This window comes from Zootoca vivipara, chromosome 6 (assembly GCF_963506605.1).
Source record: "Zootoca vivipara chromosome 6, rZooViv1.1, whole genome shotgun sequence".
Taxonomy (NCBI): Eukaryota; Metazoa; Chordata; class Lepidosauria; order Squamata; family Lacertidae; genus Zootoca; species Zootoca vivipara.
In genome coordinates, this window is record NC_083281.1 from 35,475,735 (window position 1) to 35,536,682 (window position 60,948).

At 45.5% G+C, this 60,948-nt stretch overlaps 1 protein-coding gene across 1 annotated transcript; it reads left to right on the forward strand.

The window, feature by feature from the left end:
* The first annotated feature begins 12,787 nt into the window (after window positions 1-12,787).
* On the forward strand, window positions 12,788-59,648 carry LIN28A (lin-28 homolog A). The gene is made up of 4 exons (XM_035120502.1): window positions 12,788-12,818; window positions 14,072-14,262; window positions 55,714-55,898; window positions 59,432-59,648. The coding sequence occupies exons 1-4, from the start codon at window positions 12,788-12,790 to the stop codon at window positions 59,646-59,648; spliced, it is 624 nt and encodes a 207-aa protein (XP_034976393.1).
* The last annotated feature ends 1,300 nt before the right edge of the window (window positions 59,649-60,948 follow it).

The following is a 60,948-nucleotide window of genomic DNA, read 5'->3' on the forward strand; positions in this document are numbered from 1 at the left end:
AAGATTCACTAAAGCAGAGGAGGGAAGCCTTTTTAAGTCTCAGGGCCATATTCCCTTCTTGGAAACTTTATGAGAAGATGCATGCCAGTGGTAGGCAGGGTCAGGGCAGAGGAACAAACACAAATTTTACCTTCATACAATGGGTTAGTTTCTGCACACACTTAACACTCCCTCTCTGTTCTCCGCCCAAACAAGCAATTGACATTTTCAGAGTCCAAGGACACATTACAGCCAGGCAAAAAGACCCAGGTGTGAAGCAGGGCCAGTAAGGGGTGTAGTCTGGGGAGAATTCTAAGGGCCAGGCAGAAAGGCCTAGGGGCCACATTCAGACCTTCAGTTCCCCAGCCCTTCAATAAAAGCTAGTGACTTACTTGGTAACCCTTTACACCAGGCATCCCCAAACTTTGGCCCTCCAGATGTTTTGGACTACAATTCCCATCTTCCCCGACCACTGGTCCTGTTAGCTAGGGATCATGGGAGTTGTAGGCCAAAACATCTGGAGGGCCACAGTTTGGGGATGCCTGCTTTACACCTTGCGAAGTTCTCATACAAGCTTTATTCATTAATTCATTAGTGTATTTACTGTTTTCAATAATTTTTTTAAAGCAGTATTAAACACCATAGCAAATATTAAAGGAAGATGACCTGCACATTCATTTTTTCTTTTTCTTTTTAAATTATATTTATTATCATTTTCAACTTAAAATTTCCATTCATATCATTATCTCCATCTAACCATATAACCAATCATCAAAAAAAAGAAAAAAGTCCAAAAAAGACAGAAAAAGAAAAAAACAAAAATAACAAAGAAAAAAACAGACAAAAAGCAAAAACAAAAGGCAAAAAGAAAATAATACCAATCTAATATTCATCACATTATCATAACATTGACTTCCCCGCTCCTCCCTTCCCGAGCCTAAATATAATCCCTATTTAGCAATTTTCTAATTAAATTAAAATATCTCCAATTATTCACCAAAAAATATTCTAACATATACAATTTAGCATTCTAACATAAACAATTCTTTAAACCACATTACCAATTTAATTAAGCCTCTAATTACACCCTTTAGCCTCTTAAATTTTCACTAAAATTATTCTAACTTTTCAAAACAAATATTCTTTCCCTCCAATTACGATTCTAAAAACCTGATATCCCCCCTCCTCCACCAGATGACTTTCCCCTGGATATCCCAATCAGCTCATGTGTTCAGTCCAGATCTAAACCATTTAATCCGTCCCTTTGTTTACAATTCCTCTCAACCCACTCCATCTCTCACCCACTTCAGCCCAGCTTCTTCGCTCCACCAACCCCTCTTCCATCCCCAGTCCAGTTGTTCCTTTTTCTTAGCCTCCCGATTAACATGTTCTTCACCTGGTTCTTGCCTCCCCTCTCTCACTAAGGAGGTTCGAACCCAGGCCTCCACTTCGGTCTTTGGCACAGCTTGATTATCTTTTCCAGGGACCTGCTCTCCCTCTCTCACTGGGAGACACAGGTCCTGGGAGTCTCTATCTGATACAGTTCTATTGTTGTAACTCATGTCCCGTGCAGCCTCTCCCACCGGCTGCACTTCGTTCGAAGTCTGTAACTCCTCTCGGTATTCTTGTCTTGAAAAATTGAAGTTTTTATTTTCTAAAGTTTCAATCTGTGTGTCAGTGCTGTCAGCGGAGAGGGGTTGGCGTAGGTTTTCAATGCATAAATTTGTCAATCTCGTATATTCTTTAACTCCCTGCATCACCTCTTGCACTTTTTCCCACACACTTTGCATCTCTTTCTCACCCAACATGTCTGGTTATTTTGGCTATCTCCGTCCTTTGTCTTCTCAAATTACAATATGGCGCATAGGCTGTTGTGCCCGAGAGTAAGTCTTTCTTTGGCTGGCCGGTACATCCAGGCTTCTGTCATCCCGCTACCGGAGAGTTTGTTCTTATTTATATCCAAAATTTGCGGAGATCCAAATTAAGAATCACTCACCTCCCCTTGGCTCCGCTACCACTGGGGAGGGGTTCAAATTGCTTTTTAGCAAAGTCCAGAGTCCCGTTCCAGTGTTATGGCTGCAGGCTCTGCAATTGCTTGATGGTACCTCGGTAGGGGGGGGAACGACCTCCGTTTTCTTTTAAATTCCCCTCCTGTGTCCCAATTCCTTCCAAATTATAAAATTTCTTTACTTACAAGTCCAAATTTCTTTCTTTGGAGGTATCTAGCGCACGTTGTCGCCGGCACGGAGCTTACCGCCTCAGAGGTAGCGAAAAGACCCAAGGCTCTGTCCCGCTCTGCCTGCGCACGTCCTCCCCCCAAAAGGGGGTTGTCGGGCGGCAAACGGGGCTCAAAGGAGCTCAGCTGGGTACCCACGTCCCCGAAAAGCCAAATTCGGGGGTTCTCCGGGTGGCCGCTTCGCCCGAGCGGCTCTACCCCCCTCTGAGGCGCCGGGAACCTCGGAGCCCGAAAATTCCCCTCCGGCTTCCAATGGCGCCAGACCTGCACATTCAAGCCTGGTGGCCACTTTGACAATGTGGGGGGGGGGCCTTTAAAATAGACAGTAGTTCTAAACCTTTAATTAATCAGATCAGATTTATTTATCACTCTATTCTGCATGGGCCTGCAACAGGGCTGTAACCATCTACAGTATAAGCCTGTGGGGTCTGCTCCCCTTGGGACTTGGGAGTATTTTCAGGCCCCCTCTTAGAGCAATGAGCTCTGATTGTTAAAAAGGACATCGCTAGTCCTTTTACTTATATGAAAAGAAGCATGTGGACAGCATTCCCACCCCCCAATAGTTCACTAAGTCTGAGAATGCAACACTAACATCCACTGAGTTCAATAGGACACACATCTGAGTAGAGATATATTGTTTTTCAATCTTTACCCATAGTTGGCTACCTGTGGCTTTGCTGCAAGGATTATGTGCTCCTGTTGCCCATCACTGCCATAGACAATTTCTGACTTGCAGCCTCACAATTTCAGCAATTAAATGACATGGGGCACAAAAGAGACCAAGTGATTTTTTTATAGACATAAAAAGTAAACAGTGGAAATGTTCTGCTGAGTGAAATTGGCTGGACAGGGAGCACAGCCCAGTCCTAGGCAGAGTGGCAGTGGTGTACTTGCAGCTCTGCCCAGAATGTAGGCAGATCTTCACCTGCATGTCCTAAGTCCTCCTTCTCTTTTAATGACTGCAATGACAGAAAGAAACCAACAGGCGAAGATGGGCAATGCTGGGCTGTGCAGTGGCAAGAACAGCTTAGCCTGTTGATTTTGGCATGCCGTGGATCTACTTAAAGTTCCAGAACCTTTCTCCATCCAACAGGTGACAGCACTGTCAAGAATAAAGGGTATTACCAGTTACAACCCACCTCAGTTGGACCTGCAACAAAATGTTGCAGTATGGAATGTTGCTGTTCAGGTCTCCGGCATTCCCCCAACAGTCAGCCTTGTGTGACTGAACATGCTTAGTCCCCATTGGCTGTTCTGGGGTTCCCTCGTATTACATTTTTCTCCACCTGCAGATTTGTTGTACTTCTGCAGGTTCCTCTCTATCTGGCTGATACCTCTCTCTTGAGCATGGGTGGTGCAGTTTTGGCTACTTCAGCACTCATTGGCTGAACACTGGAAACAGAGTAAATGATACTCTGAAAAGTCTGAACCATATTAGTTTCCCACTGGAGCAGGGGGTTGGGATGAGTCAACAGAGAGAGAGAGAAATGCCCTTTAGACTCTGATCTGTGTGGAGCAATCCTGGCAGGTTTCCCCTCCAATGTAGTAAGGCGAAGGACAGGATGGAGTCTGCCCAGTGAGCTCTTCAAGCTTCATCCTACTCTGGTTTAGATGTTAGGTAGCTAGCTCCCTTCTCCCTCTTCCTTCTTGCACAGAGTGACTAACCCTACCACAAAATACCACATCCTTACGATGTTTCCAAAATAGGATCTAAACAGGGTCAATTTTGCCAAATCATTGACTGCATTTTTCAGACATTGAGAGGTGTTAATAGCAGCCTACCTTACAGGGCTCTTGTGACCATTACTGGGACAACGAATATGAAGTCGGTTGGACATTCATAAAGTGGGATATGTCAATGATGAATATGATGAGCATGCTCAGTGCCCACCAGTCTTTGCAGGTCACATGACAGGAGTGTTCAGCCCCTTATGATCCACTCCCTGACCTGATCAGCAGATGGTAATAGGCAGGGCTCCGCCCCCCCCAGCTAGAACTCACCGGAACTCAGTTCTGGCACCTCTCAAGTGGGGGCCATTGCTGTTCTAAGAGAACAAGGAAGGTGATCATGGTGAGTTTCGGCACTTCTTTTTCTAGAAAAATTGCACTGGTAATAGGGTTCCTGTGAGGCTACCTTTAAGTTCGATCTGGCAGTTACAGCTAAGTTGCTCTGTGGGGCAACTAACTGTCAACATCTGACACCTTGGTTGACAAAAATTGCACAGGTTGTTTCTATGCCAATGGGCCAAGTTTAAGGTATTTTAGTTTATAAAGCCCTAAACAACTCACAACCTTTAAACCAGGGTTGGAGAACCCTGAGGGCTTCATTCCATTCTGGACAACCTTCCAAGGGTCACATGCCAACTATTTGCAAAACTGGGTGGAGCAGCAAATGTAAACTTGACCTTTAGTACAGTAGGTTATTTTCTATACACTCTACCCTACATCTAGGCAAGCAAGAGGCATTATCAGAGTTCAAGGATACATTCCAGCCAGGGTGCAAAGCTGGGGCAGCTAGGGATGTGGCCTGGAAAGAGTTCTGAGGGCCATATTTGAAGTTCAGGAGGGCCACTTGGCTCCTGGGCCTGAGGCCCTCCACCCCTGGTTTACTGAGACACTGTGAAGTTTGGAAGACTGCCCAAAGGCCTGTATACGTGCTACGTTCCACCAAATGAGCTAGTAAAGGTAATATTGGTGTGCTGTCTTTCCATTCTGTCTTCCCTCCACCCCCGCTTGATATTACTTTTGCCAAAGGACTCCCTGCCTCACCCTCCAGGCACTGATTTATTCCTCGATGGGGGTGTAGAATTCATTAGGAAAAGTGAGTGTCAGCCGACTGCTAATGAGAGATGGAGTGTTTCACCTCTAGGTCGCTGGTTCACACTGAGCCTAGGTCAGAAGTCGCAAGCAACCTGCTGGCCTTGGCATAACGAGTCCCGGAGCTCGCCAAGGTTCTTGATGAGCAGGGCTTTGTGTCACACGCAGAAAGCCATCATTGCAATTGTCATTAATTGGCATCCTTGCTGGTGGCTGCAACAGTAAGACCAATGAGTGAAATCGTTTGGAGGCAAACCTTCTCTTCCCTTCACCCACACTGTTGCATAAGGTGCCATTGATCTTGGTCAGGATTCATCTTTCCAAATGGCACGAAAGGGGTGGATCCTTGTAGACTGTCATGGACTAGTTGGGTGCAGAGGACTGGTGGGAGGCACCAGCTTGGGGAACCTCCAAGGGATGAAGGCGCAGAGCCAGGGGACTGGTGGTGGGATGACAATGAGTGGTCAGAGGGGGAAGACTGAAGAGGTAACATGGCTAAGTGAGTGGAGGGAGTAAGTGGCAGCAGTCCAGAAATAGAGGCTGGAGAGGAGGGGCACCAAGAGGCAGAGAGAGGCAGGCTCCTGAAGAAGCCAGGGGGTCTCCTCTTGCTGCTGTGACTAGCTCCCCTCCCCACTGGTCTCTCAGAACCTACAGAGGTATGAAGAGGGCAGAGCAGAGACAAACAAGGTGACAGAGTCTCAGATTGCTTTGAAGGACCCAGGAGAGAAGATTTAGGGAGCTGTGGGAAAGTGGGCACCTTCAGACCTTGCAGCTAATTGGGGCAAAATCTACTGGGAAGAGTTGCTGTGCTCAGTAGGCTTGAGCTGTTTTGTTTCTTTGAATAAAGAGTTAATTTTACTGACACCGTGTGAGTTATTGCTGACCTGCTCCTGACATCCATCCTGACTTTCTTTCTTTTTTAAAATCCCCAAGTCTTTTAATCTAAGCTGCTTCATCTGCATTAGCCTCTTACACAGCTCTTTCTAGATTTCAGATCCTGCGGCATTTAGTCTGTAGTGTTTGTGTGCTCTTAAAATACTTATTATTATTCCTTTGATTTTCTATTCTAAGCTGCCCTGGGAATTTATTGGAAGGGCAGGGCATATATGCTGATCAATTGATCAATCAATCAATCAATCGCTCCTGCTTTCAAAAGGCAGCTATTGTTTTGATGGAGGATGGTGTGTTTTTAGGGAAGCAGCGGTTGTGATAGATCCTTCTCCTTTCTCCTCTCCCCAAACAGAAATGAGGCAACAGTCCTAATTCTGTGCATACATTAACTATTTGCATAGAGTAGTGGGATTTGGATTGCCCTGGATGGTCCCACTCCATTTCAGCACCATATATAGTGTCTGCATAGCAGCTGGGTGGCCTCCAGTGATAATCATTATCATAGCAATGACAATCTCAGTTCTCTAAGGCCACAGCCATACCATACATTTAAAACACTATTATGCCACTGTTAGTCATGACTCCCCATAAATAGTCATGGGGACTGCTGTTTGTTAACAGTACTGAGAATTGTTAGGCAACCCCCATTCCCTTCACAAAGCTATAATTTCCAGAGTGGTTTAGCAATCAATCACTCTTCCCAGGGACCTCTGAGAATTGTAGCTCTGTGACACGAACAGGGGTCTCAGCACCCTTAACAAACAACAGTTCCCCAATATATATATTTTTGGTGGAGGGGGGGGCTCATGACTAATAAAAAAGAAAAAGATGGTGCTTTAAAATAAGGCTAACAATAGTACATACAAAGCAGAAGACGTAGAAGACATGATTCAGGAGTTCAGGAACAAGGCAAGAAGTTCAGAATAAAGATATCTCAACTCAACAAGTTTCCACACCCTGCCTGCCAAGCTTTTAAAGATGAGATATACCACATTCACTCACAAGACTTGCTTGCCTTATGGGAATGTTGGGATTGCAAATGTGTGATCATATGGAGTGTGTGGCTCTGTTCTGATCTGCAAAAGCAGTGCCTGGTTCTATATGACAACACTACACTCTCCTGTTCAGGTTCCTGTTCAGTCACTGCTGCCTCCTGCCTTGATTGACCCGAGCCCCTCCCCCAGCTTCCATTGGGATTCTCAGCTCTGCAGGAAGGTGGGGGGGGGGGAGAACTGGCATCTGCTCTCCCCTTCCAAAGTGGCTGAAGCTGGGACAGAAGGGGGAGACCCCCGTTCAACCCAGATTCACACCATTCAGTTCCTCATCTGTTTCTTCCTCTTCTAGTGTGATGGGGCTTGCCAATCAAAACCCAATCACTACAGCACTTTGGGGCACATGACACATTCCATTTTGAGCCCCAACTCTGTTTCTCCTGCCCTAAGATCCAATGTTCAAGGACAGGCATAACATTCAACATTTGATATTCTCCTTTATGGAGCATATGAGTCAGGGACTTAGAAGTGTTGTTTTTTTACTGGAAGTTCATTGCATCAAAGTGTACCAGAACACTTTCAGATAATTGCTGGGAAGGCAAGGAGAACTTCCTGAGATTGTTAATATCAGACGATTCTGGAAACGTATTTAGTTAAAGGGAGGAACAAGTCCTGCCAAATATGTTTTTACTTTAATTTATGTTTATTCTCCGCTCAGAATCCTGGACGGTGTGTAACCATGGTGTATTTCAGCACCCTGGAGAGTTACAGAGCGTCATTGAGCGGCTCAGATCAGTACCTTGGACAGAGCGTGCAGCTCCGCGCTGTTCTTTAATATAACCTTTCTCTTCCTTCAGTGTTACTCAGAATGTGACACTGTTTACTGATACACACGCAGAAGGAAACAAACTCGCCCGATCTAGGGAAAAGGAGTATAGAGCCAGGGATGTGTCATACAAAGAGGCTGGACATTCTGGAGACAAGTGCTATTTAAATCACTTTCCAATATTAATTGACTTACTTGATTACACTCCAGTTATGTTAAAGACGGCTCAGGGAGAAAACTTATTCTGTCTTTACTTTTTAAACAAATTAATAAATTCCCCCACACGTTGTCAGACTGTCCACTCCCTGGGAAATGTTGGGAGATGTATAAAAATAATCCCGCGAAGATAACGTGGCTGCAGCCCTGAGCAACGGGCCTCTTTCAGTTTTCTCTCGCATTGCAGCCCCATTCATGTCTACTCATAAGTAAGCTCCCTTGAGTTCCATGGGACTCATGGGCATATAGCCAAGATTTTGTTGGGGGGACGACAGGCTTTTGTGGGGGGGGGCAGAACCTCAGATATGTATTGATGATGGGACTTACCCCAAAGGATGCAGGAAGACAGACTATTCCTGCTGGATACTGAACTGACAAAAGACTCCACTTTGTAAGGACGGATAGGTTTCGTCTGGAGAAAACGATGAGATGGTGCTAATTTGAGTGAATACGTTATGCTGAAAACGAACCTTCCTAATCAGGGGACCTAATATCCTTCTCTTTAATCTGCTTCTGGCCGCCCCTATCCCGTGCGGGTCCTCCTGGGCTTAATCCCAAGGAAACGAGCAGAGAATTGCACCGTCGGTCTGCCTTTTTCCCAGGGCTGAAAGGCAGCCTGCACATTTCACCAAGATGTCCACTAACACAGACAACTACTGTATAGGAAAAGCCCAAGAGTCCTGCGTTTATATTTGATGGAGAGGCGATGAGAATGTTGTTGCCGTTCAGCTGTACATTCCCCTAAACTCCCTAGGATAGGAGGAAAACTTTTGCTCCCGCATATCCACTCCTTCCCCCCATATTAATTGCACGAAGGAGTTTTTGTTCAGTTTTTTAAAGCACCCTTTAAAAGCTCTTCAATTCACCTCTTTTAACTATGCCAATACTAAACAATTTGATTTCCAGGTATAGCCATTCGGGATTTTTTTAAAAATGTTTATTTTTTTAAAGCCCCCGTCCCGCCACACAGAATTCTGAAAGAGTATTTGTGGGGGATTTTTAAAAAACAGATTACAAAAAGACGATCCGTATATTCAGGATTCCCCTGCTCCGAAGGGAAAATAGATGGTTCTTGCGTGATTGTCTCTGGCCTAATCCTACTCTCTTTATATACCTGCAAATGAAATCAAGGGTAAAATTTAGGAACTGACAATCAGGCATGTCCAAAAATCCGTTTTGGGGGCCTAATCCGGCCCGCTGTTTGGTTTAATCCGGCCTCTGTGGCAGTTTATTATAATCCCCCCCAAAAACCTCAACAACTTCAATCCTAAAAAAAAGCTCTCAACAACTTTGGTCGGCCCTCCACTTCATCAAATCTGGCCCTCTTTGAAAAAAGTTTGGACACCACTGAGCAGAACTGATAGCTGTCTCCTGTTAGACGTTCTTGTCCGCCCCCCCCAGATGCTCATACAGAAAAAGTTAAAATCTGTTTGCCGTTGCCAGCCCTACATTTTTCAGAGGCCTGCATCTCTTTATTGTAGCGTTTGTACGCTTGCATGGTGTCTCTCTCCAATTGGGGATTGGATGACGGACACTGACCTCCACACTGGCCACTCCTTGTGGCATCCGTCCTTGTGACACCCGTGTCAACCCCTTAATCCTTCCCCCACCTTCGGCGCCATTTCAGCCTCGCAGCATCCAGTCCCAACTCCCTTTGCCACGCACGCCACGGAGGCGCCCTTAAACAAACACCCGAGAGGCCGGTGCTCTGAAACGTAATGTGTGAAGGGACCCATCCACGTTGGCAAACACGGATCTTACTTCTTCGTCCTGGAGGGGCCCTTGTGGCCTCGGGATTAAATCTATTCCGGAGCCCAGAGATGCGGCAAAGAGAAGGGTTGCACGTGTGGAGAGGAGAGGAGGCAAAAGGGTTACTGGAAGTTGCTGGTGGTCGTGTGCACGCTTGTGCACGCGTGTGCTCCTTCTGGAGCTTCCACAGCCGCTGCCCCTTTAACAGGGCTCCGCTTTGCTCCAGGGGAATAGCTGGCTGGTATTGTCCAGTTTGAACTGAGCACCGGAAATGGAGGGGCTATTTGCCTCCCGAGATAGCACTGGTCATTCGGCCATTGTCCTCGGCCAGCCGTGAAATCTCTCCCCCCCAAAAAGGGAGGGGGAGGGGTGGCGTTGGAGAAACGGAGCGCTCGCCCTTCCCGCTCCTGCTGCCCCCACCCCACCCCACCCCACTCCCGATGATCAGATGCAGCATCCTGGGAGCAGGCGTGACCTCCCCGCCCCATCGCCAAGCTCGCTTGCCCCGCGGAGCCGTCAAGATGGGGATGGGGAATCCTCAGCCACCGGCATCCCCGGCCCTCCAGAGGAGCCAAATAGGCCATTTCCGCTGAAAATATGGAATTGACAAATATCAGCGAGCCGCAGGGTGGGGAAAAGGAGAGCACGAAGGCCGCGGGGTGGGGGGAGCAGACCGACTCCAAATCGCAGAGAGCCGAGGCGGGCCAAGATGAGGGTCCCCTTCCTCAATTAGGGATGGGAGGGAGAGAGGCAGTGCACGGGAGAGACTCACCAGCTCAATATAGATAAGAGGAGAGGTGGGTTTCCGCCCCCATCCGGTTTTTTTTCCCTGTGAACCGCCCCCCCCCCACATTTCCAGCCCCCCCATCACTATCTATCAGCACTTTGTGCGCATCGATCACCTCTCATTTTCTCTGATTGTCTTTTAAGCAGCCTTCGGGCCCCGCCCCCGCCCCAATCAATCAGCCCTTCTGTTCCCGGGGGGTAATATAGACATCATCGGGATACATACAGAAACGGGTGTTTGTAGAGGTGTGTGTGTGAGGTGCATTTTGTATGAAGGATGAGAAAATTTCCAGGTCGTCATAACTCTCCCTACCAGCACAACTATTGTATTAAAACTGGTTTGTGCCTTTTAAACAAAACGTATTATTTTGAGGTGAACCTATTTTGTTAGCTGCGTAGTATCTCATTTTTATTATTTTTATTTTTGGGCGCGTGTAAAAGCGACCCTGAATATTTCATTTCATTTCGTTGCTGCTTTTATGAAAGTGTTCTAATTAACTGTAATGTGGAGGTAGGGGTATTCCCACTCCGTATTATTCTCTGCCTGATTTTCTTTCTTTAAAAAAGCCATCACCTTGGAATGTTGGTGATATTTCTACTTAATATCTATATATTTTATTTTGTTTCCCTTATGGGGGAAAATTTCAGGAAAAAGACGAAGTTGTCTTTCACATCCCCATATCTTGCGGGATTTATTTGAGCCCCTCTACCTCAAAATAGCCGACCTTCCCATTCCCCATTTTAGAGGCTTTATTAACGCCATGTAAACAAGAATTTCTAGCTTTTTAAAAAAATATATAATTGCACCTTTTGTGATGCAATTCGATTTTGCAACCGGGAAGGGGGGGGAATCAACTTAGGGGGCAATTATTTTTCTTTCATTAAAGATAAGCTGGCTCCGCACACTAAAAATAACAAACACGTTTTGCTTGGGATTCACCCTTTCCGGCATGTTTCTTTAAAGAAACAAATTGGGAAAAAATGCATTAAGTTCAATTAATTGAAAATGTATTTGTACCCCAAATAATCTGCTTTTTCTTCTGCCCCTGCCCGCTCCAAAGGCAAACTTTTATATTTTTAGAATTGCACCGGGATAAATTGGTAACCTTCTGAGCTCACCAAACTGGGGAAGATAAAGGACTCATAAATTCCAATTTGAGATCCGATCTCTTTCTCTCTCCCTCCCACCCCCGAGTCAATGACTAGAGATGGTGGGGAAGGTAAGGAACCAACCAAACCGCCCTCTTCACCCCCCTCCTCGCATTCCCAAAGCTAGCCAAGGGAGATCCCAGGAGTAGCTGCGGATGGGAGCGGAAAGGGATAGTTTAGGGAAGAGGCTTAACATGCCAAAATGGAATGAGCGGGGAGAGGGAGGGAGGGGGCAGCTCTCCTTTTAAACAGGTCACTTCGAGTCAAGCGGGTCTTGTCGCAGGCCAATTTGTTAGGCAGGCGAACATGGGGTGGGGAGGGTCAATAATATAACCTAATAATGTGTGTGTGTGTGTGTTGGCAGAGAGAAGTCAAGATAGAAGATCTTGTTTCTTTCCTCTTGACAGGTAACCTTCCCATCACTGAAGTTTTATATACGCACAATCATAAAATCTCGCTTGGAATGTATAATTACTAGTGTGGTGTGTGAGAGAGTGATTGTGTGTCACGTGGGAAAGCTCTGTGTATGTGAGTGAGAATATGAATGAATGAATGAATGAATGAGCGAGCCATGTGTGAAAACTGCATATGGCGAAAGGGATCCCAGGGACGAGATCCCTCCGGGTTCTTGAGATCTCTCCAACCAACGAGATTTTTAAAAGCGTGGAAGGAGAAAACTGAGTTTCATAAAAGAAAAAGCATGGACACGAAGCAGGATCCACTCCATAGCTTGCAGGATGGCAGGAGGTTACATTTTTTTTGTCTCCTAGGAAGGGAGAAGAGCGCTTATATTGCGGCGAGGTGGGCGGGGGGAGGGAGGGAGGGAGGGAGGGTAGGCCCGAGGGGGGAGGGGGAAAGCGCGCAAGGTTTGGCGTTAGGGGAATTCTATTGTCTCTTAGAAATTTGGGAAGCTTTAGCAGGCCCTGGGCCCTCCCACTGCTATTGTTGCAGTGAAGATGTAGCAAACCTTTCTCTCGCCTTCCCTCCGCTTGTTTTGAATCTTCCACCACCCCCTCCTCCCTTTCTCTCCCCCCTCTTTTTTTTGGGAGCTGCTGAGCTGCTCTGACACCCTCTCCAAAGACGGGCTGGCAGAGAGGAGGGGAGGCTGCTCCAGCCAGAGTCCACCATTTCCACCGGGGGTGCAGAATGGGGTCTGTTTCTAACCAGCAGTTTGCAGGTTAAGTGAAAATTTCATACCCAATTCTACCCTTCCCTTCTCTCTCTCTCTCTCCCCACCCCCCGCTCAAGGAAGACTCTTTCCTTATTTTCCCTCTTTTTCTCTATCTCTGCCCTCCATCCCTCTTTTGAAAATCAGCGGTATGCTCTGAAGAGCTTTCCCTCATCTCTTCTCATTTTAGGAATAGTTTTACAGCTGTTTTCAATCAATCCTCTTCATTTTTAAAAGGAAAGATTTGTGTTGACTCTTTCATATAGTCTTTCAAAAATGTTACTTTTTGAGCGAGCGGTCGGTTTAGTCACTTTCTTGTTTCACCATGTGCTTTTTCTTTATAAGAATTGGGGAGGGGGGATTTTGGAAACTTTTTGGGTGTATCTAGGCAGCTATAAACTTAGGCAATGTTTTCCTGGGAGCAGCTCCCATTAAACGCGGCGAGGTTTCTTCAGAGTAGACATGCGTTGGATTGCACTAGTAGTGATTTTGTGCTTTGCTTTTAAAGAGGAACTACAGTTAAAGAAGCGTATATATTTCCAAATGGTTTCGACAGACCAACACTTCGATTCCTGTAGTATTTCTCCCCCCCAAGTGTATAAATATTTTATATTTCCATATAATCAATGTTCCATACATGCACCTCGAATGCTTTAGAATAGTTTGAAAATGGACTAGTGGTGTCACGCTGTCCCATCCACTAGTTTACTTTTACTCCGTCCCCCATCCTGTGAAAATAGTGTGTGATTCACCCCGCAACCGGGATGGCATAGATTTGGAATACACCGATTTCTTCGATGTTTTGGAGCTGCGTTTTCTTTTTTGGGCACCCTACGGAATTTGGAAGAGGGAGCGAGTTCTTGGTACCCCCCAAAAAACTAATATGTTTTGGCTCATGGCTGGAAATCCTGCCCCTCCTAATCTTCCATGGATGAAGGTTTGCGATTTAGTCCTCTCCCACCCACCCCCCACCCCCGCCAAATAACCCCAGAGCCGAGGCTGCTCTGCATGGCTTCCTGCCTAGCCTTCTGCGCGCTCAGCAGGGCTGGAGCTCTCCGAGGACGACGATGGCGTTTCCCGCGGGGGGGCTGGGGGGCCGGCCGGGAGGTGAGCCCCCTTTCGGGCGTCCCAATCCTGGGTGGCCCCCGGAGGTCCCGCGCTCCCTCTGTTCCGCACCCGCTGGCCCTAGGAAGGAGCGGGGAGGGGCACCCCCCTCCTTTGGCTGGGCTCCGGCTGATGATCCTCGTCGCGTATGTTTCCAGGTGGCTGCGCCAAAACGGGCGAGGAAGAGCCCACGGGGGACTCGCCCCGGCCGGATGAAGAGAGCCAGCCGCTCCTGCATGGCGCCGGGATCTGTAAGTGGTTCAACGTGCGGATGGGGTTCGGCTTCCTCTCCATGACCACCAAGGAAGGCATCGCCCTCGAAAGCCCCGTGGATGTTTTCGTGCATCAGGTAAGGGGTTTGGTGGTGGTGGTGGGAAAGCGGGGCTGCCTTGGTCCTGAGCGACTCGGGGGGGGGGGGCAGGAGGCTTCCCCCGAGGGCTGAGCCCGGGTGACCTCGGCCTGGGGCCTAGGGCGGCGCCTTGGCGTGGGCCTTCGAGGCTGGACGCAGCCGGGGTGGAGTTTGGACGCGCGCTAAGTTTGGGAACTGCGGCAGGCCTCGTGGGCTGAGCTGATCCGGAGTAAACCGGTGTGTGTGGACGGGGAGATCTGTCCCCCCATCTAAAAATGAGGGGGCAGCTAGTTTATCACGTTCTCTACTCTTTACTGAGGAGGAAATCCCCCCATTGGCCCCCTGCTCGGTTCGGAGCCTGGCTGTATACCGGATTTAAATGCAGGCTGCCTGCATGTTCCCCACCCCACCCCACCCCCGATCTTCCTTGCTTGCTGCTTCTACCCACCCACGGCACTAGGCCTCTCTCTCTTGAGGCCAGGAGGGTCAGTTCCTGGGTTCCTTTTCTTCCCGTGATCTCAGGGTTCAAGAGTTAGGTTGCTGTAAAGTGATATCAGATTGATTTCATTCCCCCTCTCCTTTTCAAAATAGGTCGCTTGGGAATTTGCCTTGAGAAGGGGGGAAAGGGGCGAGGGAGCGCGCGCCGGGATTATTGCTGTGTTAACCAGGCGTGAGGTGGTGTTAATGTAGCTTTAAAAGAAAAAAAGGAAAAGGAAAAAAAAGAACGCCGGTAAAACACGGATCAAAATGACGGCAGGAAATTGGCACTTGTAGAAGATGCTGAGATACAGTGTTCCACATGTTTAAAACTTTCCCTCTCCCAGTTGGAAGTGGGGGAGGCCTTTTGCTTTGATTTCCATGACTGTAATGTTGGGAAGGTCATGCAGGGACGCGGGGGGGGGGGGGGTGTTACAGTGTTGCAGCACAAAATCCAGATGGGACCAAACTTGAAAGTATGATAGCCAGGGATCTTATTATGAGCTTTGAACAGCTACAAAAATGATCACTTGATGCCTGAATGCATATTGTTATAATGCAAAGGATGCCCTCTTTCACATTGGGATATCAAAGCTCTATAAGGTTTTGTAATGTTGATTGCAAAATGCTTTGCTAAAAATAAAAATAAATAAAGCCTCCCACTTTGGTGCCACACTCTTCCTGACACCTGTGCTGCCAATATTTCCCTTTAGCAAACCAATCTTGTTGCTCACCTGAGTCACCTTTTTTTTGAATAGTTAGCTGCAGTTTCAGAAAGTCCTTTAAGGATTTGTTTTGTCCATGCCACCACCGGGATGAGGTGGTGGTACTTTTGTGGGTGTAGATGGCAAGGGTATTCAAGGGGCTTACTTTGGGGGTTAACCTGTGATGCAATATGGTTTCATTCAGTGGTTGAGAGCAGCTGATGTGAGCTGAAGTTCATCAACTTTGGAAAGGGCCACAGGTTCCCCCACCTTGGGTTAAGATATAAAAAATGGTTATGTGTAATGATGGTAGAGGTTTACAATATTATGAATGGGCAGAGAGAGGGGAGGGAAAGAAATTGATGGGTTTCTCCACATATTGAAATTATATAATTTGCTATACCAATATGTGAATAGAGCAGGTGGCTTTTAAGGAACTCATGGTGGAAAAGACTGATTAATGGCTATTGGGTATTGTAGCTAAATGGATCTTCCATGTTCTGAGAGAGCCTGCCTCTGAATTACTTGGTGGGACAAACAAAAGTCATCTTCATGCCCTGCTTGCAGGCTTCACATATTTTCAGATTAGGTGGACCCGCCTATGACCCAGAAGCCAAATCTTAGGATAATGCCTTTTTAATTTTTTTGGTTGCCTAGATGAGATGGAACCACACGTTGGATTAGCAGCTTGTTTTACAGCTATATTTTGCCCTGATGTACAGGATCACTTTGTACATACAGTATATACTGAGGATTACTTTTTGTTGCTGAAGATGTCACCTGAAATGAATGTCAAGCTTTGCTAATATGAAAGCTGCTGTGTTTCTTGTTTTTTTTGTTCTCTTTCTTACGAGAGACCTGTGCATTTCATTTAGGGCTGGATATAAGTAACTAGTGGGTGTTGATCCTTTCAAACATGGGGATCAGCTATCATTTGTTCCTTTGTCCCACCAGGTCTCAATGCAACTTGAGATCTGCATAAGCATCTACTAGAACCTGTTTTAATATAGGCTGGGATCCTTTATGCACTTACCTGGGAGAAAGCCTCATTGAACACAGTGAAATTTACTTCTGAGTAAACATGCATAGGATTACACCAAGCCTGCTATTTCACCCTACACTTCATTGTAAAACAGTGTGCTTTTATGTATGTCTACTCAGAAGTAATTCCCATTGAGTTCACTGGGACCTACTCCAAGGTAAGTGCATCCTCAATGCAGACTTTTGACCTGCTTTCTCTCCTCTAAACCCACTTTTGTTTAATAAGCAGCCTGATAAAGAGTTCTGGAGAACTTGAAAACTTGCTCTTTATTTTGTAGTGCTTTGGTTAGACCTAATGAAGGTAACATCAAATTGTGGGTTCTTGAATTTTTTCCGAATAGGTCAGCATAGTTTCCTTGTCTTTGTGGAGCCTCTTTGCAAACCTTGTAAGGGGGGGGGGCAAGATAAGTTGTGAGTAGAGGATTTGTTTTTCCTTTTTGTGTGTAAATCTCTTTTCTTATCTCTCTGTCCCTTTTTGTACTGGCCAAGGAACTGATGGCAGAAACCATTTTGATGTTGTAGTAGAGGCTTGAGATTGGTGAGCTGATAATCCAAAATAAAGGAAATCAAGTACACACACAAACACACTTCCATTTCACTCAGTTCGGTGGCCATACAGCCCAATCCTGTGCATATTTACTCAGAAACTTCCACTGAGATTAGTGGTGCTTACTCTCAGGTACATTTGCAAACAATTTCAGCCTTACAATGCATGTTTACTCGGAAGTAAGCTACAGGGTTTACACACAAATATGTGCTTTTTGGATTGCACCCTTAATGAAAGTTTGTTGCAACAGAAGTGGACACATAAAGTTCAGAAGGTGCTTTATATAAACTCAACAAGGAATTTAGCTTGGCAGGGAGGACAGCAGGGGCAAATGAACTTGTGTTGCATGTGTGTAAAAGTTTAAAGTGAATCACTGTTGATTCTGGGGTGGGAATTTGGATTTTTATAAGGTCTCTTCATGAGGTGCCAGGTGCTGAAATCCTAAAATCATTTGCCTTGTTGCCGTTGCAGTGGCATTACTCTAGAGCAAGTGGGTGGCTTTATATATGGAAGCAGTAAATGACTTCTTTTGAGAACTTCTCTTGATTCCAACTAACTGCTCAGTTCTTCCCTAGGGTTTTGCTTTCCTTCCCACCAGGCAGATGGCAAATCTGTAAAAAAGAAAAGAGAGAATAGATGTGACCCCTGATTTCTGCATTTTACTCCCCCTCTGCCCCCAGAGAACGGTTTCCTCAGGTCAGGGCCTGGATATATTGATGGAAAAGCCCAGAGGGAATAAACATGGAATGCTGATTTCCTTGTTCCAGAGGGATGCAGATTGCAGCATGAGGATATAAGTGAAGAGGACCAACCCTTTGTTTTAACTGCACTGCCAGTCACTTTGGTATGTGGCTGGATTTTTTAGTGTTGGCTGAATTTGGGAGAATGAAGCCCAATGCAAGTCCTTTTCTGCATCTATGTAGAAATGCCTGATTCCTGTTCTAAGGAAAGTGGCCTTCCCTTTTGTGCATGGGTTTGTGAAATGCAGAGGCAACTTCAGGTACTGGAGGCGGGGTGGGAGTCCTCTGCCCTCCCCAGCATTTATTGCCCCAGACAGTCTAGTTTTCTGATTGCAGGCACTAATAGTCTTGTACCCTCACAGAAAATTAAGTGGTTGGAGTGTCTCTGGTGTCCTAACAGCTTTGCCTCACCCCCCCTCCCATTCAAGAAAAATAACCCAAAATTCCAACTTCCTTGAGTCATTCTTCACCGCAGTGCAAGTGCTGTGGGTGTCCTGAGGATGCACTTAATACTACTACTACTACTATTATAAATCAGGTTGCCCATACTTTTAAGGGAAAAAATGTAAAAGTTAAAGATGAAACCAGGAGCGGGGAACCTAAGACTCACAACATGTTACTGGATTGCAATTCCCATCATCCCTGACCAATGGCTGTGGTTCCCCTCCCTTGGGCTAGAGAGAAGTGCAGGCCTTTCTGTGCTTAAAGAGAATCTCCATGGCCAGAGGCAATATAACAACAAAATGCCATTGGTGGTCTCCTTTTCTCATCAGTTTCTCATGCACCCACAAATCTATTAGCTGACTAGTCAGGGTCCCCAGACCTCTGATCACACTGAATTTCCCCTCCAGTTTTTGAGCAGATAAAGATCAGCAGGAGTCCAATCTAAACAGCAGGCAGGACTCCTGCTGCTTTTTAACCTTTTCTGCGCCCATGGAAATGAGTGAAGACCCTGCCTCTCTCTCAAACCATCTGGGCGTGCCAGAGGGCATGGGGGACTAGATTGGTGGTGACCAGAAAATGATGGCTGACTCATAAGCGCTCTCTCTCTCTCTCTCTCTCTCTCTCTCTCTCTCTCTCTGTGTGTGTGTGTGTGTGTGTACCACTACAATGACCCCACTGGTGGGTTTCCAGGAGGTGCTATCAGCCCTGCAATCTGTGATGGGATGCTGGGAGCAATCCACCATTTTAATTACAATGTGCCCCCACAGCACTGCTCTGGGACATGATGAGCAGCTTAAAATGGTGGCTTTGCAGCCCAGTTGATATGGCCCTGGAGTCGTAGAAGGTGGTAGGGCCTAAAGGAAGTACAGTTGTACCTTGCTTTTCAAACAGCTTGGTTCTCAAATGCTTTGGCTCCCGAACGCTGCAAACCCGGAAGTGACTGTTCCGGTTTGTGAACTGTTTTTGGAAGCCGAATGTCCAACGGGACTTCTGCGGCTTCCCATTGGCTGCAGGAGCTTCCTGAAGCCAATCAGAAGCCACACTTTGGAACATCCAAAACTGATTCCGTTCGACTTCCAAGGTACAACTGTACTGTATCTGCCCTGATGGACCCAGTTGAGGCGCTGGGCGCCAGCAGCTGCCAGAGGATGCCAGATGTTGGTGCCAGGTCTGTCTAGGGCATGGGTCAGCAAGGTTTACTTCACTTCAGCAGAGATCCCTCTGTGGGGCGGATTGTGCGCGTACATGAGCGTGCTTGCCCACGATTTTCGGCGTTGTGGAAGTGAGTCCTTGCATTGTGCTGCTCCGGTTTAGCACAGTGCACGGGGACTTGCTGAGTGGGCAGCTTGGTTTGGTTTGGGGGTGGCTTGTGGGCCAGTTAAACAACCCCTGTGGGCCGTTTGTGGCCCATGGGCCTTAGGTTGCCTACCCCTGGTCTAGGGCCACCATGAGACACAACAGGGGAGGCCATTACCTTCACGCCACACTTGGAAGCTTCTAACTGCTGTTGGAAACAGTGCAAAACTAGATCTTGATCCAGTATGCTGTTGTTTACACATGCGTTAGAATCAGGTACAGTAGCATATCTCCAAATGTGATAAACTGGACCGTGCTGGTTCAGGCTGCAGGTGGAGGGTCACAGTTTTGAATGTTTCTCTATGGAACCTCTCCCTCCAAACTCCCTGCAAGTGGAACACTAATGCAACAAAGAAAGAGGAGATGGGATAGAAAGCTTCCTGGTGTGCTGCCTCCACCCTGCCCCCTTTGTGGATGTCTTTTATTTTTCTGAATAAAATAAGGCACTCCCTTCCTCTACAATCTGAAGCTCTGCAGACGATACCACCATTTTGTGCAACATGCAGAGCAGGACTAAATAGTGTTGGTTGTGGTGGTTCTTGCTGTGTGGCATTTTCTAGTTGTGCAGAGTGCTTTACAGCCCTTCCTTAAGAGTGGGTTGACAATCTGTATTCTGGGCGAACCTGGGGTTCAATGTGAGCTGATCAGTGTTTCCCCAAGAGTATCACTGGTGAAAGACAAGCATTGCATCTATATCTACCCCTGCATATCTTCCCCTGCAGTGTACAAATGCAGGACAGTGCTGGCTGTGTTTTTAAGGTGTGTTCTTGCTTTACATGGGGCAAATGAAGAGGCCATTCTGAGCTGAGTATGCAAACTACAACAGGCCCCTCCAAACCTTCTGCAGTTTGGGGGCTCATCAGCTGACAAGCTAATGTCCACAGCTTGAAAACCACAGGGGCAGGAGATTGTTATCAGTAAAAGGAGTTGAACACAGGGCCGCCTTGCAATTGATGGTGAAATCAGTACAGTTCAATTCCCTGAATACGGTATTGAACTTGTCTTGTGAATATAGTGACTTGTGTATCCACATCAAGACTCCCTCTTCCTCCCCTCTCCCTTCCACTCTCCCTCCATTCTGGTGCTACAAAGGTGGCCACATCTGGGTTCTCTGGAGCTCTTCATCTTAGTCTTTTATAACTGCCTTGCCAAACCCTTTAGGTGCAACTTTCCCCTCCTCTGCGGGACTGTCATGTTACAATGAATGCCCAAAACTTTGGCAAATGTCAGCATTCAAATGCCAGCGAATGTCTGCATTCCAGAGCAAAATTCTGTGGCTACAACTTGACTGAACACTGACAGTCATAGGGATTGTCGGCATTCAGTTCTTAATGCTGGAAAAGCAGGAGGGAAAATGGATCTCTTTGGGGCACCTGTAAGATGTATCTGGGATTATTAGCAGTTGCATTCACATGTCCTTAAGGCAGGACCTGAAGGCATATGATGTAACAGCCCTAGCAGAGGCTGGTCAGTGCCTGGATGGGGCCCTACTTTTGTGCCCTAATGTGCCAGCAGAAAACAGGATGTGTGGGGAGCTCAATCTTGCTTGGACAGCAATCCACCCCCCCCCAAGAGGTGGTTGGATCTTGCCCATCTGTCAAAGTTGGCCTGTCACGGTGCGGAAAAACAAAGAACGGGCCCACTGGACCAAGAAGGTTCTCTGTCCTGGAATGTATCACAAGAGAAGTCTCTCAAAGATTTTTTTTTTGGGGGGGGACATCACTCAGTGGCAAAGCACAAGGTTTGCTAGCAAATGGTCCATGCCATTTACAACTAAAAATATTGGGTACCACCAGCCCTTTTGTCAGAGGCTCTGGAGACCCACTGTCAGTCAGAGTAGACAATACTTGATTAATAGGTGGTATAAAATAGCTTTCTGTGATAAATTTATTCTCACAAGTTTTATCAAATGTAGATTTGCCCCCCTCCCCCAAGCTCAGGGCAATGCACAATGCTTTCCCCCACCCCTTAAAGGTAAAGGGACTCCTGACCATTAGGTCCAGTCGTGACCGACTCTGGGGTTGCGGCGCTCATTTTGCATCATTGGCCGAGGGAGCCGGTGTACAGCTTCCAGATCATGCGGCCAGCATGACAAAGCCGCTTCTGGCGAACCAGAGCAGCACATGGAAACGCCGTTTACCTTCCCCCTATTTATCTACTTGCACTTTGACATGCTTTCGAACTGCTAGGTTGGCAGGACCAGGGACCGAGCAATGGGAGCTCACCCCGTGGCAGGGATTCGAACCGCTGACCTTCTGATCAGCAAGCCCTAGGCTCTGTGGTTTAACCTACAGTGCCATTCACACTCTAGCTCTGTGAGATAGGTTAGGCTAAGAGATAGTGACTAGACCAACCTTATCCAGTAGGTTTCATCTCCTCAGTCCTGGTCCAACACACTTCCAAAGGAAGGCAACTTGCAGTCTCGGGCCTGATTTTATGCAGGTGGCAAAGAAGCGGGAAAGGTAACATCACCAGCACCCTATATTTTTCTCTGTCTCTTTAAGACCACCAGCACCCCATGTTCTCTCTCTCTCCCTGCCCCTCAGCACCAGCCCACATTTCTCTCTCCCTCAGATCATCACCCCATATTCTCTCACCCATGTTAGGCTGGCACTCCTTCCCTCCTGTCTGACAGATTCCTTTTTGGGGGGATGCAGCCCTTGACAGGGAAAATATGCCCCTTGCTGCTCTAATCACAGTATTTCATATGTGGTGACTCTCAGCCAATCAGTTTGCATTTAAGGGGGCCACAAGATTCTTTCTTTCCTGCTTGCTAGAAAACCTTTGGGGAAAAATTAAAAATGTTCCAAGCTGTGAAGGGTCCCTATTTGGACATCCGGATCATTCACAAAGCCACAGTGACATGAGAGAGTGGCTGGTAGTTGGGTTAGCTGGTCCTACCCTAATGCCCAGGGCTGCCTTTCCTAGACATTTCCAAGCACTCTCATCTTGACACCTTTAATGCTAAATCGGGGATGCAGGAAGAAGTGCCCAAAATTGCCAGTAAGGTGCCATTATTTTAATCTAAACTAACAAATCAGCAAGGCCCCATTAAGAATCGAGGAGAGGCATCCTTTAGCTTGTCTGATCGCCATTCATTCATTCATCACCATAGCTTGCCTGCTCACCATTCATTCATGTTGAAGATTAATTAGCACACATACACACACAAGGCACCCTGAGAAAAAGTGACTTCCCTCATGCCTCCTGTCCTGGCCCATAGAATCTGAATAGTTTCCTAAGCTCAGATCTGCCCCTGAGGCTTATTGGTTCCAGCTTTGATTATATGTGTTAAGTCAGGCATCCCCAAACTTCGGCCCTCCAGATGTTTTGGACTACAATTCCCATCATCCCTGACCACTGGTCCTCTTAGCTAGGGATCATGGGAGTTGTAGGCCAAAACATCTGGAGGGCCGCAGTTTGGGGATGCCTGTGTTAAGTGGTTCACTTGGTGTGAGAGTGCTGAAGAGTGAATGGGGAGCCATGCTTAGCTTCTCATGCCACAGTTGCTCTAAGGTTGAACAGCTTGAAAGGTTACAGGATGATGGCAGCAAAGCCATTGATACTAAGTAGGGAGCTGCCCTCAATGGAGTCCAGGCTATTGGTCCATCTACTTCAGTTTTGGCTACACTGAGCAGTTGCAGCTCTCCAGAGCCAGGCTGGAGGCATTCCTAGAGATACTGGGGATTAACTCTAGGACATTGTGTGTGCAATGCAGATGTTCTGCAGGTAGGGAATGGTGTCCCTTCAAGTAGGAAGTTAGAACATCAGGGGGAAAGTCTGAAATTCAGTGTTTGCCCTGCTGTGTTTAGTTTTTTTTTCTACTTGGTTTTTAAATGTGATTTCCCACCTCCTGCAGTCTGAACTGGTACAGGCTATTCTACCTTTTCATTCTCTCTTCCCTGAACTACCTGTCCGTATCTGTAGATTGGAAAAAAGTGCTGTACATTCCTCCAAGGAAGTTATCCCTGCCTCTTTCTGTAGAATTGCATGAGAACATCCTTTCACACAAGGGTTGTCTCCAACTGTAGCCCCTAAGCTTCATTCAGGTGTTCCAAACTGTGCCTATGCATTTGTGGTTGAAGATGGGAGATAGTACATTAAATATATTGATTTTTTAAATTGTACTGTATTCTGATTGCCTCTCCTATTTCTTACATGCTGCATTTTATTGTATTTCATATAATTCAAACTGTAATATAATATAATAAAATACAGGAAATAAAAAGAAGCAATCAAAATACAGTTAAAACCATGCAGCATTACAACTGCTACGACAGGCAAAATGATGATGATGATGATATAACAACAACAACAACAACAACAAACAACAACAACGTGATTTTCAAGTGGTTCAAGGGCAGAAGAAAAAGAGGCCAAGTGTGTGAGCTGAGAAATCTCAGTTTCAAATTTTCTCATTAGTCATGAACTCACAAGGCTGAGTTTAGTCTCAGCTGCCCTCCCTTGCAAAAAGGAGCAAACAGGTTACAGTATTATCTTACAGGACTATTGCAAGAACTTCTAGATATAATGTACATGGTGACTTTTGATCACTCTAAATTGCTGTGTAAATGCTAAACTTTTAGTGTGCTAGGACCTCCACTTTGGCACTCCTGGCCTGTTTATATCCGGCAGGCACTTTCACTGCATATATTAGTGGTCCAAACTTTTTTCAAAGAGGGCCAGATTTGATGAAGTGAAGAGCTGTGAGGGCCGACCAAAGTTGTTGACCTTTTTTATGATTTTACCCCAAAGTTGGTGAGCTTTTTTAAGGATTGAGGTTGTTTAGGATTTTTAGGATTTACTGCCTTGGGGGCCAGATTAAACTGACCAGCGGGCCGGATTAGGCCCCTGAAACGGACTTGGACATGCCTGCTTAAAACTTTTGTAGGCAAGCATTTCTAGACAAGTTGGTGTGTATTTTAATATGTTAACTTACTGTTGATTTTAAAATGTTTTTCCTTGTTTGGATTGATAATCTTAAATGTTTTATTTTACATTTCCCCCCAAAACACTTAGAGGGTTGCTTTTTTCAATCAAGTGATATATAAATTTTGTTAAATAAAATGATAAATACAACTACTACTGCAGCTTTTGATATCATCATCATGATTTGATAATTTTCCAAATGGGTTGACCATTTCTCAGCGTCATTGGCCAACCAGAAATGAGTAGACAAAACTGGGAGAGCATCACAGAAAAAGTGTGTGTTCTTTGTCCATGGACAATGTCCTCGAACCAGACAAGGTCTGCTTTAAGTGCAGCAGAGCCCATTGATAACCCTCTCCTGGTCATTTACACATGTGAATGATAACCCACAGGAAGTAACTGTGGGAGAAAGAAGGGAACTGGCCTCTTCAGATCTATTAAATCACTTTATTACAGGAACCAGCCCTGAATAGCCCTTCCTGGCAGGGGGTTAGTATCCCTCTCCCTCTCTCTCCTCTCCAACCATCTCACCCCTCCCTCCCTCCTCAACTGATAACAAAGCAATCAAAATTTTGGCAACCTGGGAGGCCAAGTGGGTTACCTTCCCTCCGGCAAGTTAGTTGTGACCTAGGTAGATAATATTTGGAGCCTGTGCTCTTAGGTGTTTAGAAATGGAGCATCCCTTTGTGGGCCGTAAAATTGTGGAAAGAATGGCGCATGTAGGGATAGGCTTCTTGGCTTGAAATAGGATGCAAATAATTTTTACATAGGGAAAAGCCAGACTCTGGTTTGGTGCCTCCATTAAACTAATGGGCCAAATCCATTGATCCTTCAAGCCTCAACAGAGCTCCAGTGATTGCCACCCCATTAAATTACAGATATTCCACACCTGCTTAGCCATGTCCCACTGAATGCCAGCCCCAAAGAGGAAAGCCTTAAGCTCTTCTGGAACTCATTTAAGTTTGATGGACCTCTAATGGAAGGGAGTTCCACAACTGCCAAGGAGTAGCCTCTGCCAATAACCTCCCCACCCACTAAAAAAGGTGTCCTGTTCAAACCCTGTGCTGTGCATAGTTAAGAAGGCATTATCTATTGGCTTTAACCATTGTGATACTGTTACTTTTAAGGTGCTCCTTGTTTGGGGAATATGTAAATGGTTCCTTAGCCAAATTGGTACCCTCCTGGTGTTGTTGGGCCAGTACCATAATAAGCCCCAGACAGCATAGCCAAAAGCCATGGATGATGGTTGTTGTTGTCCCAAGCATCTGAATGGCACCCCATTGGCACCAGCAAATTCCCGTGGCACTTTAAAGACAAACAGTACTTATTACTGTAGCATAATATGTTGTGAACCAGATGCATGTATTTATGTCAAGCTTCACCAGTTTGGTTCTCTTTTGATGTTTTGGACTGCAACTCCCATCACTTTTGGCCGGCATGGTGCTGGCTGGAGCTGAGTACAAAAGAAGAGCCCTGCTGGATTAGGCCAGTGGCTCATCTAGTCCAGCATCCCGTTCTCACAGTGGCCAACCAGGCGCCTATGGGAAATCTGCAAGTAGGATTCAAGCACAAGAGCCCTCTCCCCTCCTGTGGACTCCAGCAACTGGACTCCAGCAATCCACAAATGCTTCTGCAACAAACAATAAATCTGTTAAGTCTATAAGGTGCCACAAGACTCTTCGTTGCAGTAGAATAGACCAATATGGCTACTCTTCTGGAATTTGTCACTATGGCCACCAATTAACTATTCTCTTGCCTTGCTTTGTCTTTCAATCACTGAGACTGATGTGGCAGCAATAGAGAGTCAAACATCTCCCTGGAAATGAGGGGTTATGCACTTCGGAACCAAATGTAAAGAAAGAGCCCTTATAGATGGGTGAGTAGCTTGTTCCACAGATAAATCAGGAACATCATCAACAGCTAGGAAAAGCAAGCACTGCATTATGACATATAATTATATTTTGCATTATCTGGGGTAAGGATTAATCCTAATCAGCAAACTTAAGTTGATGAGTGTGGCCAACTTCTATGTTTTCAAGACCACCTCTCTTTTCAGACAGTATCTTGGGGGTGGGGTTTAAAAAAGTGTACAGTACTGCCTGATCCCCCTCTGTAGAAAGCCAGTTCTCTATCCATTGTTCTAACCTATTTGCTGTCATAAAGCTACAAGGATTTTGCCCCTATAGAACTTTTGTGCTGAGTCTTCCTTAGAGCTTTTCATGCAAGACAGGCAGAGCCAACTCTCACTGGCCCCAGTCAGCATGGCCAATGGTCAGGGATGATGGGACTTGTAGTCCAGTAACATGGGTGGGTGGCGAGTCGGTGAGCCTTCAGATGTTGGACTCCAGAACCTGCTTAGTTTTAGCAAGGCTACTCCCTTAAGCCAGGAGGCAAACTACTATCATCTTAATCCCATGTTGTTCCCATCATGCCTGTAATGGTGCTGTTGCGCGACTACTCTTGAGTAAAGACGCCCGAGTCCACTCTGTCTTTAAGAGTTTTATTGTGCATAGTATTTAGAGTGCAGAGATAGCAGATAACATGACCTCTCAGTCACTCGCAGAATCCGGGAGTGGACGTTTCCTGTTACGTGCCCAGCATAAGAGTTTGGGCACCCCGAAATGCCTTCTCCCGACCTTACGTTTGGTGGTGTGCCTTAATTTGGGCGCCGGAAGGGGCTGCCTGTTCCCCTCCACCTGTTGGTCAGGGCATTGCAATGGCTCTCTAGCATGGTGGAGCCCTGGTTCCTCCAACTCACTAACTTCCTTGTTCCCCCCAACTGACCCGCTGCTGCTGCTCTCACTGGGCAAAGTGCTGGTCAACAGGAGAGGCGGAGGCTCCCTGTATGGAGGTCCCCTGACAATGCCTGACCATTTGCTGTGCTGGCCAGGACTGATGGAAATTACAGTCCAAAACATATAGGGGGTTCCTGATTGGGGAACGCTGGTCTTTGGAGTGTGCCTGCATTCTTGTCTTGCTGTCCTGCCTTCGTCACCTTAGCTGAGTCCCTGCTATGAGCACAAGAGATTCCATCCATCCTTTTCTCTCATCTGAAGGATTTGAGAAAACTTTGCGGTAGTAGCCACAATAGCACTTTATATGAAAGTTGTGTCCCTTAGCATATCGTTTTCAAAGTTTCTACTCTTCTGCCACTTAACTTCAGCAGCTTGCTTTCTGAGAGTTGGGGCAAGCATGCACATTCATGGTTTTTTAGTTGAATTTCCTGCCTCAGCAGTTTTGGTTGACAGTGGTTTTGCCAAGGGCATTGGGATTGAACCGGCATGCAGTCACTATTTTGATTTACTGATAAAATATTACCTAAGTCAGTGGTTCTCAAAGGGTGTGGTGCATGCCACAATGGTGTGGCAGGAGAGGATAGCAAGTGTGTCAGGAAGAGTCAAAAACAATCCAAGAAACATTTCAGTATAGAATAGTTAGGTCAAATGAGACCTAAATGAGATTACCCGGCAGAAGAAAGCTTACACCTCTAATACATACTTAAGGTGCATTTAAGAGGCTCGTTTATAATTACATTTTGGGAATGATTCATGGTCTTATGTAGCTGCATTGTTTTATACTTTCTGAATGTCCCATGATCATATTATAAAATAGTTGTGTTCTATGTTATAAAGGAGACCGAGAATCATGTGTGGCTCCTTGCACAATCGGTGGATAAAAATGTAAATCCTTATCTAAGTGACATTTTGCTCTCCCCATATTTATTTACCTACTTAATTTATATAGCTGCCCCATAGCAGTACTACTCTAGGAAGTCAGTGTGGCATAATGGTTAAAAGTGTTGGAGATACGGGTTCAAATTCCAACTCAGTCATGAAGCTCACTGGGTGACCTTGGGCCAGTCACAGCCTCTTAACCCATGGTTACCAGACGTCCACATTTCCCAGGGACAGTCCCCGAATTTACAAAATTGTCCCCGGATAAAATCTGTCCCCAGAATGTCCCCGGATTTATATTTTATGTGTTGTAGATTTATTCGTAGGGAATGAATGTTGTGTAATTGGTTCAACGGCCCAAGACACATCATATGGGGACTTCTGGCAGGGCAAAATGGCGGGCGCCACGGCAGCGAGCAGCTCCTGAAGCCAGCCAGAGGCAACTGTGCTACCAGGCTGGCTCTGGGCTGCTGAGACTGCTGCTGCCACTGCCAAGGCGGAACTGGGGATGCCCGGTGCGTGAACTGGGAGAACCACTGACACACACACCACGACTCAAATTGAGCCGGGAGTGAGAGCGCTTGGCCGACTGCCCAGCAGTGCTCCAGGGTCAGGAAAACCCCAGAGCCGATGCAGGGAGAAGGAGGAGAGGAGAAGGAGAAGGAAGAGAGAGAAAGAGGAAGGAGGAAAAAAAGGGGAGCCCTAACTTGCCGCGCCACTGCTGAGAAGGAGAGGTAGGAGAGCACCAGGAGGGCAGGGACAGGTTTTTTTTATTATTATTAATAAAGCATGTTGAAAATTTGGGCTCGTCATACACAGGTAGTGCTGAGGGTGACGTGCAATTGGTTGAGTCCCCAAAATTTGGGGAGTCTTATACACGGAAAAATACGGTATCTAGTTGCCGTTTTCGGGCAAGATGGCTCTAAAGTCTTATTTTTCAAATGATGCACTGACTGATTCTCAGTTAAACATCTGGCTAGTTCAGATGACAGCCTTAAGCTTTTAAGCTTTGAGAACTTAAAAGAAGAAAAGTCATTTTATCCAGGGTCAGCCCACATATATATTGGCCTCTTCCTACCGGTACCTCATTTTCTTAGTGGTGACACAGACCATTCATAGCGTAAGAATATTATTCACAACTGTGAGTAGGGCAAGGGGATGAGTGAACACAAGCTACAACAATTAACTGTATCATTGTTAACTGCTCCCGCTGCACAGAAAGTCCATTTTGTTTCCTGAAATTCATTCTGATTGCGCACATAAAATATAATCGATAGATTTCTATAGGATGCGTACTAGTGTGCAAAAACAGTCAAGATCCAATAATCCCCAGGTGTGTACCTCCAAATGGTAGAGATGTCAGGGGCCATCCTGGTGCCCAGACATTAGGTGCAAAATGCGCCCGGTGCTTGGTTAATTTCAAACATTGCTTTTGCGTACTGCTGAAAAGTACAGTCATACCTCGGTTTAAGTACGCTTCGGCTTGAGTACTTTCAGTTTAAGTATACTTCGGGTTAAGTACACTTCAGGTTGAGTACTCTGCAGACCCGTCTGGAACAGATTAACCCACTTTCCATTACTTTCAATGGGAAAGTTCGCTTCAGGTTAAGTACGCTTCAGGTTAAGTACAGACTTCCGGAACCAATTGTGTCCTTAAACCGAGGTACCACTGTAGTTTACAAAGGGGAAGCTTTTAACCACCTTGCTGCTATCTGCATGGACTGGCATTGGTTTTCCGGGGTTTTCAGAGACCGGGGTATGTTTGGTTTTCCAAGCCCTGCCTGGAGATTCAACCTGGGACATTAACACACAAAGAATGTGCTCTCTCACTAAGCTAGGACCCTTTGCTTTCTGTTGCTGATATTCCCCCCCCCCCAAAAAAATACACCTGCTGATACACTGGTTTTAATTGTGTACTCATTTGTGTGTCTTTATTTTATGGGTCTCCTTGAGTGTTCTCTATGAAGAGAATACCAAATACATAGACTCATTATATCCTGTAAACACTATAAACATTTTGTTTTTGCATGCTGGTTTCTCAAGCAGTTATAATCTTCCTTAAAGGTTTTCAGCAGTGAAAAAGCATCAAGTCATTTCTACATTAAACAACTGCTCATGTACAGTATGTTCTAAAGGAGGCCATAGTTCTTCATATTGCTGCTTTTTCTCATAATTGGATTGTTTCTGTCCCATTTTTACATAATTGCAGCCAATAACCCCTTTGCAACTGTCCAGCTAAAGTTCTGTGATCTCTTTGTATTTTTGCTTTCAGGTACCCTAAAGCAGCTAACATCGGATTTATAGGTAGGGAATAGCTAGCTGTATGCTTAATAACTATTGCAACTGTGTCCCAATATTGTTTCACCTTTTTCATAATGTGCATCTTCTGATGGAGATAGGTGTGAGGAAGAATGTTGAAGGGGAAACTGTGAATAATGGATGGAAATGATTGTGTACAATTAACTACTCTGAAATATTTTGGATGAGCTTAATAATGAAACATAGCCATATAATCTATTCTAATTCAGTGTATTCACGGCAAGGCTTCATCTACTTATTTGTACTGTAATATAAACGTTGAAAAGGAAACTGTGGGCAAACAGAGAAAGGTTGATCAAATTGATGGAGTATGCAGATTTGGGCAAGCTGACAGGTTAGATAAGAGATCAAACAATACAATTTTTTAAAAAATGATTGGAATATATTTAAACAATATTTGAAAGATTATCATGGAGAATTAATTTTTTTGTCCAGTTTAGAATAACTCCTGTAAGGAAATAATAGTAAAATATAATGGAATTGGGTTACTGAATACATGGATGCTTTAGAATGGGGCAGTAAACTAAGTAAAACTGAGGACCCAAGTAAGAAGGGGAGGGAAGTCAAATGCAAATGGATTACAAATGAATCAAATAAATAAGCATGTATTATTTTGTTGTTTTTCTGGTACTATGTTTTAGAAATATGTATTTAATTCACAGGAAAATCTAGTTGTTACAACGTGATATGATGAATGTATGTCTAAAGCCAAGAACAAACCTTGGCTGCAGCTTATGGTTTGTTGGAAGTGAGATAAGCAGCACAACTGGTTCATGCAATGCTAAGCCAAACCATGGTTTAGCTTTGGGTAGTGTGGCAGCATCAGGACTAGGGGAGGAATGAAGTGGTAATGATATTTCTTTCTGGTTACCCACACACTTGTTCTCACTAAGACATATTTTGGCTTAGCATTATGTGCAAACTGGGCCCATGTGTGCATGGGGAAAGTGTTAAATAAAGTGATATAATTTATAGACAAGCAGGGGCAGCTATGCAATGTCTCCTCTGTTTGCCAGACTATGCTCTGTATGCTTCCATGTTTAACACTAAATCTGACTCTTACTGGTGCGCGGTAACGTGTTATGTTGCTATTTTGATTGGATTGGTTAAAACAAGGTTGAGCAGAAGATGGACTGGGATCTACTGGGAGATCTCCAATTTACAGTAGCTCAGAAAAGATTGCTTGCTTCCAGCTGTTTAAAAATAGCAACAACACCACTGACCTCTTAAGTTGAACCAAAGAAGCTGAAGGAGGAGTGATCTTTATGGGCGAAAGGACTGCAAGCTCTGTTCAGTTTGGGTACTGAAAGCAAATCCCTAGACTCAGAATGTGCTCAGGGGCATCGTGGTCTTTAATTCTAACACTTTGGCTCAGTTCACACATCACAGTAAGCCATAGCATAGTTCATGGTTTGCTATGAAGGTGGCTTTTAGTCTTTTTTGTTTTTCCTGGCTGCTGCTAGGAGGAAACAAGCATTTTTCTTGGTGGTATGCCTGATTTTGATGTATTTCATGTCTAACAACCCATTGTTTCATAGAATCATAGTGTTGGAAGTAAACCCAAAGCTGCAATGCAGGAATCACAACTAAAGAATCCCCGAATCCAACCTCTGTTTAAAAATCTCCAATGAAGGAGAGTCTATTTGTAGCCAAGGTTGTGTTCTTGGCTTACTGATCACTGTCTGATGGAGCAAAACAAACCACATTCTCTAGTTTGGATGTAATGCAAAGCCAGGAATCATGGTTTGTCTTCTCTGCATGCAGGCAAGAGAAGGGGCAAAAAGAACTCTCTTGGGCAGGGGTCAGCAAACTTTTTCAGCAGGTCCACTGTCCCTCAGACCCTGTGGGGGGCGGGACTATATTTTGAAGAAGAAAAAATAACAAATTCCCATGCCCCACAAATAATCCAGAGATGCATTTTAAATAAAAGCACATATTCTACTCATGTAAAAAACCAGGCATGCCACACAAATAACCCAGAGATGCATTTTAAATTAAAGGACACATTCTACTCATGTAAAAACACGCTGATTCCCAGACCGTCATTGGGCTGGATCTGGCCCTGGGCCTTTGTTTGCCTATGCATGCTCTTGGGTGTAATCAGTGTAAACCATTAACCGCTACCATGACAGTGAGAATGAGCTCTATCTTTTGTAACAAGCTCTGGTTGGTCTCTTGGAGTCCTAGTGAAGAAAAAAGAGGGGGGAAACCCCAATACAAATTAGTTCCAAAAAGCTTCCAAAAAGTTTGAGGATCTCTGAGTTTCAAGTGCAGGCTGGGGTGTTGGATCATATTTTTCATTTGATTGCTTACTCTTCCTATCACAGGGAGACTGAAGATTTCTGGTCTTCTCTGTGCTTTGCTGCAGAGATGCACGTCCCCCTAGGCAATGGGAAAACAAATCCTTTCCAGGAATGTTGCATTCCCATCTCTAAAGGTTCATATGCTAATTCCAGCAATTAACAGGAGTAGCTTCCTCATCCCACCCCCTCACTTGCTCAGTGATTGAAAAAGGCCTGCTGCCTCTTTGTGGTGTATGCATGCGTTGTTTTTTTGAAAAAGAAGACTGACCTCTTCCTGGACTTGTAAATTTAATCAAGCGGTTCCTTTTGTGCTCTTTATCTTTTGGAGAGATGTAATCATCATAATCTTAAGATTTTTTTTATCTTTGAAAGCAAAATCACATCCTGGCTGTGAAATCTGAAGGCTCAGAATCCTTGAAGGCAAACTTTCTGTATGTGGGTGGGGAGCTGTGACTCAGTTCCCAGATTTGTGATTTATTTATTTATTTAAAAGAAGTGCTTCCTGACTGAAATCGCAAAGCACCCATTGCCTCATAACTTCCTTTGAATTGATCGGGAATTGTGCATGGAGATATGGGAGGGATTGAAGTTGTGAGATGAAAGAAATGTACCTGGATTCTACGTAGCTAAATTGTCTGCATAAGTTTAATGTTTCTTTAGTTTAGGGAACTGCCTCATGTTTAAGAATGTTGTAGCCCCGTAAAACTTTGGTCCTCAGCTGGTGAGTAGCAACCAACCACTAGGTTCTAACCTTACCTAAAGTAGGTCTCATTCATGCCACTATGATAATCTTGGGGGGGGGGAGGAGAAAGATGGGGGAGAAGAAGAGAGCGAATCATTCAGAACATTATACCAACCCATAAAAAGGTAAAGGTAAAGGGACCCCTGACCATTAGGTCCAGTCGTGACCGACTCTGGGGTTGCGCGCTCATCTCGCATTATTGGCCGAGGGAGCCGGCGTATAGCTTCCAGATCATGTGGCCAGCATGACAAAGCCGCTTCTGGCAAACCAGAGCAGCACATGGAAACGCCGTTTACCTTCCCGCTGTAGCGGTTCCTATTTATCTACTTGCATTTTGATGTGCTTTCGAACTGCTAGGTTGGCAGGAGCTGGGACCAAGCAACGGGAGCTCACCCCATCACAGGGATTCGAACCGCCGACCTTCTGATCAGTAAGCCCTAGGCTCAGTGGTTTAACCACAGCGCCACCTGGGTCCCATACCAACCCATAGTTTGTGCTAATTATGGTTTTAAACCCAAACCCTGGTCTCACCTTCCCAATATGCAGACAAACTGTGGTTTAAACCAGAGACCCTTTGGCCTTCTCTGGATGTTGTTCAACTCCAACTTCCATCAGCCCCAGCTAGCTTGACCAATGGTCATGGATGATGGAGATTGTAGTTAAGCAACATCTTAAGAAAGATGTAATTTATCTGCTCTAGGCCACTTTTCAATAACATTATTCTTGTGCTGTTGGGTTTTGATTTCTGAACTATATTACAACCCAGTGTCTCCAGTGTGTCTTAATATGTCTTGTTGTGTACACTGCCCTGTGAAGGCAAGGCCATAAAAAGCGGTCTATAAATACTTTAAACAAACAAACAAATAGCTATGGCATGTGTGCTCAAATACCAGGTCCTTGTAAACTCTCCTGTGGCAGGGCACATGGTGTATTTATCCCCAACTCAAGTTAAATTTGTGGTATTTTAGACTGTAAACTCCTCCTGTACTCTGGAAAATATTATGGGTATTGATGATGTAACAATAACCCAGCATGCACCTACCTATATAGGGGTGATAAAAATGGTCAGTGGGCCAATCTTGGTCCACCTGAGGATCCAGTTGGGCCCCAAGGTTCATTTCCCCCCAAATACAACCACCTTCAAACATCTGATGTCACTAGATGGTGCCAGATGATAGTGTCAGTGGTCAGTCTTGCTGGGAGCTGCTTTTGCTAGTGCTTTTCCTGTGGGGAATGAACTGGTGAAGCAGACCCCTCTCCCACAGGTTAATTTTGGCAGGTGGGTGGGACCGCCCTGTGAGTCACCTGATGCCGTCATGATGTCAGACAGGTGGGTGGACATGCCCAGATGGCAAAGGTGGCTCACAGGGGTGAAAGGGGATAAAGATCTGACCCACCAGGTCCAAAAGCTTCCCTCACTCCTGGGTGGAATCTACACACATATAAAAACTGTTCTGAAAATGCTTTTTTAAACAGCATTTTAAAAAACAAAACATTGAATTTTCCATAAGGCTCACCATTGCCACCCAATGTCACATTGTATATTGCAGGGGTGGCCAACTCCCAAGAAACTGTGACCTACTCACAGAGTTAAAAACTGGCAGTGATCTACCCCAATTTTTCGGGGTGCAGGGCAAAGTTGTTGACCTTTTTTTTAGGGGAGCCAAAGTTGTTGAGCATCTTTTTAGGGGAGCCAGTGTTCTACCAGTGATCTACCACAGAAGTCCACTGATCTACTAGTAGATCACGATCTATCTGTTGGACATGCCTGGTATACTGCACTTAAAACACACTTAAAACATTTTATTTGCAGCTGTATAGCTTAGTCCCTGGTTTAATAAACTCCCCACACAGGATAAGAGTTGTAATTAGCTTTCCCGGGGATTTATTACGGTATTACCGGTATTTTTTGAGATGCTCTGTTGATTTGGTAAATGTTTATCTGTTAAATATTATTGCCATTTTAGCTTTGATTGTTTCATTATAGCTGCATCTCTCCCATGAAGCTAGAAAGGCTAAGGTGGCCTCCTTTTAACTGCTGTTGAGCTAATTCAGTTCAGCTGAGAGGTTAAGTTAAAGATAAACTCTTGTGATATTGCACCTGGAGTTTGCTCGCCATGTTCCACATTTGGAATAGTTCAAAAAGGAGAGTGTATGTATGCATTTGAATGCTGAGAACTAAGAAAGCAAGGGGGAGGATCTACTACTGCTTCCTAGAGGCTTCTGGCTGACCAATGCCATAAACAGAAAGTTAGAAAAGTTGGACCTTTGGTTTGCTTCAGTAAGGCTGGTTCCCAGTGAAAACCAGACAGATTCTTTCTGATGTTCATGCATTGCGTTTGCTCAGTAATGCATGGCGCGCTTATTTTGTTAATGTTTTGTAGCGGGAGTGAATGCTTCATATTCATTCCTCTTAACAGCGAACTCGGTTGGTGAGTGCCACCAGGATTATAGCCCAAACAGCTATAGTGAGAAACAACAGGGAGGTATCAGCATCCCCAGGTTTTGCAGGAGTTAGATTTTTTTAATAAACTCATTTAAGGGAGAAAAGAAATGCCAATGAGGGTTGAGCAAACGCAGTATTCACAGAATATAGAATGACAGAAGGAAATGTCAAATTGAAAGAGGCAAAAATGTCCTGCTTGGGGGAATGGCTTGCAGGAATCCTGAGCCAGAAGTATTTATCGAAGAGAGGATACATTGCAACATTTTGTTGTAGGCCTCCACTTACGATACACGGCATTTATGTTGCACTTTCTCACAGTGAAATGCTTTGTATGCATTAGTGCTTCAGTCTTTATAATACCCCTGCAAAGCATACCGGTCCTGCTATCTCCATATTGCAGGCAAGTGGGGGGTAGGGAGTTGAGAGATTGTGAATCACCTAACAGAACATTCCTGAAACAAATGGCTATAGATGTGGTGTTTCGAAAAAAGATGCTACCAAAAGTTTTTTTAAATTTTGCCTCCAAAGAAATCTAGTTTTGAAGCATGATGGGTATAGTATATGCTGTTTTTAAAAGCACCTTTTGTCTGAGAGACCACCCAACAAATTCCCGTTTTGGGCTGTGATTTGTTCACAGCCTATTCTCCAAACCGCCACACTAGGCAGTCTGGCTGTGGTTTGTGGCTACTGAGCAGCTAACAACTCATGTGGAAAGCACTCTGCTGGAAAATATATATATGCATTGAGGGGTCAGCAAACTTTTTCAGCAGGGGGCCGGTCCACTGTCCCTCAGACCTTGTGGGGGGCCCGACTATATTTTGAAGAAAAATATGAACGAATTCCTATGCCCCACAAATAACCCAGAGATGCATTTTTAATAAAAGGACACATTCTACTCATGTAAAAACACCAGGCAGGCCCCACAAATAACCCAGAGATGCATTTTAAATAAAAGGACACATTTTACTCATGTAAAAACATGCTGATTTCCAGACCGTCCGCGGGCCGGATTTAGAAGGTGATTGGGCCGCATCCGGCCCCCGGGCCTTAGTTTGGGATCCCTGGCATTGATCATTATTAATTGTATTTGTATCCTGCCTTCCTCTGTGGAGCTCGTGGATTACAGTGGTACCTCGGGTTACAAACACTTTGGGTTACAGACTCCACTAACCCAGAAGTAGTACCTCGGGGTAAGAACTTTACCTCAGGATGAGAACAGAAATTGCGGGGTGGCGGGGCAGCGGCAGGCCCCGTTAGCTAATATGGTACCTCAGGTTAAGAACGGTTTCAGGTTAAGAATGGACCTCCGGAACGAATTAAGTTTGTAACCAGAGGTACCACTGTACTATTTTTCTTCCCTGTAATCTCCATAACAGCCCTGTGGGGTAGGTTACGCTGAGAGATTGTGGCTCAGGAAATATCATGGCAGAGTGGGCGATCTGAACCCAGATATCTCTGTCCTACCCTGCTTCCCCCCAACCTCGTGCCCTCCAGATGTGGTTGGACTCCCAAATCCCATCAGTTCCAGCCTGGTCACGAATGATGGGAGGAACATTGTAGTCTACCAACAACGGGAAGGAACCAGGTTGGGAAGGTCTGTTTAACCACTAGGCCACACTGCCCCCACTGTTAGACTTGCAGGAGAGTAAACCGAGGCACAAGTAGGTAAAAAATCTGGACACCAGAGGTGCTGGGATGCAAGATGTTGGAGTTGGAGTTTGGGGGGGGGGTCGGGCTTTTTGGTCTCAGGCATTCCACTCCAGAGACAGCACTCTTGTCTCCTAAGGGCAAACTGAGCCATCTATGCATGAGGCGGCACCTTTTCTTGAAAGGGCAGCTCTGGGAGAAAATGCTTAGATAATCGAGCCATTGTTTGCTGGGCTGCCTCTCCCTGAGACTGCTAGTTGTTGTCTAAATTCCTGGGAAAGGCTGCCAGGAGAGAAGGCCACCCTCTTACTGGGGAAGAGTTCATCTGAGGATGGATTTGCTCAGAGCCTCTAGACTAGACAGTGGGCAGGCAGGCAGGCATCAGGCTTGCAGGATGCTACAAATCATCCAGAGGTGTTACCGGTAGGTTTAAATCTACCTTTGCTCAAGACCAAGGCTAGGGAACCTTTGGCCCTCCAGATTATCTGAGAATATTTATTTCACGTATTATATCCCATCTTTCTTCCAAGGGATTCGAGACGGCATACATGGTTCTTCTCTGCAACAAACCTGTGATGTAGGTTAGGCTGAGAGCTGGTAACTGACCCGTGGTCACCCAGTGGGCTTCATATGGCTGAGTGAAAATTTGAACCCTGGTCTCCCAAGTCTTGAGTCCAACCTGCTTAACCATTGCACCACACTCTCCACTCTACACACAACAATGGCCAGCAATGGTGGACCGTGGATGCTGTAGTTCACCGGCATCTTGAGGGGTGGGGGATTCCCACCACTACTCTAGACTGCTGTTGTAGATCTGGAATTGGCCAGGAGAGCGACTATTTGTCCATACCTATACAGATGGATGACAATAGAACCAGACTGATCCAGTTTCATGTTAGGAGGGATCAGTGCAGGCTGATCCACTGGCCAGGTGGGGCACTGTCCCACCAACCTGCCTGCTAGATGGACTAATAACAGGGGCCACTGATAGTTTGGCTCAGTATGTGTTCCAAAAAGCAGAATCATAGAATTGTAGCATTGGAAGGTACCCCCAGAGGTCATCTAGTCCAACCCCCTGCAATGCAGGAATCTTTTTGCCCAGTGTTGGAACCCATGATCTTGAGATTGAGAGCCTCATGCTCTGCATTGTACAGCAACTGACTGAGCCATCTTAAAAGATAATGCATCTCCGTGCTAGTCAAGCTGCCTTTTCTCCTTGTCCAGCATACCTTCCTAAGCAAGGAAGATTGTTCATTATGATTGCAGAATCAAAAAGAATCATAGAATTGACAAGTTGGAAGGGACCCCAATGGTCATATAATCCAGCCAGGCCCCTGCAACGAGTTTAATAGTGGGATTACAAAACACAGCTAGTTTAGGCTGGTTTAAGACTTCCTCAACTACCTGCCTTCTAGGTATTTTTTAGACTACAACTCCCATCATTTCTAACCTATGGCCGTGCTGGCTGAAGCTGTTGGGAGTTGTAGTCCAAAACCTCTGGAGTACACCTGATTAAGGAAGACTGTACCAGACTTAAGTTCTGACCATGGTTGGGTACTGTATAAGTGCTCTTTCTCCTCAGTAGGACTCACAATATGTAAAATATATAAAGAACTACTTCTGGAAGCAAGGGCGAAACTGAACCTGACCACTGTGGGCAGAATTAGGCCAGTGTCTAAAAGGCAATAGGGTTGGATGAGAAATGTATAGCTATAGTGGGGTAGCCCAAGCTACTCCTCCCCACAAAGCCTTTTCTCTTAGTGGGGATCCATGGTTTGTCACTTTGCACTGTAAACAAATATTTGATTCCGGCCTGCAATCCTTGTTTTCCTAAGCAAACACAAAACATAGACTACCAGTTTGGTAACATATGGTTTGCTAGAAATTGGGAAGGGAAGGAAAGAATGACAGTATAGTGGAGGGAAAGGAGAAGCCCAAGGCTTCTTATGGCCTCAAACTTTGCAGTGCCAAACTAGGTTTTAGTGTTGCATCCATTTGACTTGCAGTATAACCGAAAGAAGGGAGTGCAGTCCTCAAAAGTGGACAAAAAAGAGGAACTTGCAACCTCAAGTAGTGGCAAGAAGTAAATTTCTGAAAATAAATGCACTCTCCTGTATTGAAAGATGTTTGCAAAAATACAGCAATACAGTGTATGTGGAGCCTATTTTCTCTACTCAGGCTAATGTCTGGAACACAGCAGCTGGGACAGCTCAGTCAGTAGAGCATGAAATTCTTAATTTCAGGGTTGTGGTTTGAGCCCCACCTTGCATGAAAAATTCCTGCATTGCAGGGGGTTGGACTAGATGACCCACGGGTCCCATTCAACTGTACAATTCTATGATTCTGCGAAATGCAAAGCAGTTAATGCCTCTGGGAATGTACAAAGTGCTTTTCTCTGACCACTGAGTGAGAATTTCCACCTCACCCTTCTTTCATCTGGGTTTTGGGCTCAGGGCTTCAAGCTGATTGTCAGGGAACCTTGATCCCCAGAAGGTCTCCTTTCAAAAATGAACTCCTTGTTTTTATATTCTGTATATGGTATAAAGGTACACGGATGGTGCTGTGGTCTAAACCACAGAGCCTAGGGCTTGCCAATCAGAAGGTCGGTAGTTAGTTCAAATCCCCGTGACGTTGCTCGGTCCCAACTCCTGCCAACCTACTGTGTTTCTCTGAAAATAAGCCATAGTATAGGCAGTTTAACCTTGTAGGTTAAACTGTACCCTACTTAATAATAATATAAAAAGACATCCCCTGAAAATAAGCCACCGTGGTTGTGTTTTTTTTGAGGAAAAATAAATATAAGACGGTGTCTTATTTTCGGAGAAACACGGTAGCAGTTCGAAAGCATATCAAAGTGCAAGTAGATAAATACCTTCTGGTGGGAAGGTAAACGACGTTTCCATGCGCCGCTCTGGTTCGCCAGAAGCGACTTAGTCATGCTGGCCACATGACCCAGAAGCTGTATGCCAGCTCCCTTGGCCAGTAAAGCAAGATGAGCGCTGCAACCCCAAAGTCATCCGCGACTGGACCTAACGGTCGGAGTCCCTTTACCCCCTTTACCTTTTTATATGGTACAAAACACTGCTGGTGTTTGAAAGCAAAAGTAATAGATTCGGCTCCACCATGTTGCACGCTCTGTTGGCTGCAGAAACCTTTTGGGCGTGCATTCCCAACACATACCCCTTCCTTTGGGAATACATGATAATAAAGTGGTTTTGGAGACAACTTCCAAAGGGGATATAGCATGCCACTTCTGGGGAGCAGCCCATCAGGCTTGTAAAACAAGCAAGGAGCCTGAGCTTAATCAGGAAAGTTTTCTGTGATGGTAAAACTCTTGTCATTTCCTTCCCTAAATGGTCTGATCAAAGGTATGCAGCCATTAGTCACACCTGGTGTGTGTGTGGGGGGGGAGGAGGCAGTGATTATTGATTGTTCCGGGCAAAGTCTATCTTGCTCATTTGATATTAGCTGAGCATTCAAAGGCAGCAGCTCCTTTTCAGATCCCAGAGGCACCTATAATTCCAAGCTGCTACATGGCTTCCATTTTTAACCAATTTCTTACCATCTCTCTTGAGAGTGTGTAGATGGACAGCAGAAAATGACTTCTTACATAGGAGATGTGATTTTTGAAGATACAGCTTGCCAGGCAAGGGTTAAAAAGTTGCACTGTAAAAAAGGGGGAGGGCAGTGGTGCCACCAGGGCAGGACTTTGGGGCAGAGTTCAGGCCCCACAACTGCAGCAGGGCTGGCTTACCATGTTTTTAAATAAGCGATGTAACACACACAGACTGCCATCTAAACCGACTCCTGCTCTAACACAATGAAGTCCACGGTATGACTTCACACCAAACATTTAAAAGATTCCCTAAGGAATCTTAGAAACTGTAGTTTGTTAGGGGTGCTGGGAATTGCATCTCTGAGAGGGGTAATGTATAGTTTCCAGAATTCTCTGGGCGGGAGAGGGATGTGCTTTAAGCACATGGTGTGGATGTGACCTAAAATTACCCACCTGTATTTTTTTTTTAGTACAATAGAGATGGTGGAGCAATCATGTGATACCATAATGACAATGTGTGATTGACAGGTGGTTGCCCTGCCCACTAACAATATGATGCAGAGGCTGTCAGTGTTGCCTGAGAACCCTTTATATTCGTTTCTAGTAAACAGAGCCGATATATTGTAATTTTGGTGGAGCATCTGCTTTGAATGCAGAATGCGCCGGGTCCAATCCCTGGCATCTCCAGGCAGCATTGGGAAAAGACCGTAGGTCTGAAATCCTGGAGAGCGAATGCCAGCCTTTGTAGGCTTTACTGAGCTAGATGGGCCCAATGGTATGACTCATGAGCAGGCAGGGCTGTGGCTGATTCCCATGCTTGAGAAGTCTTTGAGATTGTAGGCTGTGTACAGTCATGAAGGACTTCAGCTCTGTGGTAGATACTGTGTAGTCGATACTGCGCTTGATGCACCAATGAGCCCATTCAGTTTAAGGCTGCTTCCTACGTTTTCAAGGTGAGGGTGTAAACCCCAGTCATCTTCTGTTGTCATGCCATGGGCCTCCTTGAGGAGACTTCTGTCTGGAGAACAATGACATCTCTTCTTTTGTATTAGTTTTGTCATTGGTTCGGATTGCCCTGCATATCTCAGAAAAGAGGTCGTATTATTTCTTGCCCAATCCGTGGATGGGGGCAGGAGGAGGAGGACTGTCCTTTGCCTTTAGGAAGGGGGATAGATGTATTTGTGTTTTAGGTTTTGTGTTATTTTAAAGGAGCTGGGATTTGGTTGTCTCCAATTTGGGGGGCCCAAGATTGAAGAACACCTGTTTAGCCCACTGGGTAGTCTCTCAGCCTAACCTACCTCCCAAGGTTGTTGAGAGGATTATGGTGCAGGAGAGATGAGGAGAGAAAGGAATCCTGCTTTTTGAGCTCCTTCGAGGAACAATGGGATCTCAATGTAATAATCATTCTGTTGATTGGTGGAATTCAAAACCTTTCACTTAGAAACTGATAGTTTTAAGAAAGCCGCTCCTGTTTTTTGTGAGTGCTTCTATTGCTATCTTTTGCTGATTTTAAGGCAGTAGAGCAATGAAAATATTATCTCCCACCTGCGCTCATTGTAGCACCCCGTCCTTTCCTGCTCAATGTTCAGGTTAAGTAGGGCTGTTTAGTTACAGAGACTGTCAGTCAAGAATTTGAAAAGCAGATAATATGTTCTGATGGAGCACTGCCAGTGTGGAGGAAGTTTTTCCACTCAAAGTTTTAGTCCATGCTGATCAGGTGTCCACGCTGTGTCTGACATCACAAGGAAGCCCGTAAGATTTACTAACCTGCAAAACATTTTTATCAGCCTGCTAGAGACTAGCAGGAGGGGGAAGGAGATTTTTGTTTTTGTTTTCATAGACTAGTAGCTTCTGTAGACATATTTGCAAGACTGCTCTTGCCTACTATAGAATTGGTCTTGTATCCTTAGTCCTTTGGAGAGATCCATTGCAGAGACATCTGGATTCAAGTTTCGCCTGCGCCTTGGGTAGTCTTGGACAATCCAACTTATCTAAGGAAAGCATAATTCTGTCACCTGTGTGGATGATGCAAATTAAGCACCAGATCCAATGTGGTGTTTTGGTTAGAGAATGTTGGACTAGGAGTAGGGATGGAAACCCCCAACCAGCCGTGAAGCCTTAGGCTGAAAGATAGTGATTGGCCCAACCTATCTCACAGGGTTGATAGGAGGAGGATAAAGTGGTTGTGAAAGAGGCTCATGTGTTTACACAGAACTAAATCCCACCATGTTCAGTGGGGCTTACTCGGAAATAAGTGTGCAATAGGAATATAGTATTGAGCATAATTTTTTCTGGTTCTTCAGTGCTCTGCAGATCTCTCTATCCTCTCATTAGTAATCCTGCTCGGCTCCCTGCTCCAATGTCTGGTTTCACCATTTTGAGCCTGCCATTGTAGTCTTAAGGACTAGAAACTTGGGTGTTTATAAAAAGAAGAAGAAATGAAATATGAGCTTTCAGAGTTCATTGCACTGTGACCAGATTCAAATCATGCTTTTATTTATTTATTTAACTGTATTTATGGATCTCTTCCTAGAAAACCTTTAACAATAAACACATCTGAAAACATTGATACAACAATTTTCACATATGAAAATGTTTGCAAATCCAATATAGATGCAGATTGGGATTAAAAAAACAACAACCTCAATTTGAAAGACTTGTTGAAAAAGGAAAGTTCCCCAACGGGCTTTGCTCTCTCATATGTAAGAGGGAGGAATTCCAAAGAGTAGGTGCTGTTACATGAAAGGACTGTATTCCTACACTGTATGGAATGGGCCTCCTGATGACATGGCAACTGCAGGAGGTACTTGTTGAAAGCACACAGCTTGGGGATATAAAGCAGTGCCAGTTCTTGGTTTCCTTTCAGCACTATGCATATTTTGATCTGGAAACAAATGGGTTCTTAAACATCGGTCAGCTTTACCCAACCTGGTGCCCTCCGAATGTTTTGGACTGCAACTCTCTTAGGCTGGGGCTGAAGGGAACTGTAGCCCGAAACATTTCAGAGGTCATATTAAATGAAGGCCGCCATAGGATATTTCTGTTGATACTGGTGATAGGTTTAGCTCAGGCATCCCCAAACTTCGGCCCTCCAGATGTTTTGGACTACAATTCCCATCATGCATGACCACTGGTCCTGTTAGCTAGGGATCATGGGAGTTGTATGCCAAAACATCTGGAGGGCCAAAGTTTGGGGATGCCTGGTTTAGCTGAAGGGCTGTTATTTTCCTATTGGCCTGTCAAATGGGCAGAGTCTGAAACCGACCAGAACAAACAAAGAGACTGACATCCCGCTCCTAAACACATTAGGTAGAAACAACGTCCAGGGTTTAATGCTGCTGGAAACTCAAAAAGAAAGGCGTAGCCCCTATGTACAAATGCAGGGATATCTTCCTTCCTTCCTTCCTTCCTTCCTTCCTTCCTTCCTTCCTTCCTTCCTTCCTTCCTTCCTTCCTTCCTTCCTTCCCTTGATCTCCCCAAAAGAGGCTGTGCTGGGAACTGAGGAAGAAATGCATCCTTAAACGAGATTAAGAAAATACCTCTCATTTCAACGGAGTCTAGTTAAGGACAGGAGTTGTAGTCCAATAACATCTGGGGGCTCAAGGTTGAAGAACTTGTGCTTTTTGAATAGGACTGGATGGGAGGCCATCTGGATTCATATCCTCTCCCAGCCCTGACTATTGGCCTGTCACTTGTTCACTCAGCCTTGCCTACACTACAAGATTTTTGGGAGGACCAAGACTTGAGTCACACACTCAGCTTAGAGCTGCCAAACTTAAGCAAATAGGAAACTGCCTATAACGCAGAAAGATCAGAAATCTGAGCGTAATATAAGCATTTGTATAAACTTTGGTTACTTTTTATTAGATGCTATTGTTATCAGATGTTATTTTCCCTGATTGCATTTTTTGTCGTCATAAGTTTTTAAACGGTTTTTAATGTGTTTCAAATTGTTGTAACCCACCCTGAAACCTTAGGGCAAAAAAACAATAAAGCAGAGGAGACAGTAAGTTGCCTGTGGCTTTTTGGAGGAAGGGAGAGGGAAAAGGCAATAAATGGAATGCAGTGGGGGGCAGCCAGTGTTGGTGTAGGGGTTAGCGTGTTGGACTGAGACTTGGGAAATCCAGGTTCGAGTCCCTGCTTGGCCATGAAGCTCTCTGGGGAACTTTGTGCCAGTCCCTAATTCTTAGCCTAGCCTACCTTCCAGGGTTGTTGTGAGGATAAAATGGAGAGGAGGAGGAGGAAGAGGAGGAGGATGTAAGCCACCTTGTGTTTCTTGGAGGGGGGGAAAGGTGGGATAGAAATAATAATACTGAAAACCTGTTTTACAGGTGGTATATAACTCTCAGCAAAGAGAGTAGATGAGGAATTGAAAAAAAATGTTTAAGCAAACTTTCATAAAGAAACCAGAAGCCTTCCTCTTGGGCATTTTAGATTCAGATATTCCAAATGGAAAAAAAGAAAGAATATTCTTATATGCTACAACAGCAGCAAGAATATTAATTGCCAGAAATTGGAAAGGAGAATTAATTAGTACCAACAAAACAGGAATGGCAGGATAAATTATTTGAATATCTGAACTGGCAAAAATGACAGAGACAATTAGGAGACAGCCAAACCAAAAAGGAGTGGGAAATTTATAAAGAATATTTAAAAAAGCAGTGCCCTCAAGTTAAAACCTGGGCGTGCTTTGATTAATTTTCGCAAACCACAATATGGATTATAAGTATAGTATTCAGATAACAGAAGAAATAGTGAAATGATTAAAGAAGTAGTTTATTAAACAGATAAGACAGACCCGCTTTGAGGAAGACGGAAGTCTATTGAGGAAGATAAGGAATTGGGAATCAAGAATATGGTGGCATAATTTGGTGGCATAAGTTCTTTTGTAAGAACGTATGGATTTATGGATGTATGTGTGTTTGTTTTGTTATTATTTTATCATTTTTGGTAATTTCTTGTGTGTGTTAAAAATGATATTTAAAAAAAGAAATATAATACTGAAAAGTTAAGTAAGAGAAAAAGATCCAGTTTTCAAGCAAGAAGGGTAATGTTGCATTGACAGCCAAATGGTTTCATTTGGAGTGGCTGCTCCAGTTTTGTGTAAAACTCCCGGACAGATCAGTGACTGACATGGACAGGCTGTTTGAAGTACAGAATGTCCAATCAAAGTACAGAGAGCTGGATGGTCAGCAAGACGACAACTCGCCCAGCACAATGTCAGGAGAAAAGGAATTGAATGGTGTTTGTTGATGGGTAAACTTTGGGAGGAATAAAGGGTTTCCAGCAGAAAAAGGAAGAAACTGGAGACCTGCTGTTTATTTCCCCACTCTGGAACAGAGGGAGGAGCATCAGAATAACCTCCTATTGGTGTTTATGGATTGCTGATATTTTATGAGAATTATTAGGGATTGCTTATCCATACCAAGCAATAAGTGTATTTATTTTGGTTTGGGGTGGGGGAGTGAGTCAATGGGAAACATGATAGAAATGTATTAACATATGCCTTGTGTGGAGAAAAAAACAACTTCTCTCCCCCTCTTGTCATGCCGGAACCCAGGGCCATGCAATGAAGTTGAACATTGGAAGAAGATTATCCACACAGCACATAGAATCACAAGTGGAAAGAGGTGCTGTTGCCACTCGGGACCTGCTTCCGAGCAGTGTTAGAAACACAGCTATATAAGCTAGGTGCCAAAAGGCACCTTAAACAAATGGTTGCCACAACGGAATAAGGTACCATTTGTCAGGGGTTTGGACTAGATGCCCCTTGGAGGGTCCTTTCCAACACTACAATTCTATGATCTCAACTACGTTGCTTGATGGTAGCTTGGTCTTAGAACAATTCGCTTGTCCCAGTGTGCAAGGAGAAACACACACAGTGGAAAGTGGACTGAGGCAGAGATTTTTAAACTGTGGTCGCCAACCTGGTGCCTAGAGATCTCCACATAGTCGAAATTGGACCCATGCCAGTAGCAAAATGTGCCTGGTGCCTGGCTAGTTTTGAACACTGCTTCTGAGCTAACCATAGGCTCCTGGTTGGCTACTGTGATAAAATGATTCTGGACTCAATGGGCCTTTGGCCTGATCTAGCAGGGCATTTCTTATATTCTTAGAAGCTGTTGTGGGCAGAGTGCATCCTTATCTATGTTTGTGTCTATATGTTGAAATCAGAATGGTGTGCCCATATTCATTCATTCTTGCCTCTTAAAAAAAATGTGTTTCGGAAAAAGTGGCATATAGAGGTCTCAAAATGCAAAAGATAAGGGCAGGTTGCATTGCAGAAATATAAAGCAGAACGTTAACTGCTTCCTTTTTCTCAGCAAACAGAAAATGCCACTGTTAGGTTAGGAAGAGTAGTGATCATTAGGTGCCGGGTATATTTTTCTAACTCTGGCCTTGATCCAGTATTTTACTTGTGTGTAATATCCAGGGGCCCTGGGTGGAACATAGGAACACGGGAAGCTGCCTTATACTGAATCAGTGCCTTGGTCCACCTGGCTCAGTGTTATCTACACTGACTGGCAGTGGCTCTCCAGGATTTCAGAAAGGAGTCTTTTTTTGCATGCCTACCTGAATATATTGGGGATTGAACCCGGGACTGTTTGCATGCAAACAGATGCTGCACCACTGAGCATCAGCATGTATGCATAGCACATCCAGATTTGACCATCATCCAGCTGTTGGTGGAAGCCTGCTTCCGTCTCCAGACCTCCATTACAGACCTCGTTGCATTTAAGAATCAAAACCAGGCTTTAAATACCACTATAGGCAGCCACAATTATACCATGGTAGCTGCAGAACCCCAATTATATACACATTTTGCACCACCATGGCAAAAATAGGCAGTCGTTCGTTCGCCAGCTTTAAAAGATGATACTTCCATGGATGGAGACAGACTCAGGTTTTCACACAGCCAAGTTTCCCCTCCTCCAAAGACACTGGAACTTCTGGAATTTGGCCATCCCTGTGGACCAGGGCAGCTCTTTGTTCCCTTTGCCCAGTTCTGGTGGTTAAAAGCTGAATCCCTTCTTTTTGCCGCCTTTGCGACCAGAATCTCTGCTTCTCCCACTTGTGCTCTTGTCTCTGTCTCTCTCCCTCTAACAGCTCCTGTTTCTTTTTTTCTTAAGTCCTTTTTTGGGGGAAGAAGGGGGGGAGGGGTGGTGGAAGAGTTTTGGGAGAAGGCCTGGGAATGTTCCTGCTTTGTGTGTGGTGTGTGGTGATGGGGCTTGGGCCTCTTCCTTTCAGATGCAAGGGGGCTATTTGACTAATTCAATGGGCTTCAGTTTGATTACCTATCTGATAACAGAGGAATTTGAACAATGTGTGTGTTTTGTGAAGGAGGGGGGAGGGCTTGGGGTGCTCTGAAGACCACCAGCTTCTTTTGCAGGTCACTTCAAAAGACCCAGGGCCAAAGGGAGGGGGGGGTGGACAGCCTTCCTTGCAATTTTCTCCCTCCTCTTCCCCAGGGGAGAGAAGATTGCTTTTTTTGTTGGTGTTGGTGTTGGTTGGCCAATCTCTCAAGCACTCCTCAAAATAAACAGCAGTATTTCACATTTCACTCAGCGCTCACGGAGAGGCAACTGCTTCCAGCACAGAGGGTCAGCTGCCCATATTTGCAAGGAGACACTGATCTAACTTGTCCCCTGGTGCAAATTGGTGCATCTCTTTGACCACTGGGGAGATGGACTTTTAAAAATGTGGCTCATGCATGCACCCACACGCACCTACCCACCTGAGTCCTTGAGGTTTCAGTATCTCTGTAAACATCAGATCACTGAGTTTGAGGTGTGTATATGTGGATGTATCTTTGTTTTATTGCTATAGTTTTCTGAACTGTGTTCCCGGGAGCCCTTGGAAGGGTGACCCTGGGTTCCTCAAGAAGGTCAGCAATGGCAGACAAGACAGCTTGCCCTCCTCTAGTCCTGACTACCCCCCTACTATGTGCAGCTCTAAGAGTGCTGCTCAGCTCAGCCAGGGCAACAGGTGAGGCTCCACAGCCTTGGCTAGTGTAGCGCATTACAGGAACTGAGGGTGCCACCCTGGAAAGTGGGCAAGATTGTTATTTTCAGACCCTTTTGCTTTTAGGAACATAAGAAACTGCCTTACTTTGAACCTCTCTGAATTAACTTGCCCAATGTGGCTCTTTGCCTTTCTGAGAAAAGAATGAGACCACACCACAGGGAATGCAGGAAGCTTCCCTGTACTGCTTTGTATATGACTGTTCAGGGCTTCAGATGGGCCTCTTTCCAACCATAACTGGAAACGCCAGGAATTTAAGCAAGGGTCCTCTGCGCGAAAAGCAAATGCTTTACTCCTGAGCTATAGTGCTTGCTTGCTGTTGGCAGCCCTGGAAATCCTTGTATTGAGGGACATAATATAATTATTTAAGAAGAAGATGAACGTGGCTTCTAGCAAGTCTGGCTCCAGAATGTGGCAAAGTTGGGCATTTGTCAGGACCCCAATGCAGCAAAAGGCCCACTGCCCAGCACAGAGTGTCCAAGACAAAATACAGCCTAATTCTTAGTTTGCATGTCCTGCCTCTCCCAGGTTGGAGCCCTGCACCAAAGTTGCCCTCCAAATCCCAAGGCCAGTGCCCATTTCTACTACTCCTGGGACCAGGAGATCTTAAGGGTTGCTTTCTTTCAAATGAGCCTGCCCACTTGCATAGGTCACAGTCTTAGTTCCCTGTTCCCTTGCCTTCTGATGAAGCAGGTGGGTACTCTGGACGGTGTCTTATTGGCCGCAGCCCCCGGGCTTTGGAGCTCCCCTGACTGGGGGTTCCTTTGCCCTCTTCACTCTTTGCCTTCTGGTGCCATATGAAAATGTTTGTTTGTTCCTGAAGGATGATGGTGATGATTTAGTGTAGGGTGTCTTATGGAAAATTTATGCAGTTGGAAAACCAGCTTTTGAAAACCTTGCACAAGAGCAGCCTTGTTTTCTTTGTAATGTTCATGGGCAGCATCTCAATAAGGGGAGGGGGGAGGCAGCATTTCAGGAAATGCTGGTGTAAACTTTTGGAAACTCCCGCTGTTTCTGATGTTCCACCCATGAGCTGCCAAAACAATTGACACCTACTCACACATGGCAGAGGTATCAGTGGGCTTGGGGGAAATCCCAAAAGGGCAGGACATTCTCAGAACAGTCCATTGAGGACTGGACATACCCAATGGGCACATAATTCTGACTAATGTTGGGAACAATATGAGGGGTGGGGGATGGAGTGGCTGGAATCCAGAATGGAACATACCATGTTTCTCAAGAAGACACACTATGGCTTATTTTCAGGGGGTGTCTTATTTTTATTACGCCTCTTCCTTGGTGCCCTCCAGAACTGCGCCTATCACTATGTCTTATTTTCGGGGTATGACTTATATTGCGCAAATGCTTAGAAATCCTGCTATGGCTTATTTTATGGGTATGTCTTATTTTCGGGAAAACAGGGATTAGCCCTTCTATATCAGGCCAATGGTCCATCTAGCCCAGCATCCTGTTCTCATAGTGGCCAGCTAGATGACTATAGGAAACCCACAAGCAAGATCTGTGTGCAAGATCCTCTCTCCTGCAGTTTCCAGCAATCTGTATTCAGCTTACAACCCTGGAGGCAGAACCTAGCCATCAGGGTTAGTAGCCATTGATGAAGAAGAAAAGTTTGGACTTTATATCCCGCCTTTCACTCCCTTTAAGGCAGGCATAGGCAACCTTGGCTCTCCAGATGTTTTGGAACTACAACTCCCATGATCCCTAACTAACAGGGCCAGTGGTCAGGGATCATGGGAGTTATAGTTCCAAAACATCTGGAGAGCCAAGGTTGCCTATGCCTGCTTTAAGGGGTCTCAAAGCAGCTAACAATCTCCTTTCCCTTCCTCCCCCACAACAAACACTCTGTGAGGTGAGTGAGGCTGAGAGACTTCAGAGAAGTGTGACTAGCCCAAGGTCACCCAGCTCTGGCATGTGGAGGAGCGGGGAAGCTAACCTGGTTCGCCAGATTATGAGTCCACCGCTCTTAACCACTAGACCACACTGGCTCCCATTGATGGCCTTCTCCATGAATTTGTCTAATCCTATTTTAAAGCCATCCAAGTTTGTGGCCATCACTGACTTTAGAAGCACTAAAGTGGCCGCCAGGGGTACAGTCCATGCTGTAACGTTTTGCTGCAGCTCCCAGTCATTATAGGCATTCCCAGAGTACCAGATAAGGCTAAAGAGTGGGGGAGTTTTATTTATTTGAAGTACCTGTTTGAAAGCTTACAATTCAGTAGACCCATCTGTTCTCAAAACGGGCACATCTGGCATCTGGGATTAATCTGTCCTTCAGGATATGGCTATGATTCACATTTCCAGGTGGGAGATGCTTCTCTTATGGTTCGACCCCATATGGCTCCATGCTTATGTGTAAATGGTGCAACTCTATTGAGATGGGGGAGAGTTTTCAGCATCCTCCCTCCCAGCTGCATGAGAAGACACCACTGTGAAGCATCTGTGGCCAGGGGTGAAATTGGATTTGAAAATCATTTGATCGAACCTCATACATTGACATCAAAGGAAAGCTTGTAGAAGCCCCAGCACTTTGAATCCATGCCAACAATAGATTGATATGCCAATCTGCAGCAAGGATTATATGCTTGCGTTGCCTCAAAATGTCAAAGATATGCCCCATTTGTGATTAGAATTGAACGCCGATAAGGGGTAAAGGTTTTGTTCTATCAATCTTAATAGACTGATTACTGGGAGCGCTAAGGCAAGCTATCCGATGAAAGACCAACAAAAAAACAGTGCTTGTTACAGGTAGGTAGCCATGTTGGTCTGATGTAGTCGAAACAAAAAAATAAAAAAAAACATTCCTTCCAATAGCACCTTAGAGACCAACTAAGTTTGTCATAGATATGCATGCACACGAAAGCTCATACCTATGACAAACTTAGTTGGTCTCTAAGGTGCTACTGGAAGGAATGTTTTTTATTTTTTGTTTCAAAAATAATAATGTATGACTGGGTTGGCCCTGTTTTTGCAATGACAGAGCAGGTAATAATGCAAAGGGTGTAAGGGGCCAGGCTAGAGGGCTCAGAAGCAGATATGGGACTCTGGCTGCTGTCAAACATAGAATCATAGAGTTGGAAGAGACCACAAGGGCCATCCAGTCCAACCCCCTGCCAAGCAGGAAACACCATCAAAGCATTCCTGACATATGCCTGTCAAGCCTCTGCTTAAAGACCTCCAAAGAAGGAGACTCCACCACACTCCTTGGTAGCAAATGCCACTGCCGAACAGCTCTTACTGTCAGGAAGTTCTTCCTAATGTTTAGGTGGAATCTTCTTTCTTGTAGTTTGAATCCATTGCTCCATGTCCGCTTCTCTGGAACAGCAGAAAACAACCTTTCTCCCTCCTCTATATGACATCCTTTTATATATTTGAACATGGCTATCATATCGCCCCTTAACCTTCCCTTCTCTTCAGGCTAAACATACCCGGCTCCCTAAGTCGTTCCTCATAAGGCATTGTTTCCAGGCCTTTGACCATTTTGGTTGCCCTCCTCTGGACACGTTCCACCTTGTCAATATCCTTCTTGAACTGTGGTGCCCAGAACTGGACACAGTATTCCAGGTGAGGTCTGACCAGAGCGGAATACAGTGGTACTATTACTTCCCTTGATCTAGATGCTATACTCCTATTGATGCAGCCCAAACAGCTGCAAAGGAGAGAGGTGAAAGGATGGGTTGGGGAAGGGAGTGCTGCCACGTGACACCACAACCCTCTCCCAGGTGCGTGCTTCCGGTGCCAAGGGGGAAATTGCTGGGGGAGGGGTTGTAGAGGGAAACTGCTGAATGGGGAAAAGCTGCATGCTTCTTCCTTCCCAGGTCTGGTTGAAAAGTACCAGGAGTCTGACTTGTTTGCTCAGTCAACAGAGAAGCACATTCTGCTTTTTGATGTTTAGCCTGCTGACTTTTGGAGAACCTAAACTGAAAACGGTGTTTAAGGCTGTTTAGGCACCATACATTTAAAGCACCCTAAAAGAATCCTGGGAGCTGCCCTTTACCCCCACACAGTGCTACAGTTCCCAGCACTCTTCAAAAACTACAGCTCCCAGAATTCTTGCAGGGTGGTGTGTGCTTTAAATGTATGGTGTGTACAGAGCCCAAGTCTCTGGTGCGGTGGCCTGAGCTCTACTAGGGATGGGGCAAGTGGCATAACCAAACCTACGGGTGCTCACAGGAATTTTCTTGGGGGGGGGGAGGCAAGGAAAAACACTGAAAGCAGAGGAGCAGGCTAGTTCCTCAGAAATATATATGAAAAGAATAGTGCCTGTATATTTTGCCACCTATCTCAGGTTCCACAAATCCTAGAGCGTTACTCTGTAAAAAACAACAGTTAAAGCAGGCAATTCTGGGTTATGGTTTGCCTGGGGTGATGGGTGCTTGTCCCCTTGCCCCTACCTCTGGACACCCATGCTCAGGTCTATGTGGTGAGGCCATGCCAAAGGTGAGATTTGAATGTACCTCTTTGAACTATCACAAGGTGCCCACAGTTTTCATTCTATTTGGATAGTTTGCCCAGTTGCTTCTGTGGGTGCAATGATTGCAAATCAGGGAAGGGGGATCTTTTTCAGTCGGGGGGGGGGCTGCATTCCCTTCTGGGCAACCTCTGGGGGCCACATTCCAGGGGTGGGTGGGGCCAGAGACAAAAGAGGGAAGAGCAATGGATTTAAACTTTACCTATGTATGGAAGGTGTGTTTCTGCACTCCCTCTCTCCCCTCCATCCAGCGAAGTAGTAGGCATTATTAGAGTTCAAGCACACCTTCCAGTCAGACAAGGGGCTGGGCTGATGGGAGTTATAGTGCAAAACATCTGGAAGGCACCCGGTTAGCAAAAGGATGTGTTAAAACAACTGCACTTCCTATGTATGTTTAGTGCAAAGTAAGCCCAACTGTGTCCAGTGTTTAGGATTGCAAATTAAATGTGACTTCTTTATCACAGCTTCATTCTTGGAATAATTTCATCAGCCTGCATCTTACTTTGTTTTACTTTTAATACACTTGCATTTTATTTAATTAGCAAACAAACAAAGTTTCTATGCATTTAGAATTGCCGAGGGGCCAATGCTTGTTGGTAGCAGAGAGGATACGGAAGAAGATAATTAAATACTCTCTGCTTTGGGGAGAGAGAGGCAACACTGACTGTGAGACAGCCAATCAACACAATGGCTCTGCACCATTTTTAAATATGGGCTTTCCCTGCAACACGGCCAGAGGGAAGTTAAGTGCAGTCACATGATCTAGGATACTGAGCAACTCATGAATGGTGGGCATGTTCCATTCATTTTTTTTTTAAAAAAAAACAACCTTCTGTTCTAAGGAACTGTTGTGTACAGCAGATGGCCTGCCTGACTAAGGATGGATAGTGGGAACTACTTCAGCAAGTCTTGGAAATGGTTAACACAGGATAGGCGGAAATATACGGTATTATTTTCACTTTTCCCAAAACAGATCTAAAATGACCATAGGGCTCCTTTTAATCCTGAGGTGGCACTTTACACCATAATTTACTACACACTGTATTTTAGCTCTGTTGCTGTTGTTGATTATGATAGCAATAGGGAGTTTGAACTAATAAGTCCCCAGTGCTAATCTAATTTTAACCACAACCTCACTTGCTATCTCTCACCCTCATTCTTTCCATATTTTGTATGGGGAGCATGTTAGAATACCCCTATTCCCCTCACAGAACTATAGTTCTCAGAGCATAGCTGCCAAGTTTTCCCTTTTCTCACGAGGAAGCCTATTCAGCATAAGGGAATTTCCCTTACTAGCAGAGTCTTATTTCAGCAACAGTGGAAAAGTCTTCTCCTTGTGAAAAACCTAGGAAGTTCCACGGTTATGTCACCTTAGATAAAATGGTTGTGGAACTCAGGATTTAAACAACAAATGTTTTTCTATCAAAGGCAAAAAGGAGGAGGTGTTATATCACAATGGTAAACTGAGCACTCCAGGGGCACACACGTACACAACCATCAATCCATTTTTATTGCTGAGAAATGAATCGGGGCAAGCGTTAGAGGATGACCCTTAGAGACCTGATCGGGGCACTCTGCAGATGTTACAAGCACAGTGGTTCAATGGAGTCTTTCAATGTAGCTGATTGAGTTTTAATTAGTTGAAATCTCTGTGCGTGCGTGTGTGTGTTCTCCGGCACATGCTTTCTATTTCTTATTGTCCTGGGTTCTTCTGCAAATGTGCTATAAACCAGAAGCTTGAGTTAGGCCTGTCTGAGTTCTAGAAGAGCAACCATGTTAATATGTTGCAAGCAAAACCAGAATGTCTCGCAGCAATTCTATATCCAATTTCCTGACACAAAGCCCATAATAATAATAATAATAATAATAATAATAATAATAATAATATGCAGGAAAATGGTGGTCCAGCTGCTGTTCCAACTGTTAAAGAATGGTTTGATAAAGTATGGGGTTATGCATTGATGGAAACAAAATCACAGACAGGATAATTTTCTGTTTTCCCCCCCGGCCTCCAGAGCAAGCTCCACATGGAAGGCTTTCGTAGCCTGAAGGAAGGAGAGGCAGTCGAATTCACCTTCAAGAAGTCCTGCAAGGGTTTGGAGTCCATCCGAGTCACGGGTCCAGGGGGAGTGTTCTGCATCGGCAGTGAGAGGAGGCCAAAGGGGAAAAACCTCCAGAAGCGCAGGCCGAAAGGAGATAGGTAAGGCTTGGCGCAAGCAAGGAAACAAGGAGCTGCTGTGCTTATGAGGCCTTGGGTGTTCTGCATGCCAGAGGTCTGGTTGCCTGTGTCAGTCATAGATTGGTCTCCTGGATCTTTTGGCAGGGAAGAGGTTATTTCCAGATTTAAACCAATTCCCTGAGCAGGCCCGGCTCTAGGTATAGTCCCGGTGGCGCGGGGCACTGGGCCGGCAGGGGGGACGCTGCACGGCGAAGCCCTGCGATCTCAGTGCCAGGGCTCCCAACCTGCTCGAGACGGCCCTGTCCCTGAGTTGGTTTAACAGTCAACCCCGCTTCCCAGGGAACTCTGTGGGGAAGCATTCTCCTAATAACTCTCAGCACCTTTAACCAACTAGTTCCCAGGATGCTTTGGGAGAAGACACAGTGGTATAACAGTTCTGGAAGTCCGTTCTTAAACCAAAGTGTTCTTAAGCCAAGGCATGCTTTCCCATAGCAGCGGGGGACTCAATTTACAAATGGAACACGCTCAACAGGAAGCAGAACATGTTCTGCTTCCAAGGCAAAGTTCACAAACCAAAACACCTTCCCGGTTTGCAGCGTTCTTAATCCAAGTTGTTCATAAACTAAGCTGCTCTTAAACCAAGGTACCACTGTATTACTAACGATTCAAAAAGTCCCAATGTTCAATTCATCTTTCAGGATCAGCAACCAATTGTTTCTTGCATCAGAGGAACTCTCCAGAGAAAAACAATTCCCTTCCATTCTTCGAGCAGTGGCACAAAGGGAAGTGGGCATAAGAAGAGAAAGAGAAATCCCAAGTCAGGCTGTTTGGGGTTTCTCCCCAGCAAGGCCTAAACTTCCCAGTCCTGCAGAGGCCTGGTTTCCATATCAGCCACTACCATGAGGCAAAAAAGACATCTATTTTGCTTCCTCCCCCAAACACACTTTTGGGAGGGTGGGTCTCGCGATTGTCCTTGGTCTCCTTGGTTGAGACCCCAGGGCAGACTTTGTGAGCCTCTCGGCATGCTGGGTTTTTCACTCCCCTCCCCCCCCCAAAAATTCAGTGTCCTGGGCTATAGATCTATTAAATCTGTTTAATAGATCTGTAGGCTGAGGCATTACATTTATGGCAAATTTAATTGGTGGTTGTCCACTGCAGGTGGGAGCCAAGCTTTGCTCCCATTCAAAAGTTGCAGTGCCGACTGTCCGCTGCTAAAAATCAGTGCCCAGAGGCCCAATAGGGAGAGTGGCAAGAGGCAATGTGGCTTGCAGGACCTTCAGCTGCTGTCCAACCTGGCTGCCTGCCTGCTGTCACTACAATTAAAGGGCCATTTCCCCACAGTACTGTAGCAGGCATGCTACCTTGAATGCTACCTTGCTAGAGTTTGTTACTTTAAGGCCAGAGCCCAAGCAACTCAAAAGAGCTTGAGTGGCTTTCGGATTGGGCAGCAGCCTTTACATTGTGCTAGGGGCTTTTCCCTCACCCTTTTAAATGAATCGCAGATGCAAATTTCCCAGGAAAGGGCAAAAAACTCAAAAGTGAAAGGTCAGAGGTCAGAAGCACCCGGGGCTGAATAGCACGGGCTGGTGCTCCTGTTCTGCGAACGTGTGTTTGCAGGATGGAGCTGTGATCGGTCTCATTTCCCCATAGACCCCCCCTCCCCTTTGCACAGCGAGATCAGAAAAAGAAAAGAGTCTACAACTCCCACCATCCCTGACCATGGGCTATGCTGAATGGGGCTGATTGGAGTCGTGATCCAGAACACCTGAAGGGGCAGCAGGTTGGGGAAGGCTGAGTTCAGCCATTTGTCTGCTTTGTGCAGTATTGACTGCTTTTGAATGTCACAGCTTAACATCTTGCAGCCCGGGATTCTTTTAAATGCACATGGCAGGGAAATATGCTTGGGTGGATGCCTCCTCATGAGGAATGTGTTTGGAGATGAAGGTGAACTTTGTTGGCACCCGTGTTTCTCAAGAGGCAATGGAGTGCGCCTCCAGGGGTGAAGTCAAAGCGCTGCATTAGCAGCACCCAAGTGATCGCCCTGGGCACAAGGAGGTCCTGGGCTGCCCAGACAACAAGACCCCCCCCCCAACTTGGCCTTCCTGAAAAGGTCCAAAGGAAGACAGAGCAATACGTTTGGCACCAGCTTGGTTGCAGGAGTTGCAAGAAGGAACTGGACAAGGCACCATCCAACCGTCTTAGGGACTCCACTCTGGATTCATCACTGTATCAATCTTGCCTTCCACAGCAGATGTTAAGTACAGTAGCTGGCAACAGTGTGATAGCAGAGCAGGGTTGCCCCCTAGTGGTGTTCATGTGTACTTTCCACTCATGATACACATGGTAAAGGTAAAGGGACCCCTAGGTCCAGTCATGACCAACTCTGGGGTTGTGGTGCTCATCTCGTGTTATTGGCCGAGGGAGCCGGCGTATAGCTTCCAGGTCATGTGGCCAGCATGACAAAGCCGCTTCTGGCGAACCAGAGCAGCACACGGAAATGCCGTTTACCTTCCCGCTGTAGCGGTACCTATTTATCTACTTACATTTTGACGTGTTTTCGAACGGCTAGGTTGGCAGGAGCTGGGACTGAGCAACGGGAGTTCACCCCGTCGCAGGGATTCAAACCACTGACCTTCTGATCAGCAAGCCCTAGGCTCTGTGGTTTAACCCACAGCGCCACCTGCGTCCCATACACGGGGGATACACATGGTGTGTGTCCTTAATTCTTATATGCTTAAATTGGAGAGAATTGTACTGGATAGCTCAGTTGGTTAGAGCATGGTGCTGATAACGCCAAGGTCACAGGTTCTATCCCTGTATGGGACAGCTTTGGGCTAGAATTCAGGCATGTCAAACCTGCGGCCCTCCAGATGTTTTGGCCTACAACTCCCATGATCCCTAGCTAGCAGGACCAGTTGTTGGGGAAGATGGGAATTGTAGTCCAAAACATCTGGAGGGCCGCAGGTTTGACATGCCTGGGCTAGATGGTCCTTAGGTTCCCTTCTAACTCTGCAATTACAGTGGTACCTTTGTTCTCTAGCTTAATCCACTCCGGGAGTCCATTTGACTCCTGAAACTGTTCGAAAACCAAGGTGTGGCTTCCGATTGGCTGCAGGAGCTTCCTGCACTCAAGTGGAAGCTGCAGAAGCTGTGTCGGACATTCAGCGTCCAAAAACTGTTTGCAAACCGGAACACTTACTTTCGGGTTTGTGGCATTCGGGAGCCGATTTGTTCGACAACTAAGTTGTTCAGGAACCAAGATACCACTGTATATTTATTCTTGTGCAGTTGCATCTGATGGCATATTCTGCTTCCTGGTTGGGTTCATTAAAGGATTTGAAATTATTAATTCTTTTACATTGTGGTTGTTTTTACTCTTGAGTATCCTGGACCCAGAGCACTTAGAACTTGTAAGTAAATTAATGTTGGTTTTGTGGTTTAAAGGTGATGTCTTAAAAAGAAAGAGAAGGCCAAAGGCTTCTTGCGATCTTTAACAAATTGCACTTAGGAACCTCTCCTGCACCTCATCTCCCCATCTCTTTTCTCTCTCCCAGATGCTACAACTGTGGCGGCCTGGATCACCACGCCAAAGAATGCAAGCTCCCGCCACAACCAAAGAAATGCCACTTTTGCCAAAGCATTGCTCACATGGTGGCCAACTGCCCCGTCAAAACGCAACAGTCTCCCAGTTCTCAGGGAAAGCCCGCCTACCTCCGGGAGGAGGAGGAGGACATGCACAGCTCACCCCTTGTTCCTGAAACCAGGGAATGATGTTGGGAAATCAGTAGGGAATATACTGGATCAACAGGCTTCAGGGCATCGAGTCGGCCAAAAAAGAGTGGGGGGGTGGGGGAACAGTGAATAGCCTCTGCCTCCAGGCTTAGGGAAGGCAGGCACCTAGCAAGAGAACAGCAGCTCGGAAAACGTGTAAGACTTCAGCAAAGTGAAAGCTCAGAGAGCCTGAATGTTGGCGCAGCCTCCTCCCTTTGTTTCAGCATGAGTTCTGCAAATCCTGTCCCCAGTTGTTCAGTTCTGGGAAATGGGGAAACGGCTGCTCCTTTCTCACTTTTGCTTTCTCCAGCAGTCCAAATTATATTTTGAGGGGTTTTTTGTTTGTTTTTTAAAGCTGCGAAATCTGGTTCAGGGGTGGGTTGATTTTTGATTTTTGCACAGGTTAAAGTTGTCAGGAATAAATAGCTGCCTCCAGTTCTCATGTGGTTGCATGCTTTGGGGAGTGGACCAGGCAGAAAAAGCGGCTGTTACATTCTACTTAAGAAAGAACTTTAGGGCACAGGTAAGGATCCTGCGACCCTTGGGATGTAAATGGACCACAACTCCCATCATCCCTAACTGCTGGCCATGCTAGCTGGGGTTGATGGGAGCTGGATTCTAGCAACATCTGAAGGGTTGCGGGTTCCCCACTATTGAATTAAGGGTTTATTCAGGACCCTGTTCTAAATAATGCATCTAAATTTCCTACATTTGGGGACCACAGACAGATACAATATTGTGGCCTCTGTTTTTTGCCCAGGTGTGGTTCACCCCCAAAGTTTCTTACTGCCCATATGTATGTGGGGACTCATCTTGGCCAAGTGGAAAGATTTAGGCCTCAGGTTTTCGATGAAATGTAGGCCCGCTTGCAGATATGTAAAAGGAACATTTTAAACAATGCATGTACTGGGGTGGGCAGAAATTACTTCCACAAGCCAAAGGCCTACCCTAACTGTCAAACCAGGCCTGAGACCTACACTTGGCCGTATGGCTTGTTTTTCTTTGTTTTCTATGGGTTGCTTTGCATCAGGTGTGGGAAGCTTGCTCCTGAACCACAACTCCCATCAGCCCCAGCAAACATGACCAATAGCCAAGAATGATGGGGGTTGTAGTTCAGCAACATCTGACAGGCCAGAGGTTCCACATACCTGCTTCATATTACTTGGGTAGAATGTAACACATAACACAAACACAGGACACTGACTTTCTATTGTTTGTAGTATTTTTAAATTTACACTTTCTGATTCCAAAAAGCCTGACAGGGAATTTAGCGCAGGATCTACCGTGCTAATTTCAAGCA

Excerpts from the sequence above, each read along its gene's own strand:
- LIN28A (XM_035120502.1), top strand. The coding sequence starts at position 12,788 with ATGGGGTCTGTTTCTAACCAGCAGTTTGCAG. Across the intron at positions 14,263-55,713 it reads TGGATGTTTTCGTGCATCAG|AGCAAGCTCCACATGGAAGG; the intron begins GTAAGGGGTTTG and ends CCCGGCCTCCAG. Across the intron at positions 55,899-59,431 it reads CGCAGGCCGAAAGGAGATAG|ATGCTACAACTGTGGCGGCC; the intron begins GTAAGGCTTGGC and ends TCTCTCTCCCAG.